At 35.9% G+C, this 68,183-nt stretch overlaps 1 protein-coding gene across 6 annotated transcripts; it reads right to left on the reverse strand.

The window, feature by feature from the left end:
- Nucleotides 1–2,264: 2,264 nt before the first annotated feature.
- Nucleotides 2,265–49,726, reverse strand: LOC145692111 (uncharacterized). 6 transcript variants are annotated; one of them, XR_014132615.1, is made up of 5 exons: nucleotides 48,611–49,698; nucleotides 30,198–30,350; nucleotides 13,009–13,184; nucleotides 8,192–8,318; nucleotides 2,265–3,339 (listed from the first exon to the last, which is right to left on the reverse strand). XR_014132615.1 is itself a non-coding variant. In XM_081767408.1 (5 exons), the coding sequence occupies exons 3-5, from the start codon at nucleotides 30,316–30,318 to the stop codon at nucleotides 11,383–11,385; spliced, it is 480 nt and encodes a 159-aa protein (XP_081623534.1). In that variant the 5' UTR covers nucleotides 30,319–30,350; nucleotides 35,577–36,117; nucleotides 48,611–49,725; the 3' UTR covers nucleotides 8,326–11,382. The 6 variants fall into 6 exon arrangements, 5 of the variants coding, with proteins under 5 accessions (XP_081623546.1, XP_081623534.1, XP_081623538.1 ...); XM_081767408.1 differs by lacking the exons at nucleotides 2,265–3,339; nucleotides 8,192–8,318 and adding exons at nucleotides 8,326–11,565; nucleotides 35,577–36,117 and having other exon boundaries at nucleotides 48,611–49,725; XM_081767420.1 differs by lacking the exon at nucleotides 8,192–8,318 and having other exon boundaries at nucleotides 48,611–49,708.
- Nucleotides 49,727–68,183: the final 18,457 nt, after the last annotated feature.

Here is a 68,183-nt window from a genome sequence, read left to right on the forward strand (position 1 = left end):
AAACTCGTACGTTGGTGGAGAACCTAGTCTCACTCCTAAGCAAAATTTGAAACGACGCTACTGTCGAAACTGAAGCATAACTCTGGCCATTGGCCAACGATGTTAAATAAGTGTCAGACATGGAACGGTATAATTTAGGGAAGGAACTTACTTGATTGGAGACTTGGTTTTGTTTCTTTGGGAAGGGAGAGCAAACTTTTTACTAAATATGATTGTTTTTCCTTTGGTCGTGTTTGTGTTTACCGTGATTAGTGTTGTCCCACTACGAGACTCACATCAACACCATTTGATAGAAACATCAAACGATGGATGCACTTTTGTATTATCTCGCATATTTTAGATTACACTAGCGCGCTCTTCAGATTACTTTTGTCGCTTAGTAAGGTTGATATGAAGCAAGGTATTAAGGACAAAATTGATTACACCTTAATTTTAAACGATCGATATCGTAAGTAGCAGCCGCGTCAAGTGAAATTCATATTTACTTCCAGTTTTAGTACTTAATTTTGTGGTACTAATAACTGAAAGAATAAGAGGATGAAGGTACTATGTAACAAACTGCACATTTCGAGAAAACTGAGGTCAAAGTTATTATGATTGCATTTATTAGTGGCTTATTATACTTCGTCCAGACAAGGAACCACTTAAGTACATGTCATATCACCATGTCTACTTGGTGATGTGAATATTTTTGGTGGAGGCTTAAGAATCAATTTTGTTTCAGCTTACATTATACTGAAATTTGGAATTTACTCTCTAATGATGTTATTTTTTAAAAATTTATTATTATTTATTTACTTTGTTTCCTAAAAAGAAACTTTAAAAAAAGATTGTAAAAACGGTCAATTCAAGTTAGGAAATACCTTTAAAACTAGTTATGTCCAGATCCCTAAAAGCACTACTTGCGTGGTTTTATTGCAATAATCAGCCCTGTCCTATGTAAAACACAATGTGGTGCTACATATATATATATACGCAAAGTATTGCTGAATGTACTTACGCAAAGTGTTGCTGAATGTACTTGACAAGTCGACGGTAGATAACATTTTATCGCAGACCCCCTGAAGCACCGTGTTCAATCGGGAGCAATCGGCTTAAAGCCACCCCTCGCTGAGGGGTTTTATATACCCGGCCCTGCGCTGAGAGCCTTCGAAGGATTTGGTGAGTAATTCAGGAGACACTTTACACATGTGCAAATGCTCATGGATTATTTCTCCCACTTATCTTGACATCTTCAGCTAATTGGCGAATAGTTATGCGGCGATCCTCCTAAGACGGCGGATTGGGGTCGCCCTGAAATGGGGCTCGTTTCTACGGAAATCCGACTACACTTGAACTGACGATGCCAATGCCTTACAAAGTCATGTGATGAGATTTTCTCTCTATAGATCTCTTTCATCTCCTCAGATGTTTCCTTTGGTGTGTTTCCTCTCAAGTACAGAAGCTTGATCACCACTCGGGATTCTCAATTATATCCATTTTCACATTTTCTTTCACTTTAGTGCCTCTAACACAGAAAATGATGGGAGTTAAAAAGACGATTACTGTTTTATAACCCATAGAGAGATGTATCAATACACATGTAAAATTTCAGTATTCTACATTAACTACAACTAGGTCAGGGAAAATCTTTAATGAACCTTCCCTGTATATTCTATTGAAAGAAAAAAAGAAAGATCATGGTTATTGACATCAATAAGGTGCAAGACATACAGATATCAAGGTATACATCCTATTAAAATAAAATGATATAATTATCAATAAGAACAATATGTACACTCATGTCCAAAATTATTGTCGCATGTCTATAAATATGTTGTTATAGGAATATAATTTGATAACGAATTCGCCCGGTATTTCTTATAATGTTAGTATGCGTATAATCGGCAAAGACATGTATGTGGAAAATTTCATGTCGAAATAGTAGTAAATAGAAACAATAAAACAAAAATAAAACTTTCTTGTCCATTTAGCAACATTTTGTTTTACTCATTCTAATTTTCGTATTTATAATTCTTTTCCTATGAAATTTACCACACATATACATTTTCCGATTATACATACAGTATCAGTATTAAAAGTACCCTGCAAAATCATTATCAAATTATATTCTTACAAGAAGACAGTTATAGATATGCGACAATCATTTTGGACATGAGTGTACTTTCAGAAGTGATTTAAGAGTTCTTTCGTAACCTAATATAAATATATCAACTCTATGATAAAATGGAAGTTTTGAATGTTATAGGTAATAAAAAACAAAATTATCATAATGTACAACACTTTATTTTAGAACTCCAAGCTATGACAATCCAATGAACGAATCATAAATCATGCTGATAATATATCAATCTCAAATTGAGATGTTCTGTAGCAATATAATCATTAATTCTGTCAAGATCTGTCTGGCTTATTTGTTCACAATTAATCAAACCGAAGTGATATAGTGGATTATTAACAGACAACACTAAAATTACATGCTCGTAAGAGAAACCTTCACAGGAAAATATGATAAGAAGGCTTAATCTTCGAAACTGACTTCTTTGCATCACTGCTTTCCAAAATCCGCCCGGAAGACCAACATATCCCAAAAGGACATCTTCTAAGGCTGGACTTGCGAAAAGAGCTGTATACCAACTCTCAGGAAATACGCTGTCTTCAGACTTTGTTCCGGTGAGATACAAAAACTTCAGGTACCTTAAAGGTGGATATATTCTCTGTTCACCATCACATACAACTCCATATTTATTCCTTATAAGGCCTAACCATTTAAGATTTGGACACAATGACATAATCAGACCAACATCCACCACTGAAACACCATTCAGTCTCAAAATCTGCAGATCTTTTCCATACCTTCTCATGATCGGGACAATACCCTTCTCAAAGAAATGCTCACTACATCCCCCAACAGGCAAGATAGTGTACACAGAGAAGCACTTCAATCTTTTTAAGTTTAGGAGTGGCATTAGTGCTCCGGGTGGTGTTTCATCTCTTATTACAACCTCAACCACATCTAAAAGTGGACACAGAATCAATACCTCAGCAATAACAAAGGACTGAGGTATATTGGCATAACTTGTATGAGAATCGAACAGAAATTGTATATTACGTAATCTGAAATGAGGAACATTGGGACAGGTCTCTTCGTAGATCTTAAGCAACGCTTTTACCACATCACTATGACACAAAATTTGTAGATTACGACATCTATCCAAGATGTGATGAATGTTATACACATTTAGTTTCAAGTCGCTTACATGAAGCTCTTGTAGGAAATTTTCTTCCCCTCCAATGGCTACGTCTGGCTTCAAAAAATTATACTTCTTGTATAATATACTGTAAAAACAGAAACAATATTTTACAACTTCGTTGAGTTAACAAATATTCATTTGACAGTAACCAATGAATACCACATATATTCCACATATGAAAATTTTAAATTTGGTTTTGAAATAGTCAACAACACAACATGGTAAGATTTGTACACAAATATTTTAAATGTATAAGTGACCAGAACTGAACACATATATGGTTACTTGGTATCTAAAATCCGTTACTTTCTAAGGTAAACATAATAACGATGGTAGCTGGGTATTAAAAATCCAATACCAACAAGAAATGGTAGCAGCTCCGACTGGGGTAGACAGATAGCTTAAGGTACAAGTGTGTAATGATTATACTTATTACTCTTTGTGATACGTGACAGTGCCGCGAGAGCCTAGCAGAAAGCCTAAAGGGAGAACAGAGCATGGGTTCAGAACGACTGCAGCTGATCTGAGGTCTCAAATTCTGTATCGCTATGTATCACGTTTTAGTTTGTGATATTCGATATCATATACTGATTTTGTGATATGACGTTAGTGATGCAATCTTGCATTTTATGGCCATGTACTCCGTACTTTTTCCCCCTCACTGACTCTCCACCAAACGTTCTTAATGCATATTTTGTATTGCAGTCCCAAATTTTGCGAAGACTGACTGAGGCCCCTGATATGCAAATCACTGTGCAATCAAGTACCGATCACATTATATTCAATCAGGTGAACAAGCCAGCGAAGGAAACGTGTTGATCCAGAAAGTGTAGGACGCTGCTGTGTGTCAAATACAGCCGCGCATTATCCCTTAGGAAAGTTGCTTCATGCAGGGTCTACGTTAAAGGAACCACAACCGTGTGTAACGCCTCATCGATATACCATTGGCTGGTTGAAGACCCGTCAATGCTTACTAAAGCTAGGTTGCCATGCTGCAAGAATCTTGTAGCTGTCATTAAAAAATCTTGCAGCCCCATCTTTCTATTTACTGTTTACAAAACACAACTTCCTGAAAGCAAGAAAGATATCTCCACCCATGCAGCACTGCACTCTAGTGGACAAATAGAGAATTTCTTCATTAAAAACGTGTATTTTGGCGCGCTTGCCCTCCCCGTCCAAAAGAATCCGTCGTTTCGGGAGCAGCGGAACTTTTTCTTTCTTTATGACAGTGGGAGAGCGACAGCAGGTAGCAAGCAAGACGATTCAGAAAGTTGCACATGGTTTGACTCCTTGCAAGATGAAAAAAAAAAAAAAATGCTGCATGTCCGTTTCAAGACTATGTTTACATGGAGAAATATTGTAGGGTTGCAAGATTTTTTTTTAATGACAGCTAGAAGATTCTTGCAGCATGGCAACTTAGCTTAAATGTGAGCAGGACCGGAGTCGTGATGCATAAGAATGCGTTACCCAGCATGGCGCCGTACACAGATTTAGCCATCGTGGTGCTGCAGATACAAGTTGGATTCGTGCGAGAAGAGGATATTGTGAAATGCAGTTCTACATGCACGACACTACTGCAGTCATATACGCCTATTCTGTCCAGTCAGAGATCCTCAGCAATGGGCGCTATATAAAATACGCCTTATCCTGCGAGACTGCAACTACCCGTTCGTGGGAACAATGATCGCTATGTTACAATCTCGAATTCCTGTGCGAAGAACCGGGATGAGGTTATCCGATCCGCCCTAGCTCGGCATACAAGAACTCTGTCCTCTCCATCCGTGGTATGACGCCGCCGTTGGAATCCCGCATGTCGTTATGTATTTATTGCCTTTCTAGAACCACAATTGCATATTCGAATCGCTTTGGTTGCATTCTATCGAGCATGAGCATGAGCACTAATATAGGGAAAGGATTATCCGCAGCAGCGATATGGCTCTATTCTTTAGCGATCAAATTGAAAAATTTGTTTGAATTGCTGACGCATTCGATGACGAAGCATTATTCGTCTATCTACACAAACCACATCACGCTAACATTCTTCCACTACTGAACTCTGGCTTTGGTCTACATCAGATTATTGTTTCAAGAGATGTGGTCGGTGCATATGGTGCGTTGCGGAACTGTAATGCTAATCATTTTATTGTTTTACCATCCTCTACACATTTTGCAAATTTTGAGTCAACTTGATGCTTCCTTCTTGATATCGAAATTTACTGTCCAACAGTGTATTTTAACAGCTTAAGACAGCAACAGTCGACATCACAAGCTATCTGGTTATTATAACAACTCAACCTTGTTATTATCTTCTGAGTCTAAATTAGAGTGTGATAGAAATTACACGAATTTAAGATTAATTAATAAAGAATATGTTCTATTTGCGTGTTAAAAACCTAAACACACACAAAATAGTGTATCCTATTCATTTTGGGTACATGATATAAGGATTATCACACCTATATTAAAGTATCTCCGCTTTTGGCTTGAATCTCTCCGTTAACTATGGCAGATCTAAAATAATTTTTGTAAAAGACCAAAATGCTCACAAGCAAAAAAAGAACAACAGAAGGACATTCACATGAGACATTTGAAGTAAAGTTACGACCACCGACAAACGTTCCTTTCCCATATTCTTCGTAGGAAACAGACCCATCTGCAGCCACAACCACAGGTAACTATAAGTCTTTTCTGCACGTGCTGAGGGACAAAGCTGTCACATTTTTCTTGACGTGGGAACACCATAAGTTCTTTCTAGAGAAAGCAAGTGTGGAAACCGGAGTAGAAACACATTGAACGCGTGAATTGTGTGATGAAAAACTAATCTAAGAAAAAGTTAAATGATCCAATGTTTACAACAGAATTCAAATAGAACGAAAATATCAAAAGTCAATACGAATCATTCATTTTTTAAAAGATGTACTTATCTACATTATATTACATATTATAAAATTGAAAGTGACTATGTTCGTGCTTCTTAATCTCTTGAACTACTCGACCGATCTCGTTCAAATTTTCAACATAGATGAGGTTTGGGCTTGGGGTGGTTTTTATCATTTCACTTTGACGATAGAACTTAGGAGAGGGAGAGGGGAAGATATTTAAAAATGATCGAAAATGACGAATATTAGTGTCAAGTTAGATCTCGAGGTCACTGAGAAAAACAGTAACACTTCCGATGCTGTTTAAATCTAAATTCAGTCCCGCAACTTAGGGGAGGGGAGAAGATAATATACGAAAATGATCGAAAATGACCAAAATTAGTGTCGAATACATAGTTTTCGGGGACGCTGAAATGAATAGTGACACTTCCGATGGGAAGGGGACAATCCTACAACATGTGAGAAAGGGATGTATAAAATCTGAAAATGAAGGATATTAGTGCCGAATCCATAATTTTCGGGGTCGCTGAAATGAACAGTACACTTCCGATCCCGTGTAAATCCAAATTCAGACCCGCAGCTTGGAGAAGTGGAGATATATAAAAATGATCGAAAATGACCGATATCAGAGAGCGCTTCACTAATAGTAAGAAGTGACTGACTAACGAAACATATTACTACGTAAGTTTTCCTATTTCAACCCAGTGAAGCGGGTAATTGCCACTAGTACATATATATAAAGTGCCCATGTCAATGCCCATATTAAGCTATTATAGACAGAAACACGAAATCTGTACAAAATGTTCCTTTGTCACGAAAACAAGGGATAAGGAAAGATTTTTATGAAATATATGTCCTAAAGGGGCAGCAAGAGGCAGTTCATTTTTTTTTCTACGAATATAGTATCTCACGAACCCTTGAAGTTAGGAAGATGAAACTATGGCGTATAAATTCAATAAAACTAACCGAAAAAAAGTTTCGAAAATTTCTCTCCTAAAACGGAAAAGAGGGACTAAGTCCTTTTGTGCAGGTTCAATATTACTCTGGTTGGAAATTGAATAACTTTTTTACATCAGTTTGTCATATATAAACGACAAAAAGTGCTACTTGCTTCATATTTTGTGATGCTATAATAAGCATCAGCTTTTAGGCTAAATTTTTAGGGGAAGCTATCTTAGCAGATTGTTAGCTTACGCTGAAAGTGTACAAAGAGATACGTCAATCTAGTCGCGATTAGGCGGCACCTATGGGAAACACATTTCCATACCCCGTATTACTTTTCGCCTGGTATCTTCACAGACAGCAGTTGTAACCAAAAAATCTTGAGTGTTTCACACAATGTCCCGTAGGCTAAAGGAAATGGATGGCTCACGAAAGAATTAGTGGTATATGACTGGAAGAACCCAGAAAAAAACCCACGTACACAATATTCAACGAACTCACTTGGCCTTAGATCAAACTAAGAACTCCTCGCACGGGAGGCGAGCGCCCTACCTCTGAGCTAGCGTGTCCCACAGTTAAAACAGTAAACGCAACAAAAAAATCTGATTATCATACTCCACAGTATTATGGTATCGTGTGCAATGATGTTGTTATTGCTAGCTAGTAAGTCATTTTATCGTAAATACTAAAAGAATTAACATTTACATAGATATGGAATTACCACTGCCCATGTATAACACTCGTCATTATTTTCCTTTCAAACATTTCTGAAAAGTGTTACGCATTATATACAGTATTACATTTCGCTATTATACCACAAAATTAGACCTACTTTCGAGAATCTATGGTAGTGAAAAGAGTCAAAAGCTACCTATATTACTTAGACGTGGACATTGCCAATACAACAATATTAAATCGATAAAATTTAGTTTTAATTACAACTGCCCTTACCACTTTCAATAATGGTAGGTCATTTTTCTTGAATACATAATCACTAAAATTGAGTCTAGCCAAAAAATACGAAAACAGTAATCTCAAGGACACCTTATATAATGATAAAAATATGCATTATTAACATTAAAAGAAAGAAAACAAAACATAAAGGAAAAATGTTACCATTATTTGATAACTATTTCTTCGTGCTTTGAAGCAATCGAATTTTGGAAGTTCAATCAATTGATGCTATCCTTTTTGGTGCAAAGCATTTATCATCTTCAATCTTATGATCCTACCTATTGTGTACCTACACAAAGGGAAAAGTGAAGAACAAATATCACATGCTGAATACACTACTGGCAAAATTAAAGTGCAACACACTGTCAAACTCAAAGGTACTCACATTTATGTCTCCTAATTCCTATGGAAATCATCCACAAAATTATATTAAACGTCGGATTTCCGCTCACAACTGTCAGCACTTTGTAGTTAGATGAGGAACAGTATTTTATTTGAGGATAAGGGATACGGGAATTAATTTTTTACATCCATAGATAAAAAAAAAAAAAAAAAATCTCGTTGCTCCACAGAATATACATTTAAAATCATTATCATCATCTTCAATTTGGTAGTGATGGTGAAAATATCAATGACGTTACTTCAGTTTCTGTCCAGAGCGTCCATGTCCAAGTTTAATTTTGGTCCCCTTGTTCGAATGAAAAAAGTCTCGTATGCCTGTTTTTCTACTAATGGTGAAGATTTTTTGATTAATTTCACTTTATTGATATTATGCTTTGAGTCTTTCCGGTGTTGAAAGAACCGATGTTGGGACATCTCCATATTTCGCAGCGCCATGTACACTTGTATTATTATTATTGTTATTATTATTATTCAGTAGTAATAATAATAATAATACACAAAATATACGTAACAATAAATTAGTAATTGGCTGAAGTTTAGTTTTCAACCATTAATGTTTTCCACCGTAAATGAAGCACCAACATAACTCTGCGCAGTTAACTTCTTCTGGATTGCAGCCACAAAACAATTTTTACCGATATATTACTTCCGTCAAGAGCCACCTCTATTGCTTACGTTACACCATGCAACGTCTTTCCCATGCTGTAACAAATCAACAGCAGTTTTTACTTCATCAATTTGACTTTAAAATCCACAGTTACTGTATTGATTTTTAGGCTTACAAACACATTTATAATCACTTCAGTTTTTAACAAAAATAATAAAAAAATCGCAGTATTTTATTTTATCCGAAACAATTCCCAGATACTCCCGAAATCGCTACCACATCATTACTCGTATAACTTCCATTTACTCTGTCGTTCCGCCCACAGAAACATAAAACTCAAAGACAACTTGATTGCCTTCAGACCGTTACCCTTTGGTACCCTGTTAGGACGGAGCAAACGTAGATACAGATCAACAGTTATAGAATTCTTTCTTCTGGCAATAACTTGTTTCCACAGCGTTCGCACGTCGTCAGTCTTTAAGAAAGCTAAGGAAACTGCATACAAGCTGATAACGACTGTGTTTGTGTACGTATTCACGTTTGCGATAAATACGGAGAGACTTGTACAATTAAAAGAAGAAAATAAACTCTAAACTTATTAATTTAAAATAGTTTATACGTGTTATACAGGAAAGGAAATTCTCCCAGATGTTAACTTCTGCTTTATTTGAATGTGCCAACTTCATATGCACGTATTGTATACCTGCTGCATCCTTCCGGTAAACATTCGTGTGGAATGTGTTTTCTTTTCCATATATGGTCAGGACGAAACAATTTTCACTATTATTAATTTCAGTTTCCTTTTTAACTTTTACATAAAAATAATGTGTCATCGACAAAACTGTAGTATTTTGTGTATTACAATAAGAGGGTTTTTAAAATTTCGGCTTCAAAATGACTCAGAACATTCGCTAAGAAAGGGAATATGGGGTTTTCCCATAACTAATCCGTCTTGTCTATTTGTAAATTAGGAAAATTGGAAAACGTTATTTTTCAGATAACTCCAAGGGGTTAAATACTTTATCTATTTCAGTTAAGGGGATTTTCTGCTTTATTAATGAAACTCAAGTACAGTCCATAGCCGAAGATTAGATGATTGAGGTGTACAAATCCTCCAATTCAAGGACGCCAACTTGTATTATGCATTTACGAGCAATGTGGCTTCTACTTTGATAATCCCACTGTTATCAGTTACATATCTGAAACTTTCCTTTCCGTGAACAGTTTAAAATATCAGACTATATATTTTGAAAGGAAATAGAATGAGTGATTTCCTTCCCGATAGAATTGGCCTAAGTGGGACATATTTTTTCAATATACTTTAGGTAGTCTTTATATTATCGGAAGTGAGAGTACATCTACTTTTAATGCTTTTCTAGTTTCATCATCCAAAAGTAAATAATTTTTAATGGTCTTATTGACATTGGAAAGGAAAATGGTTATACGTTTAACACTTTGAAACGGACACTATAAAACAAATGATGATGCTAAGAAATGGATCGTCATATCTTTATTTCAATTGGTTTCAAACAAATTGTGAAAAGTTTGCAGGAAGCACAATTTTAATACAGCATTAGTTTCCCCATTAAACCTTGAGAAAAACATAACAGATTATAGAAGTTTTTTCATCAATCTGCTTGAGTCCGCAAGTGTCTATGAAATTTCATGCAAAAGTACATATATATAGGCATGACAAAGAGGAACACGATCACTAGACTGAAAGTAGATATTCGGAATACCAAATACAACGATGTTCGAACATCAAGCCTTTCTAAAATAATGAAAAACTCAAAGCATAACATCAATAAAATGAAACTGATCAAAAATAAATTCGGACATGCGATTATAAACAGAAATTACAATAATATCACTGATACTTTCACTGTCACCATCATAATATCACTGATAACTTCACTGTCACCACCAATCACTGAAGAAGTAGATGATTCAAGATATGTATTCTATGGAGTAATGAGGTGTTCTTATTTATGAGTGTAAATATTTGATTTCTAATCTTCTATCAAAATACTATTCCTTACGTAAGTCTTGAAAATGCTAACAATTTACACATATATTAACGACTTATCACGGTTTGGAGCAGCAAAAGTGAGTACCTTTGAGTTTATTGATAAGACTTCTTCAAGAGGTTTACATTACAATCCAACACACTGGTTTCGATGTTCTTAGTTTTACAAGGTAACATAGGAACAACTCGGATATAAGACACTCTAAATATGGTAAATATTGATCAAACTATTACTTGCAAGAGTTAGTTCATAGTACAAAACACATGCCAGATAAATATTTGAATATTTTTAACTATTATCACTCGGGAAACTATAACTTACTTTGCAAACCAAACTTGTTTTGGAATGCCAATTACTTTTAATTTTCGATCTACGTAAAGCTGATGCTGATACAAAAAGTCGCAATTAAAATCCACAACTTTGTACCTCCTTTTCAATGCTATTAATGCATCCAAAGGAATAGTCTTGTGTAATGTCTGAATACACAGGCACTTTACTTTCTGAAAGAAATACATCCTTAACTATGAGGCTAACTACACAAAACATCTATGTTACAGTAATAGCAGAAAACACTCAAAAAAAGACTGCGTAATTTATCTGTAGCTACCAAGTAACAAACGCAAATCTAGTATAGATTTTTGCTGACAAAGGTAGTTTAAATTAATGAAATTTAAATATGACGTGCACATACACACAATATTAATCTAGATCTACAATTTGCTCATTGTAAGTATAAAGCTAAAGATGCAGTGTGTTTGTATTTATTATGAACTTAATTTTATTCCCTGATCTGTCTATAAGAAAATACTGAAGACCTGTCTTTAATTTCTAAGACATCATACGATTTAGCATCGAAAATTATGTTTTCCTTCGTTTAAAATAGGTTAACTGTGACAATATATAAATAATAATATTACTTCACAATATTTAATCTCAGTTCGCGTACTACTAAGATCTAAAATGAAAAAAAAAAATCTTTAGATTAACATCTCAGGTTATCCCCTGTAGGTTAAGAAAAATAGATAATATATACAATAAATTTTAATAAAAGAATTGTTAATATGAAACTGGTGAAAGCACACGAAAAAATAAAAACTAACCCTGCAGCCCACCACAAAATCGAACCAAGAACCACTCGCATACAAGTTAGGCGCTCTACCATTGAGCCACTTTGTCTGCTAACAATCTACCTACAGACGCAAATGTTATGTTCACATTTTTGAGACAAAACAGACGTAGGTGAAAAGTGGAAGCAATTTAAAATTATTTTGTATGAAAAATATGACATACATGTAACATTTCTTTAGTTCACTGTTATTCCAGCAAAAAAGAAATTAATGGAGAAAAATTTTTAAAAAAAGAGGGTGTTTTATATTTCATAAATGAAAATTAGAAGTAGAATATTTTATATTTTTTCTTTTATCTCCTTCTGCCTTCACTATACTTTCTATTTCTTAATGATCTGTGTATTCTGTCTATTCTTCATCTCTCAACTTTGCTTTCGCATGAAAAAATAAGAATATAGTGTTCGTGGCTATTAATATTCAGACTAAATGAAGCAGAAGCTAGATACATGTGAATTTTCATGAATCAATTAGTAGAAGAAAATGGAGACTTCTATGAAAGAGAGAGAGAGAACTCATGGACTACCATATAAGCTCACATGATAAAAAACTGAACTTGGAATAGTTCGCACTAAAGGTGAGGAATCTATTTACCATGTCTCCTTAGTGTCTTACGAGTCATTCATCACGCAAAACAAATGATATTTCTTCCTGGTGTTCAATGACTGTAAGAACGCTTCTTACTTTACTGGCTACTTATCTAACCTCGACTATTTTGCATTTACTTTATCTATATTGAAAACGAAATCTCTGTTGAATTTTGACACACAAACGGTAATATAATCTACACAAATAAGAACAAACCAAGTACAAACTTACTCTGCATCTTTGTTTGACAAACTGAAGGTACTTCTCATTCCAAGTGACAAAAGCCCAACGAATTGTAGGCGTCAGAAATACTTTCCACGAGTCTTTCCACTTGGTGCCGTATTTTCCTATAGAGAATGTTGCTGTTGTAATTGCGTAGATAAATAAATCTTCAACTATCGTAGCAGCTGTAAAATAAATAAAATAACGTTAATATAATATACCATCACGCAATAAATGAAAAATTTTGATTTGATTTGATTTGTAGCGAGGCTATATGAGACGTGGACTTTTAGCTTAACGTGGGATCCGAACGCCCCTCCCTCTTCTTGAAAAAACGAACAAGCTCCCGCCCAAGGCGAACAAATGAAAAATATAGCAAAATAAAAACCATAATAAACGAACAGAAATAGAACAAAATTACACACATAAAAAAAAAAATTTAAATGCTTTTTAAAAACCTTTAAGTATCAATTTTTGATCAGTAATGAGTGTAACTACATGATGAGGTCTTACATCCCAAGAAACTAGAGCCATTAACACGTTAGAGTCGGAGCCCATTCCTGCGATGTTTCTCCCTCAAGTCGGCGTGTTTTGCGATACTTTTTTAAAAAAATAGTGTAAAAACGTTAGAGCAATGAAATATTTATTTTCTTGAAATATGAACTTAGTACTACAGAATACAATATTATCAACCTGTTTTCTCAAGTTTATGTACCTTTTTATATTTTTTCAGTTATGAAAAAAAGTCCGATAAGCAATATGATTGATTATAAGTATGCACATATCAGCTTCTTGGCGGATTACAACCCTTCAAATGTTACAAACCATTAATACAAACATTAGATACTTTGAAATGGCATAAATGTATAAAGTTAAAAAAAAAAATAATAAATAAAATAAATAAATAAATAAATAAATAAAAATAAAAATTAAAAAAAAAACCTGCAAGACCGATTATTTCTATTTTTCGCCTGGAGTAGCCCTTTTGTCGTTCGCCCTTTTTGCAATCGCTCTTCTGTCGTGCTACCATTGCCAGAAAATGTATAAGAATATTAATAAATAAATACGATTGTTGTACCTAAGAAAATATTACAAAGAGATATTTCCCACCCATTCACATAAATGCTTATGTTACAGTCATCCTTATTGGTTAGTCATGACAAGCTAAAAGAAAGAAAAAAAAAAAAAAAAAAAAAAAAAAAAACAATTTCCCCGCTGGCAACATAATCTGGGTCAATATTTGAATCCTTAATTTCAGATCCAGAATCAACCAGGGACGTAGTGTCCATTGAGGCTATAAGGCTTAGCCTATTCATTTATTTATACATCAGCCTGAAATGTTGCTTTTGGACATTGATACAATTAATTTTATTAAAATGGATTTATTTTATGATGCGCTGTTTAAACATCACGCGAGAATAGATTGAAGCTTTCGCAAGAACGCATTGTAGGCTATGAGCCGCTAGCTTTTCGCCTTTCTTATGTAATCTTGAGAATGGGGCGGTGACAATCGCTTTCCCGTCACTCTCAGCAGACGAAAACCATGAGCAATACACAAATTCAACACGATGCAACGAACGTGGACGAATGTTGACGAAAGGCTACCTTTCGGGTGTTTGGGAAACAAAAGCGACAGGACACGGTCTTGTAAGAAAGTATAAATCAGAGAGACTATGAAAAATTTAGGAGCTCGCATTCTGTAACAAGTTCTGAGAAAGAGAAAAAAAAAGAGATAAAATCTTACTATGAATAGTACTAATACATATGAACAAAAACACCAGAGGTGCAAAAAGTGCAGCCAAGTTCGTCAGCCTCAAAAAGTGTTGAGATGAGGATGGATGAGCCAAGTTCCTTGGCCACTGTATCTGAAAGGAACACTGGAACTTGGCGCGAAGTGTCTAACATATTCGAATACATTAAGATGTCTGTTCCTAGTTTCACGGCCGGGACATTTCAGCCCTAAGGCTAGTGGTGACCCCCAAATCCACCACGCTCACAAACACCATCCCTAGGGCTCATTAGCATCATTTAATTTGACACTTCGTCGAGGAATATAAGTTTTCCTTGTCTGGGTTTTGAACCACCAATCTTACTGCAGCATACTGTATATGTGCCTTAGCGCATTAGCAAAGTTGATATTCCTAAGGTTGATGATGGTCCCAAACCCACCACGCCCACCACCACTATCCCTAGGATTCCTTAACATCATTTTCCTTGACACCTCGCGCCAAGTTCCAGTGTTCCTTTCAGATACAGTGGCCAAGGAACTTCGCTCATCCATCCTCATCTCAACACTTTTTGAGGCTGACGAACTTGGCTGCACTTTTTGCACCTCTGGTGTTTTTGTTCATATTTCACTTGTTTTTGTAGTTCACCATGTCAATATCGTATATTGGAATTCTCAATTGTGGCTTATTGCTGCATTTAAATTTAAAATTGTACATTTTTAAAGGAGTCATAGTGTGTCACATACAACATTAGTTCCCAAGGGCTCTCCCACCGGGAATCGAACCCAAGACCTGTACAAGAAAAGCGCACATGCTAGCCACTAGAACAGCGGGGAGGATTTATTCTATTAAATATCTGTTAGAGCGTTATGTCCAAACGAGATTCCAATTCATTACACGAACTACAAAATCACGATCGCCAACATCTCATTTTTCATTACCTAAATACGAAGAGTATCAACAGGGCCCAAAACCCTTGATGCTGAATCCTCGCTGCTACATCACTAGACATAGCTGGTGTTTCAATATACCTAGTTGTTCTCTACCTTTTCACATTGCGAAATTACGGAGTTCATTACATGACGCGCATGTTGCGCAGTTTCATACTGCCTCGGGTTTTCCTTCCAATGATATACACCTTTCAAATAGCTTGTAAACTTAATAATATTTGCCACCAACATATCCTAACTGTATATAAAACTACATGAACTGACATAAATTAAAGGGATGCTTCCGGTTGACGTGGAAAGTTGAAATGATGAAGGGGGATGAAGAATTTTCCCATGTTATTTAAACGGGTCTTTTTTTTTTTTTTTTTTTTTTTTTTTTTTTTTTTTTTTTTTTTTTACATATAATCTCATATTTTAGGAACTTGGAATTGGAATAAAAAAAAATTGAAATTCGGTATGCTTGTACGTTTTCATTAGTATTACCTAAGTAAATCAGTAAAAATGAACAATTCCAACTTTAGAGTGGTTTTATGGGAAACTGAAAAATCTTTCCCATGGTACGTATTTATATGGGATACCTTTTACACCCCAAAATTATACGACACTTCCTGTAGGGCTACAATGATTAAATTTGACGTGATTGTAGTTTTTCGGAACTAACCAAATTGCCAAAAGTGAATATTTTTAATTTTTAGGGAGTCTAAAGGGGAGATGAAGAAATTCCCCATGCTATTTAAATAGGCCTTTTTTTGGACTTATAATCTCATATTTTAGGTACTTGAAATTAGAATACAAACGTGAAATTCGGTATGCTTCAACGTTTTCGTTAGTATTACCTAAGGAACTCAGTAAAAATGAAAATATATAAATTTAGAGTGGTTTTATGGGGAACAGAAAAACTTTTCCATGTTATTTATATTGGACGTCTTCTACACCCCAAAATCTTTAGGCACTTCCGGCAGGGTTAGAATGATGGGGAGTGACGATTGTAGCCTCCCGGGACTAACCAACACGAAAATTGCTAAAATTGAATATTTTTAATTTTTAAGGAGTCTAAAGGGAGATGAAGAAATCACCATGTTATTTAAATAGGCGTTTTCCTGGAATACAAAATCTTATCTTTTAGTAGTTGAAATAGAAAAAGAAACTTGAAATTCGGGAATTATAAGCTTAAGAGGTGTGAGGAAGTAGGACGAGCAAAGGCGAGGGTGTGAGGGCGAACCCTCGAAGGGCAAATTCAGGAAATATGAAGAGCAAAGGCACGAAATTCACTGTTGATGAAAAGGCTGATACGTAAGAGATTCTCACACTGTTTACAGATGGAGACACGAAGTATCAAGAACATTTTTACACAACGACTGTGGTAACTATAATATAACTCTAATACTAATATATTTACGAAATCGGTTACATTTTGTTGCTAGTCTCACATAAATTCGAACAATTGAATTTCTCATTTCTTCGAAAACTACATTAATTTTAAACATTCTCACCTCAACATTATCTTACTTATCAAATTAATTTCAATATATATTTAATACCAATGACTGCAATAAAGGAAAAATATTCACCGAAAAAAAAGACAAAATATTGGCTTTCCTTGTCTGGGTTTCCAACCACGAAATTTACGGCAGTATGTACGTGTCTTAGTCCACGGTTTTAAAAGTTAACTGATTCACAGAACGTGCCTCATTAACTTGCTTAACTACTTATTACTTGCTCTCACTTCTTTTACTCGCACACTCAGAAAAACTGTATGTGGCGTACGTAAAAACGTTTGTTACATGTGTAAATCCTGTAGCTGTTGGACTTAACGTACACTAAACGTATAACTGAAAAAGTATATTTGAACGTACTTTCCGTATAAGTGTTCCGAATAAACGTACTTTCTACACGAACAAAAAAACTTTATGTAGGCGGTCAGGATCTCACATACAGATGGCCGTATGTAACTTACAGCTGACGTACGTAATGTACGGAAGACTGTTAGATGTCAGACATCCTGCAACGACATTGTGTAACATCTAAGCGGGAAAGAGGGCAGTACGTATGTAGCATATGGATAACGTATGTTAAGTATTGATTTCTGTAGTAAACATAAGGATCCCGTATATTTGTACACTATAATGCTATCCGGATAACGGATTTTTCTCAGTGACCTTAGCTCATTTTTCTATTAACCTAGAACGACAAGGACACAAACACAGAAACTTCAAGGAGAGTTAAGATTCCAAAGCTCTTCCACCGGGAATCGAACCCAGGACCCCATACACCAAAGGCGCACGTGGTAGCCAATAGACCAGCGAGAAGGGCACCAACTCGACCAGTCAGACAATTGACAACATTATCACTATGCACATGATGAGTTCAATAACGGAATCGTTCCCGATTTCTGATTGTAACGACAGTTGTTTTTGCTAGTGAAAAAAATTCCGTAGCAAATTCCTCAAATTTCATTTTCAAGCCGTTATAGTGTACCTTTATGGAGAGTTTCGCATCTTTATCTCATGAAGAAGTACCTAATGGCTATGGACAGGTTTTCGCCCATAAAAATTCCCATAGTACATTCCTTAAATTTGGAATCTTTACTTACACAGGTCATTACATTTGGTACGTACCATATCTCATTTGGAAGCACCTAATCAATGATGAGTGAGTAAATGAACCGATCTCTGTTTGAGTAAGGACAATTTTTTGCCCATAGAAAATTCCATAGCACATTCCTTAAATTTCGGATATTTTTCATATTCAAGCCATTATAAGCTACCTTCGTGTAGGCATTCACATCTTCATCTCATTGGGAAGTACCTAATAGCTACGGACAATTTTTCGTCTATAAAAAATTTCCCATAGCACATTCGTCACATTTCGGACTTTTTCTATACTCAGGTCATTGTAAGATACCTTTATGCAGTTTCACGTTTCTATTTCATTGGGTAGTACCTAATCATTTTGATGAGTGAGTGAGTGAATCCATTTCTTGCTTGGCTAAGGACAGTTTTTTGCTTATAAAAACTTTCCCGTAGAACATTCCTCAAATTTCGGACTTTTTCCATACTCAAGTCATTATAAGGTATCTTTATGAAGAATTTCACGTTTCTATCTCATTGGGAAGTACCTAATCAATTTGATGAGGGAGAGAATGAACCGATTTGTGTTTGACTAAGGACAGTTTTTCGCCCATAAATAACTTCCATGGCACATTCCTCACATTTCGGACTTTTTCCATATTCAAGTCATTATAATGTACCTTTATGCAGAGTTTCACGTCTCTATCCCATTGGGAAGTACATAATTAACTTAATAAGTGAGTGATTGAAACGATTTCTTGCTTGGCTAAGGACAGTTTTTTGCCCATAAAAAAATTTCCATAGCACATTCCTATGATTTTGGACCTTTTCAGTACTCAAATTGTTATAGGGTACCTTTATGCAAAGTTTCACGTTTCTATCTTATTGGGAAGTACCTAATCAATTTGATGAGTGAGTGAATGGAACGATTTTTTCCTGGCTAAGGACAGTTTTTTGCCCATAAAAGATTTCACATAGCACATTCCTCAGATTTCGGACTTTTTCCATACTCACGTTATTGTAGGGTACCTTTATGCAAAGTTTCAGGTTTCCATCTCATTGGGAAGTACCTAATCAATTTGATGAGTGAGTAAGTGAAACGATTTTTTTCCCGGCTAAGGACAGTTTTTTGCCCATAAAAAATTTCCCATAGCACATTCCTCAGATTTCGGACTTTTTCCATACTCATGTTATTGTAGGGTACCTTTATGCAAAGTTTCAAGTTTCTATCTCATTGGGAAGTACCTAATCAATTTGATGAGTGAGTGAGTGAAACTATTTTTTTTCTGGCTAAGGACAGTTTTTTACCCATAAAAAATTTCCCATAGTACTTTCCTCAGATTTCGGACTTTTTCCATACTCAATTATTGTAGGGTACCTTTATGCAAAGTTTTAGGTTTCTATCTCAATGGCTAACACCTAATCAATTTGTTGAGTGAGTGAGTGAATCGATTTCTTGCTTGGCTAAGGACATTTTTTGCCTATAAAAGATTTCCCATAGCACATTCCTCAGATTTCGGACTTTTTTCATACTCAAGATATTTCAGGGTATTTTTATGCAAAGTTTCAAGTTTCTATCTTATTGGGAAGTACCTAATCAATTTGATGAGTGAGTGAGTGAAACGATTTTTTTTCCTGGCTAAGGACAGTTTTTTTGCCTATAAAAGATTTCCCATAGCACATTCCTCAGATTACGGACTTTTGCCATACTCATATCGTTATAGGGTATCGCTATGCAAAGTTTCATGTTTCTATCTCATTGGGAAGTACCTAATCAATTTGATGAGTGAGTAAGTGAAACGATTTTTTTCCTGGCTAAGGAAAGTTTTTTGCCTGTAATAGATTTCCCATAGCACATTCCTCAGATTTCGGACTTTTTCCATACTCATGTTATTGTAGGGTACCTTTATGCAAATTTTCAAGTTTCTATCTCATTGGGAAGTCCCTAATCAATTTGATGAGTGAGCGAGTGAAACGATTTTTTTCCTGGCTAAGGACAGTTTTTTGCCTATAAAAAATTTCCCATAGCACATTCCTCAGATTTCGGACTTTTTTCATACTCAAGATATTTCAGGGTATCTTTATGCAAAGTTTCAAGTTTCTGTCTTATTGGGAAGTACCTAATCAATTTGATGAGTGAGTGAGTGAAACGATTTTTTTCCTGGCTAAGGACAGTTTTTTGCCCATCAAAGATTTTCCATAGCACATTCCTCAGATTTCGGACTTTTTCCATACTCATGTTATTGTAGGGTACCTTTATGCAAAGTTTCAGGTTTCCATCTCATTGGGAAGTACCTAATCAATTTGATGAGTGAGTAAGTGAAACGATTTTTTTCCTGGCTAAGGACAGTTTTTTGCCCATAAAAAATTTCCCATAGCACATTCCTTAGATTTCGGACTTTTTCCATACTCCAATTGTTATAGGGTACCTTTATGCAAAGTTTCAAGTTTCTATCTCATTGGGAAGTACCTAATCAATTTGATGAGTGGGTGAATGAAACGATTTTTTTCCTGGCTAAGGACAGTTTCTTGCCTATAAAAGATTTCCCATAGCACATTCCTCAGATTTCGGACTTTTTCCATACTCATGTTATTGTAGGGTACCTTTATGCAAAGTTTCAAGTTTCTATCTCATTGGGAAGTACCTAATCAATTTGATGAGTGAGTGAGTGAAACGATTTTTTTCCTAGCTAAGGACAGTTTTTGCCCATAATAAATTTCCCATAGCACATTCCTCAGATTTCGGACTTTTTCCATACTCCAATTGTTATAGGGTACCTTTATGCAAAGTTTCACGTTTCTATCTCATTGGGAAGTACCTTACCAATTTGATGAGTGAGTCAGTGAGTCAGTGAGCCTGAAAACTGCATATTTTGGGGGTCCAGTACTCAAATATGGTTGTAGGTATTAATGTGAGATTTGGCATATGAGTACATCTGTGAGATATCTCCTTACATTCTAAATTTCATGTTTCTACCCTTAATAGAATCGTTTTTACAAAGCCTCGAAATCGACGATTTTAGCCAAAACTCTTGTTCGTGTATAATATGCTTACGGCAGTGCAGGCCAGTTTTCATTTTCTACGCGGAACTTGGCTGCCATGCACTGCCGTGCATGTTGATTAGGGATCCAGCCAGTAAAACCAGCTTTTTCTGTAAAAAGCATAAATTGACTGTGAGCTGCAGCACTACTGTTTTCCATTAGTATGCTGATAGATGTTGTTGTGGGAGAAGTGCTTAAGTTTGTGTCTATGATTTGGAAAATTTAAAATTAAGATAGCCCTGTATTCGTTTTTATTTGTTTCTTTGAAACAGTAATACAGTGTATGTGTGATATCCGAGTATCGCATATGTAAAGAAACCGTATATGTAAGGGAAATATGAAGCAGAACTACTCTTATATTTTTTCTTGCATTGTATGAAAAATCTATTGCATGAACTAGCATTTTTCTGTCAAACATTACAGCTCGGCCCGTAGTCAGAACACTAAGACTTGATCGTTTAAATAAGGGCGAGATAGTTTTTTTTTTTGGGGGGGGGGACTTGAATTCACTTTACATTTTTTTTGGGGGGGGGACTTGAATTCACTTTACAATCATATATACATACAACAAACAATTGCAAGTTTCAAGGAACTTTGCCCTCCTAGCCACCCTCTAGCTACAAATCTAATTTCAGCCTACCTATTTCAAAGCTTCAAACTACGTTACTGGAATCAACAGCAAACTCGTCAAGCATATTCCATATTTCTTCTTTGGATAAATCTCCCATTTTGAGTCAAAAATGCATATAAAGACGCGCGAAACGTATGCCAATTGTTATCGCTCTAACTCGCTCTGCACCAGATGCACTGACTTCCAATCATTTCTGAAATATTGTATTATCTATCAAGAAAGTAAATGCAAGGGTGTAAGCGCTTCCATATTCAATCTGGTATGAAAAATTTTACGATCTGGCACACCAAAATACAATGACAGATATGCAATGCAGTGTGTTATCGTGATAAGGGAAAATATTATTTGTGTGAAAATCATTATAATTTGCAAAAGTTGTAGCATGTAATTATTTATTCACCTTTGCGGGAAACTGGTTAGATCCCGGTGGGAACTCATGTGGTTCGGATTATCGTTGTTAATCCACGTCTCATATAGCCTCGATGCTGACGCTTAACTCCCAAACCACCAACTAATCAATTATTTATCACAAACTCACACGTATCTAAATGGAAATTCTGAGCAGACAAGGAACTTTCTATTCAAAATATATAACATCTTCAAGAGAGCTCAAGAAATAATTTAGCAGTTTAAGTGAATGGGATTCAGGTAAGTAGTTCATATATAAAAAACCTCTTGACTGGTAGTAATTTTCCCCTCATGTGATCCTAGAATAGTCATAATTAAAATTTCTTTTCCGAATTCGAAGACTTTTTTTTTTTTCAAAGTCTCCCATTTTATTTTCGTTTTCCTTCCTCATGTTCTTTCTGTGGCTGTGGTCCTTTCACTTCTCGATGGAAAACATGTAAACTGCAAGCCTTGTGCTGGAAGCTAAAATAAGGATTTACTTTCTTGAAAAAAAAATATTATTTTTATTTGTATTACTTTATTATCTCCAACTGCTGCTTGATTCCTAGTGATTGTCTTACCAAAAATTTCGTGATTGTTCAAAATGTGATGCAATAAAATCATTTTTAACGTGTTTGACAACTGCAACCTGAGTAACAATGCGATGCCGCAAATTACAATACAAAACGAGTAGGTTACTTGACAGGGATTGAATGCCGCGGCCGCATAGTCGGTACCTAATAGGCAGCCCGTTTTCGCTCACTGGTGGGGATCTCATTCTAATCTAGTTCCAAAGTGGTTCAAGGGTTCAGTGGGTACCTGGCGAAATTGTTCTGCCGTAGTGCACACGTCAAGAAAGTATGAAGCCTTACATCACGCGTGGTTTACTTTGGTCTATCCCATATAGAGTTGCCATTTGTCCCTAATTAAGTGAGACATTCCGAATTTTATGAGAATTTCAAGCGTCCCGAATTATGCCTGAGACATTATATGAAGGGACGCCAAATTATCCAAAGCACTTACAAAATATGCGAAATAGTTTCTTGGCGACATTTGCAAATTTCGACCCACGATGTGTACCTATGGCCAGTGCCGGATTTATTTATAAGCTAAACGAGCTATAGCTTAGGGCCCTACTCTCTTGGAAGCCTCAACGAAATTAATTAAAGAAAAAAACTCGATGTACATTTCCAAAATATACGGAAAAACAATAAATAAAATAAAATCTATTTTACATATAGCAACAATGCTTCGTGTCGTGTAGGCTAATATGATGGAAGTAATGGGGACCCTTCTGCTAGCCTGCTTCCTAAAATATCACTAGTTTCTTCATTTCTGTATATAGGGTGCCTACGTTCATCGGGACACATAATGAGCCCCATTACCTTCAATAGCTTAGGGCCCCACCAAACCTAAATCCGGCTCTGCCTATGGCTATCCAGATATTGATACGGTCCTATCGCAATTTTTTCGTGTTGGTAGCAATTAAATTACAGTCTATCTTTGACCGGTTCAATGGTTCGTAACTTCTGTTCAAGCAACTGCCAACAAGCTGGTGCTACGAGTTTTCTGTTTCATATGTTCTTGGCATAAATTTTTCATAGCAATTTTCATCGTGAATATATGTATTTCTATCATTCTTAATAAATTGTTTCATGTGCAAATTTTGGCATGAGTAACCGGCGATGTTCGATAATTGTGACCGCTTTAGGCTTACCAAAAGGGGATAACTTTAGTCCTGTACGAGGAATAGCCTTTATTCGGCAGAGATTAACTTAATAGATAATACTGTACATAACACATACTCACTTACGTCGCGCCTTTTTCAAACCCATCCTCACTTTAATTGATTTTCAAGAGAAAAAACAGGAGTTTTTTATCAATCGGGTAAAAATACATAATTTCCCCATTCACTTTTTCACGGTTCTCAAAATACTATAAAGTTCAATTAATAATAATTTTGCAATTACTCTGCGTAATTATTTAGCATTAAAAATTATTAATGAGTGAAATCACTACTGTTCTCGAGATGTCCCCCACTAACAAGAAATACACCATCAAATCAAGGTCTTGTACCCAAAGTCACAACTTTGCGAAATTCTCACCTTTACATCGGATATAATGACATTTCAAGTATTTTTTTTAATTAATTAAATTATTATTATTATTATTAGATTAAATACTTGATCATTTTGAACTGGATACCTTGTTTAAATGAATAACAATATTTTTTAACGGCGAATAACACAACTTGCACCCTTCCACTTTTATTATTATTATTATTATTATTATTATTATTATTATTATTATTATTATTATTATTATTATTATTATTATTATTATTATTATTATTAAATACCATTTTGTAAGTAACACACAGTTACGCATAGAAATTGTATTATAAGATTATCCTTTGAATTGTACACTATTTTGAAAACGTTTGTAGTAAGATGCAAGGATAAGTCGGGGTTAATGCCAATGTGTCTGGGAGTTTAATAAAGCAAAGAGAAAATAAAATACATAATAACTGACTGATCGTATAGAACATTTCCAAAATATAACATTGTATTAACTTTTATGTGTTTATGTAATAAAGATACAATATCACTGACATCTCATTGATATATCAGTCATTCGTGTACTATGCGTGAAAAATCGATGAGAACTCAATGTGTATTGACTCACTATTACAGAAACACGAAGTGTAGTCCAGTGTTACATGTAATTTCTTTATAATAATAACAAATGACGTAAAATGTTGAAAATATTTGTAAGTTATGTTTTTTTCAATTAGATTACAGTTCTGGGTAAAAATAAGTTAATGAGGTTATAGTGGCAGCCACAGCCAATAGATGTTGGAAGCAGATAAAATCTCTATGTGACTAATCTATATTATAAAATGGAAAGTGACTATGTTTGTGACTCCTAATCTCTACAACCGCCCCAACGATCTCGATCAAATTTTCAGCGTAGATGCGGTTCTGGCCTGGGAATGTTTCTGGCTATCTACTTTGACGGTACAACTTAGGGGAGGGGGAGGAGGGGGACAGAAAAAATAAATAAAACTTAATAACTCTAAAACTACCCGACTGATCTTGATCAAATTTTCAATGTAGATGAGGTTCGGGACTGGGATGCTTTTCAACATCTCACTTTGACGGAGCAACATAGGGAAGGGGATGGGGGGGGGGGAGATATACAAAAATCAATAAATATAAAAATAAAAGTGACTATGTTCGTGAATTATTTTTGAACCACCCGATCGATCTCAATCAAATTTTCGACATATAAGAAGTTCAAACCTGGAAAGTTTTTTATCATTTAATTTTGACAGTAGATCTTAGGAGAGGGGGGAGGAGGGGAAATATATGAAAACAAATAAAACTTAATAACTCTTGAACCACCTGACCGATCTCGATCAAATTTTCAACGTAGATAAGATTCGGGCCTGGGATGGTATTTATCTATTCACTTTGACGATAGAACTTAGGGGAGAAAGTAGGAGGGGGAGATATATAAAAGTAAATAAAACTTAACTCTTGAACCACCGGACCGATCTCGATTAAATTTTCAATCTAGATTAAGTTCGAACATGAGATGATTTTTGTCATATCACTTTGACGATGTAATTTAAAGGAGTGGAAAGACATTTACAAATAATCGAAAATGACCAATATTAGTGTCGAATCCATAGTTTTTGAGGTCGCTGAGATGAACAGTGACACTTCTGATGCCATTTAAATCCAAATTGAGCCCAGCAAAAATTGTGGGAGGGGAGGGTGATATATATATATATATATATATATATATATATATATATATATATATATATATATATATATACTCCATAGTTCTGGATAATCACAATAACATTTTAAAACATTTTTCTGACCAGAACAAAATGAATTATTTAACAACTATACGAGTTTTCTTACAGTTTCAAGGACCTAACGTCCTCTTCATCAGACATTGAGAAAAGACAGATGACAGCAATTCTTATATCTTCCTCAGCCGTTAGTTAGCATTTTCATTTATATAATTTTAATTGTTGTTTTTATATATATAAAATTTTTAAATTTGTAATATGTAACAATATCATATAATTACATTGTTAATACATGTTAATAGTCAATGCAATTTTACAATTCTATTGATCTTTATATAAAATAAAATAAAATAAAATAACAGAAATTTGAAAATATTCAAATTGCATTTTTCTTTTCTATCACTTCTAATAATTTCTCCCATTGCTCATGTATATTTATACCACTTGCCCAGTTCATTAATTTCTCCTTTTGTTCTTTCTTTATTCTTCTCGCTTTCTTCTACTTCCTAATAATCTTTCTTTTTTCTCTTTCTAAACCTCTAGCTCCTTCCTAATCTATCATATGCCCCGTTTCTTTCACATGTTTGTAAATAGCATTATTTTCTCTTTTCATTCGAACATCATCTTTATGTTGTTTCAATCTGTCTATGAGCCTTTTTCCCATCTCCCCTGTGTATTTCATGTCACACTCACTACATTTCACTTCATAGATAACTCCTTCTTCTTCCTCCTCTATATTGCTTTCCCTCCTTTTCTTTTTCTTCCTTATACACCTCAACAACGTTTCTCCTCCTTTTCTATGTGTCTTAATACCTCCTTCTCTTAATAACCTCTTTAGCACTTCCGTCTTTTCCTCTATGCTCTGAATTCCATACCATTTTTTATATTCTTCCTCTTCTTTCTTTTTTATATTTTCTTTTTTCTTTCCTTTTATCTGTTCTATCCTATATCCATTATTTTTAAGATGTTTATAGAAATTTTCCAAATCTTTCTTCTTTCCCTCTTCTTCACTATTGATGTTCTCTATCCTCCTTTCCATGTTCCTAATGAAGTTCTTTTTCGTTGCTTTGTCTACATCACTTCTCCAGTGACAATAAATACCTGCCCAACACATTTTTTGATACCAACTGGTAATTACTTTCTCACCTTGCTTGTCTATCTTCATATCCATAAAACTGATGGATTTATTTTCTTCTACTTATTATAGGAAGTGCTAAAGAGGTTATTAAGAGAAGGAGGTATTAAGACACATAGAAAAGGAGGAGAAACGTTGTTGAGGTGTATAAGGAAGAAAAAGAAAAGGAGGGAAAGCAAAATAGAGGAGGAAGAAGAAGGAGTTATCTATGAAGTGAATGTAGTGAGTGTGACATGAAATACACAGGGGAGATGGGAAAAAGGCTCATAGACAGATTGAAACAACATAAAGATGATGTTCGAATGGAAAGAGAAAATAATGCTATTTACAAACATGTGAAAGAAACGGGGCATATGATAGATTGGGAAGGAGCTAGAGGTTTAGAAAGAGAAAAAAGAAAGATTATTAGGAAGTAGAAGGAAGCGAGAAGAATAAAGAAAGAACAAGAGGAGAAATTAATGAACTGGACAAGTGGTATAAATATACATGAGCAATGGGAGAAATTATTAGAAGTGATAGAAAAGAAAAATGCAATTTGAATATTTTCAAATTTCTGTTATTTTATTTTATATAAAGATTAATAGAATTGTAAAATTGCATTGACTATTAACATGTATTAACAATGTAATTATATGATATTGTTACATATTACAAATTTAAAAATTTTATATATATACGAGGGCTGTCTAAAAAGTATCCGACCTTTGGCCAGAAAAATAGTTGCGAATACCTGACAGATTTGGGACCCTAATCCCCTTCAAAGTAGGCCCCTTGTGCTTCCAGACACTTAGCCCACCGATCCTTCCACTGCTGGAAACACCGCTGGAAGTCTTCTTTTGGAATGTTGTTCAGCTCCGTCGTCGTGTTCCGCATTATGTCTTTACTCTCAAAACGGGATCCCTTCAGAGGCGTCTTCAATTTTGGAAACAACCAGAAGTCACAAGGAGCCAGGTCTGGAGAGTAGGGAGGTTGGCGAACGGTTGTAATTCCATGTTTGGCTAAGAACGTGTGGATCAATTGGGATGAATGTGCTGGGGCATTGTCATGATGGACGTGCCAGTTCTTCGCTGTCCACATGTCTGGTCTTTTGCGCCGGACTGCGTCACGGAGTCGCCTGAGAACATCTTCATAGTACTCCTTTGTCACTGTTTGTCCTTCCGGTGCGTACTCGTGATGCACAATTCCACGGGCATCGAAGAAAACAGTCAGCAACACCTTGATTTTGCTTCGCACCTGCCGCGCTTTCTTCGGCCTTGGAGAATCGGGATGCTTCCATTGAGACGATTGTTGTTTTGTTTCTGGGTCGTACCCGTACACCCATGACTCATCTCCAGTTATCACGGAATTCAGATACCCAGGATCAGTGTTGGTGGTGTCTAGAAGGTCCTGTGCAACGTCAAAACGGGTGTCTTTTTGTTCCTGAGACAACAACTTGAGTACAAATTTAGCAGCCACTCGTTTCATGTTCAAATCGTCACGCAAAATTGCATGTGCAGAATCTTTACTCACTCCAACATCTTCTGCAATCTCCCGCACTGTCAAACGGCGATCTGCCATCACCAAATTTCGCACCCGCTCAACAACAGCTGCATTCCGAGCAGTTTGGGCCTCCCGCTACGCTGCTCACTCTCGACTGATGTGCGGCCATCTTTGAATAGGTTGAACCATTGTTTAATTTGTGTTACATCCATCGCATCTTCTCCAAACACCTACTGAATCTTACGAATTGTTTGGCTTTGAGAATCACCCAGCCTTTGACAGAATTTGATGCAGTATCTTTGCTCAATTCGTTCAGTGATCTTGCGAGAAACACTAAATCCGACGAACACTACCAACAGCACCTCACTTCGCGACCACCAGCTCACGACTGGCACACGCGAACGCGGTGAAAAAATTCACGCATGCGCATTAAGGTTCCTCCTTCCACCGTGCACGGTGGCGCCGCCTGAGAATCACTACTTTGCGTGGAAAAAATTAAGGTCGGATACTTTTTAGACAGGCCTCGTATAAACAACAATTAAAATTATATAAATGAAAATGCTAACTAACGGCTGAGGAAGATATAAGAATTGCTGTCATCTGTCTTTTCTCAATGTCTGATGAAGAGGACGTTAGGTCCTTGAAACTGTAACAAAACTCGTATAGTTATTAAATAATTCATTTTGTTCTGGTCAGAAAAATGTTTTAAAATGTTATATATATTGTAAAGATACCGATATAAAAAGTAAAATGTAATAATAATAATTCCTTCACTGCCGAAAATACGGTACAAAACTTACGAATTGATATGTACATTTATATTTGCTTAGCAATTTGCAACGCAAAAACCAAAATTTAAAAACTGGTGTGGGTGTGTATATATGCATATGCATTAATATATGTATATATAATATTATCCTAACAAAATATTAACTGAGAACACGTGAATCGAAAGCAAGCGCGCTAGCCATGAGGCTACTAAGTTTCTCTCATAGTACCCGTATCAAGGAATTTGAACTTCGCTTACTCTAGACGCTTATGATGATGTGCCAAATTTACTTCGTTATAATCTAGCTCAGTGTTTTCAAGAGCAAAGCAAAGATTTCCAGGAAGATCTATCCATTTAAGTTGTGATGTAGATAATGTTGTGCTCCAACGGTCATATTTTCATATTGGATTAAACATTCAGAATAAAGCGTACGCTCTTCTTTCTCTTGTCTCCATGAATCTGGGTAATTTAGCATATTAGGCACATTCTAATTGCATTAAAATATTTTAGCATGTTTTAGGGAAAATATAAACGCAAAGTAACGCAAGAAAAGAAACGGAAAAGGAATTTTATTCGATAAAGGATCGAAGCAACGCGACAAGCTAACTGCTGTTAAAACTTGTCACAAATTGTGACCACTCCTGATTAGAAGATAAAATAAATCGAAAGTTAAGATACTTACGCATATTATCTAATGGTCCATAATCATCAGCGTGATTCCATGCATCATTTTCACTGTAGTATGAAGACAGCTGTTTCAAACAAATTTCATACAGAGTATCAGGTGCAATGTTTTGAGGCATCTTTCCCCTTTTTTCTCAACAACTGAAATAAACTAGAATAAAATATTGCTTACATAAATATCTCATTCTGTAAAGCTATTTATTTAATTACTAAATACAGTGATCTCCACAACGACAAATCGACTTTATCCAGTTTTATAACATGAATAATTTTATTAAATAAGCTACATACATTAACATAAATAATTAAATAATAATAATACAAAAAGATTAGACAACTTAAAATGTTATTTTAAATGTCGAATGTTAATATATAGAACCTTTGGGGTTTGGTGAAAAGAGAATGAAAGTGGTTGGGTTGTAAGTTAAAATTTTGAAAAAAGTTTTAACTAGAAAAGAAACATATGTATTCTCCGTATCTCAATTTTGTAGTTATGTATTGATAAGTCCTATCATAAATAAATATGGTTTTCCTTAATAATTAGACCAAAAAAAAAAAAAAAAAAGAAACTTAATATGTCTCGCTTTAATTTTTCTATACTGTTTCGACACATGCGCCTGTCTTCTTCTGAATTAAAGTCCTTTATTGGAACATTTTTTCACATTACACAATAATATACGAGAGGGTCAAAAAGTAAACGGACTTGCAATTTCTCGCACTAAGATTTGGTAACACTGCTAGTATCCAGCGCTGAAGTTGTGTCGTCTGCAATATTTCTATGCAACGTACCATATTTATTCCCGCGTTAGTCGTTAGATAGCATACCGTTGAACGTATCAGCTCCATTGTCGATCTGCACCAAGGAGGAAATGAGGGCAATGATGTGCTTTTTGTTTGCGGAAGGTGCTAAACATGCGGAAATTATTTGTCGAATGCAAGCGCAGTATGGTGACAGATGTTTTTCGCGAAGCAAGATCTACGAATGGACAGAGCGTTTCAAACTGGGATGAATTTCTTTATGTGACGAGAAAAGATCGGGCAGGCCATCGACGTCAACGACTGAGGACAATTTGAAAGTCGTTGGGGGTATGGTGATAGAAAACAGACGAATCACAATGGACGAGATCGCTAATACTTTAAATACCAGTCATGGTTTAGCGTATTTTATCTTACACGACAGGCTAAATTTTCGGAAAGTGTGTACAAAATGGGTCCCGATAGAATCGTCAGTGCAGCATAAGGCACAAAGGTTGGACATCTCTCGTAAACATTTGGCCCGTTATCGTCGCGAGGTAGATGGCTTTTTACGGCAAAACTTGACTGTAGATGAAACGATTTTCAAATGTCTGGACCATTGAAGGAAGTGCTCAGGGGAAGATTTGGAACTGATGCAGAAGTCATTGATACGGTGCAAAATTGGTTACAGGTGCAACATTTTTTTTTTTTCGACGGAATCACGTAACTTGTGAAATGTTGAGAAAGTTGCGTTGAAGTGCTGGGAGATTATGTAGAAAAATAATGTATGTTTCAGTTTTCTATCATTAGAATAAATGTAATTTTCTCGAGTCTCTTTACTTTTTGACTTCCCCTCGTACTTTGCACTTTTTATAGGTTGAGAACTTGAGTTGTGCTTTTTACGTCCTTATGTAACACCGAGGATATGAAGGAAATTACAGGGTCTACTATTAACATGGGCTTTGAACTACAACCGGAGCTTCAATCTGGCGCAATTGGCAGTGCACAACTCATCATGCAAAATCAACTCTTACAGTGTTGATGGGCTCCTTATCACACTACCTCGTTTCCAAGAGGCTGGATTACGGAATCACTCCATCTGCCCCGGTAGGTTTAGAATTTCTGAAGGACGGGATCACTAATTTTAATAAACAGAACCTATTATTCTTCGGAGCTCCTACTGTGGAATACGGTTTTCTGTATGATCCTAGTTAAATTTAAAGACTTGGCCAGTCTCTGCTGTTAGCGTCAATCCTTTTGCTTTTACAGTTGATAAGGATAAGAGATTGGACCAAATGCATTCTTAGTATTAAAGTTACGGTTAGTGAAATAATGAATAACATTTTTGATTTATGAATTCCATGTTTAAAATAAGAAACTGAACAATTATTTAAATTTTAGTAACTCTCTGCTCGCTCACACCTGTAGATACTATGCATTCATATGCAGGTTTTTATAAGAGTCCCTTCATTGGTATTCCTATTACAACGTTTGATGGAAGAGCCTCTCCACTGGACTAATGGCTAGCGCACGCATCTTTGGTGCATGAGGTTCCTGGTTCGATTCCCGATGGGAGAGCACAAAAATTACTTTCACAATCACTCACTTTCATTAAATGTTTAGCCTAAAGGGCATAACCATGAGACATTAAACTACTTTCTTCATTCATTCATAGTTGGATTTATGCACAAGTACAAACGAAAAAAAAAAAAAAAAAAAAAACCTTAGATGCAAAAAAGCCGAAATTACGATTACCAGAAATCTTGTGAAACTAAACTTTGAAGCACTTAGCGGAAAAACTAATAATGACAGGAAAAGCGGTTTTGAAATTTACACAAGAACTCATACCTGTAGTTCCGCGAAATATCTCATTCAGGACTGAGACAATTGTGCATAGGACTCTCCAAAAGATGTAAACGATACACCAAGGAAATCTGCTTCGTCTAAGGCATGTACATATTTTTCAGTCAAAAAAATGGTAGGGGACTACTTTATGCACTATGTGTGCTGGAAACCTCTAACAGTACATAGTGGCCTGCAAGTAGGAACTTGAAAAAAATACTACTACCTGGTTGTTACAAATCGGGAAAAAGTGTATCTCAATAAAATAACTGCTACTCTTCTTTTACATTTGCAGCATTGTGTGTAACCATAGAAGAATTAAGTGGTTCAAGGTCCTTCCAAGCCTAGTTATTATAGAAACTAAATTTTGGTTAAAAAAAAAAAAAAAAAAAAAGTAAAGTACGTTTTCTAGAGATTCTGTCCAACCGCAAGCAGATCTTGTATTAAAAAAAGAGGAATATTCACACTTTCTGTAGATCATTTTCGGGACAAATTTGTGGATTGTAGCAAAACTCAACGTGGATTGGTTGTTCCCATGAATAATACTCGAAATACAACAAAAACAATAATACTCGACATACATATAACAAAAATACTCGAACGAATACCGGAATGATCGTGTCCTATTCGGACCCTACATTCATGGCCGAAGCAGTGCATTCGAAACACACGATACCAAACAACAACCAAAGAAATTAGAACTCCTCCACTACAGAAAAATATTCACATATTGTATTTAAGTGAGATAAGGTGAGAAGCTAACGGTCCCTAAACTTTTCTTCTCTTTGGTCACATTTCAATAACTTCTACAAACAGTTAGTACCATCATATTCAGAAAGTTAGGTTTCTTTTTAGACACTTTTCATGTAATATATTTAACCGTCAGAGGTGTTCTGTAATGTTGAAACTTGGTTGTGATAGTACAACATGAGTTATTGTACAGTTCATGTGGTCTGAGCAGTTGAGGACAAACTTTAATGAATGACAGAATGTCTGGCTTTTCATGGAACGGGAAGGTAGCACGGTAAACCGTCGATCCGGGTTCGAATTCCGGTCCAGTAGTGATTTTTTAAACTTTGTGTTTCATTGACTTCGCACCTGCAGAGAATTGGATGTGATATAAAATCTTTCGGAAAGAAGTTCACTTCTTCTGTCATGAGAATTGAATCAAGAATGTTCTAGTTAACTAACTCCTGTATGGTCTTGAAACAAGTTCACTCGTACTCTTTTCTTGCCTCCAATAATTCCTGCACCACTTTTATTTTGTACGGGTGAAACTTGAATTATATTGCAACATTCGTCCAGCACTACTCCAATGAAATTTCAATGTAAGGGAATGTCGCCGCGCTAAACATCTGAGACTTGCAAAAACTGCTTTCCTCACATGTGCGATGCTTTCGGGTCTACCGAGTAGTTTCTTAAGTGGACGTGTTTTGTTTCCTACATTATCACTTCTGCGCCACTGTGTACTGACCACTGATAGTTTTACTCTTCCTTGCTGGTCACCAAATGCACGTCTGAATGCTCGCTAATAGAACGTGATTCACGCTTTATAACTTCTTCTACACAGAATACGCGTTGTTGTACCGGCCAACACTCCATTGTGCACTGAATCTAAAGCCACCTGCTACCGGATGATAGGCATCTCAATCACCCTTCTCCCGTTTCTCGCCAGTGTTGCTAAATCTAAACTAGAACATAATGTCCCCATAAAATGGGACAGCACTAAAATTAAATATAATATGTATTATATATGGACCCTAAACTCGACCCACTCATTAAAGGACAATTTTCTTCAAAAGCATTAGTATTTTGCTGTAATTATTTTATCCTGACATACTTCTGCATACCGATGGTGGTGATTATTTTATACATGAAATACGAAAACGGGGTCCTTTTTGGGAAAACTTACTGTAAAATTTATTAATTCATACGGAAGAGCAACGTTTAAGGAACTTATTCATGGAATGAATATATGTCATTTGAGAACACAGCAACATCCTTAGAAAATGCAGTTCTATGCTACTGCAAGCAAAATTAACTAGTAGTGAGGCCAGTTTGGGGGTTAAGTTTAGAGTTGTCCCTCAGTTTTTTATAAAAATTAGGAAAATTTACAGAAGAAATGAGGTAAGAAATGATGATTTGGAGTTCTTATGAGATGTTTAGGTGTGTACGTTTGGCAGTAAAGTTGTTTAATTCCAGAAAAGATATGTAGAAGTGGGTACTATTTGCAAGACGCGGAAGATTTCGATGGTTCAGCAGCATGGTAGTCGTATAGGATGGCGAATCGGTGAGTTGAATGTGACAGTTCCGCATTGTGTTTTACACAATTATATAAGAATAGAAGATAATCTATTAATTTTTTATGAGAACTACGGATTACTGAACTTAAGTGATAATTGAAGCGTCCTATGAGAACCGGTTTCAGTCACTGTTCTACTCTCTGTCTCACCATAGGAAGATTATAAAATGGAAATAACGTTCAACGAGACGTCTTACAGCGCGACGTTGCCACTTATATGAGCAGAAGGCGGCTGATTTGAGAACATAAAACGAGGAAGAACATAAACCAAACAGCGCAGCGGTAAGCAGCGACGGCGGCGGCGGCGGCGACGACGACGACGACAACAACAACAACAACAACAACAACAACAACAACAACAACAACAACAACAACAACAACAACAACAACAACAACAACAACAACAACAACAACAACAACAAAAACAACAACAACAAAAACAACAACAACAAAAACAACAACAATAATAATAATAGAAGAGGAAGTGTAATTACTTACCATATGTAATCTACTTCTGGAGGCAAGAAACACCCAAATCTTTACTCCACACAAGTCGAGTGGGAGAGAGTTCGCAAGGGGGAGACAAAGAACTTAATGTCCGGCTTCCTTTGCAATGCGATCTAGTCTGTAGGAGACTTCTATGTTAGAGGTAACTTTATTTAACATTTCTATCACTTCAAATTTGTTTCAGCTTGAATCAGATTCAACACCTTTATCTTTTAACCACTCTACAATTTCTTTTTCAGTACATGATTTCGTAGGAATTCTGTCTTTTACTGAGTGTGTGGGGCCATTATCAATAACAATCACTATCACAGAATTTGGTGATACATTCGGAAGGAGTTTTTCTTGCAAATGTTCATATTTTGCTGCATCTAATTCTCCGTGATAATCACTTGTTTTTGTGCGCGAAAAACGAGATCAGTTCCAGGAATTAACCCACTCTCAGTCATGGTATGAATCATTATTTCTCCCCCACCCCTTCCTTTGCAGAGGTGCCTTGATTCCTAAGGACAAACCCTCTCTCCAGGTTCACTGCCTGGTTTCGAAAATATGAATAAACGTTTAATAACATGATTTTTTGACCACTAGAAAGGGGTTTCCTTTTCTTTCTTTGCTTCTTATAACAATGTGGGAATTTTTAACCACTGTCTCCAAAATAGCATATAGAAGTTAAACACAAAATAAACTAATAACACTAACACACATTCACAATGAATCAAAACTATCATCACGCTTCCGCCGACGTGGCACCAACTCAGCTAATGTTGCCAAACTACCCTGTCGTAAGAAGTTTAACTGACAAAGAATGAGTTTGCATACCTCTAATGTTATTCTAACAGTTAGTCTTATTTTCTTTGTGTATCTACTGCAACAGTAGCTACATTTTAAAAAGTTTTTCGATACACTGATATTTGAGTGAGAGTAAATCTTACAATCTTACTTGTGTCATGCTTTTCCTTTTGTAATTGGCTACAGTTGGGGTTGCAAGTACTTAAATTAATATGCTAGCTGAACGTACCAGCTACGCTGGACACACAAACAATTATAAACTGCCGTGCAAGTCAACTTTAAAGTTTAATTTGTTTTTACCACAATCTCTAAAAACATTTTAAATTCTGTCAGTAACTGAATTCACCAAAACCGTTTTTGGTTTTAAACCGGCTCGTTTTTCCACTAAAAGAACGGTTCGGTTTTCTATTAAAAACCAGTTTCAATAACAAACGCAACAGTTTTTAAATTCGAAACAATTTTCTCTGAAAATTGGAACTGTTTTATAATCTTACCGGTTTTGAAAAATCTCTGTCGGTTCTTTTAAAAACCGAAAAACCGTTATTTCTTTTCGCACCAGTAGTACGGAATACCACACAGGATAGTGGGTGGCCCAGGAACCCTAGCCCGTAAAAATAGTTTTAGGCTTTTTTAAATTTATTTATTTATTTATTTATTTATTTTTTTTTTTACAGATTTTAGTTTTTATATTCCTCCACCTCTTCAATGACTTCTTCAAGCAAATTTTGTTTTGCTTAAAGACTTTCAATAGAGAAAAGGCAAGCGCATTTAAACAGGTTTTACATCATGAATATCAATAAAATACATAAAAAAATACAGTGTACTGAAAATAAGCATTGCATTGGCTATTAACTCTGACGGTTTTAAAATTGGCTAGGTATAACTTTGACAAAAATGATAACGCAGGAATTAAAAAAAAAAAAAAAAAAAAAAACTTTCAGGGGGTGTATAGCCCCAGATCCGCCCTTGCCACACTACTGCTACAAAAACAAATACAGTTTAAATTTTTATTATACTACTATAACTTTCGTAAACCTCTCGTGATGAGGAGGGAATATCATAAATTGTGGATGAAATTAAGAAAAATCAGGGCATAAATAAATTTACGAAACTATCCGAGTAAATCTTGACATGACATTAGAACTAGTCCTCCGATAATTGAGACGAGGAATAAGTCTTCCATAATCGAGACGAGACGAGAAGACCTTATTTCTCGTCTCGTGAAGAACACTATTTGGGCAAATTGGAGATTGTTACTATTCATCTAGCGACCCCGAAAACTATGAGTTCTACACTAATCTTAGTAAGTTCGGACATTTTAATTTTCATCCCCACCATGTGGATGGGGGCTAAGCTTACACTTGAAAAGCTTCGGGAGAGTTACTATTCATCTCAGTAAACCCCAAATTATGGATTCAACACTAATATCAATCGTTTTCGATTATTTTCCAGATCAACCCACTACCAACTCGTCCACTCGTCATATACTAAAAGTGCGCTCTCCCACTAAAAAGGGAATCAATACGTACGCCAGGAAGTTTTACTTAGGGGGATGTTCAAAATAAAAGGGGGTGTATTCCAGTGTTGGGAAGTACCTAGGTACATTTAGTATTTAGTACCTAGTACCTGTACCTAGGTACGATTTTCCTTTAGGTGCATTCTTACAAAATCAAAATCTTAGATCTTAGGTCTACAAAATCTTAGATTTACAAAATCAGCGGATGTTTTCGAGGACATGTGTGGCTTTTGTCTTCCAGCCCCATGTCCAACAAGATGGAATTCTTAATTCGATTTGATCACAAAGATTGTTTCGATTAAAAGTCATCTAGGAAACCTAGGCGAGCGATTGAATATAGCCAGGTTGAAAACATCTGACATTGATTTTTTGTGTGAATATATCACAGTTATGAATCGTTTGGGGTCAGCGCTGGACAAGCTGCAGGGCGACAACTGTTATTTGGGATTTGTTTTACCTGTAATATATCAAGTGAAATCGAAACCTGACTCCTTCACATATTTGGAATTCTCTTCTCTTGTAAGCTCTATCTTGGATGGCTTGGAGAATCGCTTCGCGTCAGTGATTGACATAAGTTCTTCCTCGAGCAAGGCGTACGTTTTCGCAACTTGCACTATCTCAAAGTTCAAACTAAAATGGAACGAATCTGATCCCTAGAAGCTCAACATGTGCAAGCAGTTATTTAGCTCTTAAATCCAGTGATTTAGGAGCAGGGTGGGAAAAAAACCACGATTAAAAAAAATAATTTTTGTTGATTTTTTTGATTTAAATAGATTTTTTTGGTTTAAATCAAATCTTTTTCCTCGTATAATACAAATCGCGAACTGAAGAATGCTAATTATGCCATTTAAGTGAAAGTATTGGGGTTGAATTTTGAAGGGTGTCTACTAAAATTCCAAAATGAAATTTCGTGACTTTTTCCTCACCAAACCATAAAATTTCGTAACATTCAATAACATTACTCTATTCTTTAGCACTTTACCTTATCTCTACTTTCAAAGGCTATTCCCTGGAGCGATAAAAATTTGGTGTCTTCTCACATCGCTTTCACTACATCCACTGTATACTCGGTATCCCGATAGTAATTGTGAAAAATGGAACCACAGATTCCTGGCACCAAAACGAGAACAAATGTTTATATGATATACAGTCCGGAAATGGACAAGGGCGGAGCTAGACAGCTTCGAATCTGTGGAAAAAGGAACTTCACACTTAGGAAAAGGAACTTGCCGATTTACAAAACCGCATTGAAGATGCGTGTGAACAGTTACGCAACACACCGGGAGTGATGGAATGCATTCGAAACTCACGATTAGCACGTTACATAAATGTAGGACAGTATTTTGAACATCATCTGTAGGTACGTTTATTGTTAGCACGTATGACCTAGTAGTTTATAGTGCTACTCTGTGTAAGATTGTACGTTACAAAAACAGCACATCGTTGTAGATTCTGCCTGTTATTTCATTACAGGACATGACTAGTTATACCTGTTCTTATTTCTACCCTCTCTGCAAGTTACTATCTGGTATACCCACTGAGATTATGCAGCCATCCTAAGTGATCTTTGCTTTGATCCCCCATTGTACATGTGCGTGCAATCGTGCCATGGATAACAACTTTTTGCAATATGGTTTCCATCTTTACTGCACCGTTTACCATACAGACATTCAGCGAATCCCTAAATGACATATGGAGAATTTCTGGGGCGGTAATGTAACAAGCCGATATGATTTTTATGTCTTTCTGAACCCCATTCCTAGCTCGTATCATTATCCCGCTGGCAGGTGGTGAAGTTCCATTCACAACACATTCAAAGCTGTCTAACTCCGCCCCTGTCCATTTCTGAACTGTATGTCATATAAACTTTTTTTTTTTTCTTGTTTTGTTGCCAGGAATCTGTGGTTTCATTTTTAGTCATTACTTTTGGAGTCTAATATATATATAAAGTTCACAGAATTATGTAGGATATGCTGTAGTGTCTTAAAGTAAAAAACTTATGCGTGTATTGGCAAAATTTCCCTTACATAGTTTAAAAAACTACTACGTTTATAAAAGCATATTGCAAAAACAATTTTTTACTGGTTCTGTATGCCTTCAGGAAGACAAGCTTACCACTGTAGTTAGTTTAGATTGGTTCAACAATTTATTATGTATAACTAGAAGTTGTGCAAAAAAAAAAAAAAAAAAAAAAAAGTTAACAGCCTAGGAATACATTACTATGAAACAAACATAGGCATGTTACATATCAATCTTCTCAGGAAAGTGTGATCTTGTAAGTGGATTCTTTTCAAATAGCTGCATTTTTCACACAGCTATTACTGTACTACTATGAAAAGACATATTTTTTAAGTAGTCTCGAAAGCGGGGCTATTTGGAAACAGCACATTCTGTCTGCTGAGAACTTCAGTCTCAGTAAAAATTTTTATGATTGCAGGAAAACTTTACATGGACTAACAAGGGAAAAGAGGGAGATTATATATAAAAGTGGAAGATGGTTTATACACCAGTCGAAAGCACTAGTGACGCCTATTACGAACCTTTAATAAAAAAATTTCCAAATGCATATACTCTGCGAGTTATATGAATATACAGGGTGTTCAAAAAGTCCGTTGCTACCTCTAGAAATCGCAAACGGTAAGCCAGATGCCAAAACAGGAAAACATGTGTTTGATCATTTCATGTAAAACATGTAAAAATCCAACTTATCAAAGCAAAAAGTGTTGTCCCAGGGCCATCCGCATGCTCCCAAGCGGGGGACAACTCAAAATTTTCAAATAGCAAGAGGGATCAAATAGCATATCGTTGGAAAGTTGTTAAAAAATGAAAGAAGACGAGACAAGTCTCGACTCTCTAAAATTACCCTGTGGAACATGGCGACCGGTCAAAATGTCAGCAAAAACGTCATTGTAAAGTCTATGGCCACCCCAAAAAATCTGAAACGGTGAGACAGGTGTTAAAACAGGAAACTACGTGTGTCATCAATCTAAAAGTACAATGAAAGTAAAAATATTTATCCCAGGGTTCTTCGCAGGGGTCCTACTCAAAATTTTCAAATAGCAAAGTGTGTCAAGTTGTATATCGCTGGAAAGCTGTTAGGAAATGAAAGAAGACGGAAGAAGTATCAACTCTCTGAAATTACCCTGTGCAAAATGGCGGCCGGTCAAAATGTATATCCTCATTTCGATTCTCCAAGCGCATTAGCTTTCCATTTTCCAATCTGCACTTATTGTCATTATGAGACACTTCCAAGTATTCACTGTTCCTGGTGCCAGAAAATTTTTTGTTTGAATCATTTTATACTCGATAATTCAGGCAACGAGCATAAGTACCATTATTATATATTATATGTTACCTAGACAGTTCTACCTAGGTATACTAAAAAAATGTCAAATGTTAATTCTTTTCTTTTCTTTATGTCTATTAATTTTGTTTTATTATATTTCTTTATTTAGACATTACTAGGCCCAAAGAGCAGAATCTCACAGTAGGAGCATTTCCTTTCTTTTCGTTGAGTTCAAGAATTAAAACAAACTGAAACCCGACTACAGAAAGAAGAACTAAAACACAAGATGTTTGCAGTGTTATCGTAAAGCGTTCAAACTTGTTCCATCTGTTTTCATTTAACAGCAGCTTTCAAACGATATGCTACTTGACCTCCCTTGATGTGAAAATTTTGAGTAGGACCCCATCTGAGGCAATGCGGAGGACCCTAGGACTAATTCTTTTATTTTCAATCATTGGACTTTTTTTTCTTCTCGTTTTGACATTTGTCTCACCGTTTCAGGTTCTTTGAGATGGCCATAGACTTCACAATGAAGTTTTTACTGACATTTTGAATGGACGTCATGTTGCCCAGCGTAATTTTAGAGTCGAGACTTGTTCCGTCTTCTTTCATTTCCCAACAGCTTTCCAACTATATGCAACTTTATTCTTCTTGCAATTTGAAAATTCTGAGTTGGACCCCACCTGGGACCCTGCGGGTGGGCCTTGTACTTTTAAAATGATCAAACAATGTTTTCCTGTTTCGGCATCTGTCTGTCTCTCCGTTTACAACTTCTAAGGGTGGCACCGGACCTTTTGCACACTCTATATATTCATATAACTCGCAGAATATACACATTCGGAAAATTTTTATTACAGTTTCGTAATAGGCGTCATTAGTGCCTTCGATTGGTGTATAAACCTTCTTCCATTTCGATATATATAATCTCCCTTTCATCCCTTGTAAGCTCTAGAAACATCTCAAGAAAAATTAATTACAATAAATAACAAGCGGTAGTATGAAAAAGAAAAACTTACCAAGTAACCCCAGTTTACAGTATATCATACTACTCGTTTGAGTACTTCTCCACAAAAATTAAAACAGGCATTTTTTTCCGTTTAGAATCGCCACCTTCTCTACACAATTTCATTTTAAAAAACATGCCTGCAGTACCAGTGCTTAGTACTAGTGAGAATAAATGAGGTTTCGTACGTACTATCCTACTAAGGTAGCACAATTATTATGCACCCTGTAACCAAGCTACACAAGGCTTAATTTGTCGCGTTTCAGAAGGCACCGCATTACTGCAAAATACCATATATTCTCTATAGACAAATATGTTCCCTCATCGTGTTGTTCGATACAGTAACCCATGGCTTTCACCCAATTTCAGAAATTCTTCCTCTTTATTAGCATATAAATCAGTGGTCGAAGTGAGACGGCATGCGGTGGTATGCCATACTGCCTCTGGTTTTACAGTGATGAAGACATACCGCCTCTCTGGTTTTCGGTGATCAAGATATACCGTCACTGGAAAGTGAATGCTAATATACATCTTTAATACATTAATTTTTATACACAGTAATTGACTAATAGCTTTGTACGTCAAAGATCTTAAGTTCGCAACACCAACATTTTTATTTTCTTTTTCCTAATACTTTTATTTTGTTTTTAAAATGAGGTATATAGGAAGAAGTTCACCCCTTGCTCCTACGCAAGTACTCGTGTTGGTTGTGTTTGGGGTAGCCAAACGTCCGGACAGTTCGGTTTTTAACTTCCTTCTCCGGTGTCCGGTACGAGATCAAAACCTTATGTTAAATGTCCGGTAATTTTTCATCTTAATAGTCCTATTCTCTGTTCTATTCAGATTATTTTGGAGTGACGAAAGGAATCGTTTGTCGATGAATATGGTTAAAGCAGAGCTTGTAATTCGCTTTGATATCGATCTTGCGCGGAATTTGCTGAAGAGTTGAAGGCAGAAAAATTTACTGAACTTATCAAAACTCCTGTAGGTCAACAAAAGTACATTTTCAAAAGCGCAGCTAGCACTGCTTCATCTTGTGTATACCATAATTATTTTCTTTGTTTTAAATAGTGTATTATTGATGGTAGACTTCAAAAATTACATATGCCGACTCAACCAAAACTGGATTAAGAAAATTTAATAAATGCTTCAAAAGTAACTAAAGTTATTAAATTCGAACTCCGAATCACTCAATTTTATGTGACGTAACGTCTTTCACGTTGTTCACATTTTTGACGAGCAATGATGTCTCAATCTTCAGAGTATAGTACTCCTCGAGGGTGTCCGGTATTTCCATTTTCAAAAGTTGGCAACCCTAGTTGTGTTGGTTGCACATCAGGCTCATATAACAGAAAGGGATGAGTCCGTTAGGCAATGTAATCTGTGTCATGGGCCCAATCCAAACAAAAGGCAGTGTATTGAAAATGTGACTTGTTTAAACTGAGATCGGAAAGTGTTGTTATGAGTTCAAGGGAACTTCTTTTGTGTCTGCAATTATAAAGAAATACATAACTGAGTCCGGTGTTTACGAGAAAAATATAGTGTAAGCTATGAAAAAAAAAAAAAATAAAATCTGTTGTTTTGCTTAAGTGCTTCACTGTTAAATCTGTTCTATTCCATATTGTTTTATAGTAAGCGTTTTATATTTTATTGTGCCATATTCAATTGTTTCTTTCTTATGTACGTCTTCCTTTAATACATATAAATGCCGTGTTTTGAGCATAGGTAGATTTAGGGTTTGTCTGCTGTGGGGAAGGGGTCCTTGAGTTCTCCCGCAGGAAATTATTTAAAATTGTTAATATAAAACTGCTTTCAATCCTTTCATATACAAAGGAGATATTTTTTATTCTTCTCAGAAAGTTGGAGGCGGGGCAGTCTCTCCATTCCCCCCAGCCCCGGAACTACGGAGAAACTCTTTCATAGTTTTGAGTCACTATGTAAATAGAAATACAATCTTTTAGGCAACTTATCTTAATTGTATTTCAACATTTAGATAGACGGTATGTCTAGTCAAAATAGTAATAAAACATACCACCTCTGCTTTATTTCCACTTCGAACACTGATATAAATTACAAAAAACTATACACTGAAATGTCACAGCCAACTGCTCAATGATCAAGTTGAAACACAATCTCAGGAATTTGGTGCGAATTAGGCCGAATTTTCATGTATGTAATAGAAGTGTGCTTTGCTTGCGATTTGGTAGCGTCTAAAGCCGACCATACACATTTTTGGTGATGAATTTTGACATTTTATAAAACAAAATTTTCCAGTCTCGACTTATATTTGTACAGAAAAAAAATTCGTGACCTAAAAGCTAAATTCCGTGACTTTTTCTTGCCTTTCATGATCGATTTCTGATTTCGTGACCGATAGACACCCTGTCAAGCTTTTATCTTGAGTAATAAGGGTGAGAAAACTATTTAGCAATGAGCTAAGAACATTTACAAATTGCCCCAGATGATCCGGCTGTAATATAAAAATTTCCTCAGACATTTCTATTTACCCTAGGATCATGATTTGTACATTCTTCTCTTCAGAATAAAACAAAATTTTTAAACAGTGCCCTTCAAATGTCTCCATCACTTATTTGGGGCGGGTAAATAACGAAAAAAGGAATTTCCTGTTAATTTTTTTTTTTTTTTAAATTTTTACCTCTGTGGACCTAAGGCAGAGATTTGAAACAAGTCTGAAAAATACTGAGGGGTGCACTGAGTAAATGTGCAAAATTGCAATCTTGTAGATGCAAAAGTAAGCCCGCGAAAAACAATATTCCCCAAATACCCCAGATTCCCATATAAAACAAGATCTCAGGTAACAGTTTCCTAAGACATTCCTATTTATCTTAGGAGCATAGTACGTACATCATTTTCTTCAGAATAGAACAGCCTTTCAAACGATACCATTCATATGTCTCCATCTGAGGCGGGAAAATCATGAAAAAAGCTATTTTTTGTTAAAAATATCCTTTTTTTATATAAAAAAAATATTTTTGCCCCTCTGGAACCCACTGTTTCCACGCAGAGATCTGAAAACATCTGAAAATTATTAAGGGGTGCTCTGAATGAGTGTCCAAAATTTCAGTCTTCTGAATGCAAAATTTAACCCGCCAAAATAATAATAATAATAATACGCATAACAAAAAAATCCTTTTAAATTTATGACGTCATCACATACTCAGAACGCAGATAGGCGTGAAAGCATATGTAACGTGTTCTAAAATGCCTCCAGTCTTGAAGAAAACGAAGTAAAAAGCCCTATTGGAGCTTTTTTAATCGAATAAGGAAGATTCTATCCTATCACCTAAAAATAGGTGATATAATTTAAAAGGTTAAGCATTAAGGAAAAAGTACAGCAACCTTTATCAAAATGACACATTTTTCACAAGTTACTGATATTTGGCAGGGGCCTATTTTTAAAAACTCAGAACTAGCTTGCGGCATGAAATACATAAATTTCGCCTAAAGTTATAAAATAAAAAAATGGAGAGGGGATAGGACTTCTCTAAATACGCCCTATTATCTAGGAACAGACACGCATAAAAAAGAATTTTCGTCTTAAATGTCGAAGGTGATTTCTCCGTTGGAAGAGTAAACGATTTTAAGACCCAAACCCAATTTACGAAAAGAAGAAAGCATGATTGCTCCGTTACCTGTTCAAAACGGGATTTTCCCTAATCATCCTTTGCATGACACTTGTTTTCAAACTATACTGTACATTTGAGTCTCATTGTATTATGATTATTAACTTCCATAATCGAAATAACAGAACAGAAACGGGATATTACTTATTTTCATTTTAAATTAATTTATTTCGGAATTCGATTTAAATCAACGATTTTTATTTATAAAATCAAGTGATTTAAATCTTGATGATGACAGACTGATTTAAATCAATCCACCCTGTTTAGGAGCAATGTCAGAGCTTTCCGACTGCGATTCTGATGACTTATTTGATTCTCTGAATCAAAAGCCTTCCTTAGGCACGCTTTCATCGATAGGTAATACAACTGATAGTATTGCATTTGTTCTCAATTGTGATCTTTTTTTGAAATATAATACAATTTTGCTTTCATCTGCCCCAGTCGAGTGGCTTTCCGACATCGGAGGACAAATTTTGACTGGGAGAAGAAACCGTCTGAAGCCTGTCTATCTCAGATGTGTCCTCGGAAAATATGAGAAACATACTTCGGCCCAACCCCCACACCCCTCTGACGGATGAACCCCTCCCTTTGTGTAAGGAAAAGAAGTGACTGATTTCAGCTGTGTTGCCAATTTGTCATTCAGTTGTTTGGTCTTGACGAGTGAAACTCGTAGACTACTTACAATGGCTAACAAGACAGAGCACAGCGAACTTTGTGAAATAATTCATTGTGGCAACGCTTCCGCATCCAACAATTGGAATATTTAGGCCGCAGCAACTTGTCCCTCCTTTATCAAGGGAGGTACGGAAAAACACATATCGACAGCAGCGTCAGAAGGGGCACAATTGAAAAAGAAAGGCTCTAACTGACGATATGTTTGAAACTTTACTACTTTTAAAATCAAGCTACACTAAGGAGAAGAAATGAAAAATCTGACATTTTGCTACTGGTGAAACTGGAACTGCTTCATTTAGCCTCGCAGAGTATTAATAAAAGCTGCAGTGGGGGACAAGGAGGATAAGTTTCTGTTTTTGAACCATGGGAAAAACTGCTCACTTTTTATTAATGTAAATTGCGTTTATTGTAGTCATTTTCAAATAATATAAAAGAGATCGTTTCTTAAACAGTAGCCTAGTACAAATTATTTGTGTTTACTGTTCGCTGTCAATGTTGTACTTAAGGTTTCAAGTGCATGGGAAATCCTGGAATAGAATCTGTTAAGGAAATACATTGAGCTTTCGAGAAAATTGTGTAGTATCTGATCATGTGTACTTTCCTTCGAGATTCTTCGTCGTTTCTGGACTAGTTGGTATTTACTCTGCAAAAATTATATTCATTAAATGCTAGTATTTTAGTTACATGTATTAACTGATAATTGTTGTTGTGAAAATAATCTAGCAATACAAAATTAAAGAAAAATCCGGAAATTTCAGATATAAATGCGAAAAACAACTGGAGCAAAATGAAATGGATAAATTTTATTTGGTTAGTGAGCATATTTGTGTTTTCTGGTTGATTTGCAATACTTTTGTTTAGATAAGGTTTGTTACAAACCTCAACACACATCTTCCAAAGAAAATATTTTATATATAGAAAGACGTTTGAGAAACAGTCTTTGAGTAAGAACCAGAAAACACAAATATGTTCAATGAGCGCCAAAACAGATATGCACCCTTAATCTACAAAATTCAACTGTCCTTATCTAATCTACAATTGTACAATACCCCCACCCCTGGTCCATTACTATAATTAAATATCATATTATAAGTTCATTTGACAGACGACTGTTCATTTATATATGAAAATTCTTGGGTAGCAACTTGCACCTAGAAAAGTACCCTAGGCACTTTGATCTGTACCTGTAACTAGGAACATTGGCTAGCTACTACCGTTTTCTAATCTTCCTAGGGTGAAACAGAGAGTAGTTTAAAGTCTTACCGAGTACACTAATCTAACCTAGCGTAATAATTTTTAACGTTTTAACTGCTTTGTTGCAGGTTTCAAACTGGAGGGGCACGTCTCAACGTACGTCCAGCTTGGCCCTGCCCCGAACCAAATAGATGCAGTAGTAGATTGTAATCTGAGCCATAAAACGACATACTTTTGGATTTGGGGACCCAGAGTATTTTGATTAAATTTCGTGCTTCCTGCTACATTTCTGTATTTTTTGATGGTTTAGATTAGGATTATTGGATTTAAGGGCCTAGAATTCTTTGCTTAAAATTCGCACTTTCTTCGTATATTTTCTGTGTTTGTTTTTTGATGGCTTAGGCTAGGTTAGGTTATGTTAATACTTAGTAATTACCCTTACGTAACATCAATTCATTTCTGCGGTAACCATTGTGTTTACCTGATTTTGTCCCATCACTCCCTCAATTATCCCTAAACCCAGATTGGCCCTGCCCTAAACCGAACAGATGCAGTAGTAGATTGTAACCTAAGCCATAACATCTTAGATCCACTTGGTAGCACAAAGGCCTTAATTGTTTTCATGGCATATATGTTTGCAAACATGTTATAAATTCGTGTGAAGTTGGTACTGTGAAAAAACATAGTGTCTAGAAAGTCATGAGGGGTAAGTAATGAAAGTATTGTTATTTTCGAATGATTTTTAGTGGAACCCTTCAACTTTATCTACTCCAAGTGACGTACATGCATGCGATAATAAGTAAGGCATAATGGTAGTTTCACTAAATAAATTTGCTCCCGTATTCTAAATCAGCATGAATAGTATTGCTATATCGTAAAATGCAATATACTGACTTTTTAACATACCAAAGACATACTTACTTCCTATGCACAAATTTATTTGACTTTTGCACCCTTGTTTACTTTCTGCGTTTCTGCTTTCAGTACTGAATTTCTATCTTCTTCTTTTCTCCAAAACCACCTATGGTTATAAATAAGTACCTCGGACATACATTTCTGTAAGCTACGGTTGTTTATCTCCCACAGAGGACATTTGAAATTAAATTGTCCTTATGTTAATGGCGTGCATGTGTAATTTTGGCGCATCACTAGAAATAATTGTTGAAAATGGGTGCAGATTTACTATACGGAGGATCCACAGACTGTAAAATGTACGGAAAAATTGAGGAAGTCTTTAATTTGCCCATTTTATGTCGAAAACAGAACCCATGGAAACTCTGCGGGGCTTCTAACCCGTTCCTACACCTACTCCTATTACTACTTATACTATGGATCCGTATAATAAAACTGCACGAAGAATTGTAATTTTTCAACAATTACCTCTGTTGACCCCTTGAATTTTATCTGTGCCAACTAAGATATTTTATGTCGGCTAGCGCAAATCTTTTAGGAGACAGTAAAAGTAAATGAGTGAATCTTAAGCAGGTCCAAAGGTCATGTAGGCATCCTCGGGAATTCCATAGCTGATGCCACAGCCAGTTTCGGAGATCTGCACGGTACTCCCATTGATCACTCAGTCTCGCCTATAGACCTTTTTCCACTATTTACTACACTTCATTATCAACGCTGGACTGCTTATAATGCCTCATGTTCAAAGGCACGTTGGTACGGGCACCATCCATGTTCTCTCCGTTCTCCATCTTGGTTCATTCATTACACTCTCTCTCCTTCCTACCTCCATTTTCTTCTCCGTAACAGACTTAACATTCTGTATACTCCCCAACGTATATATCTTGTTCGAAAACGCACTATTCCACTTTGTAACTGTGGTCTCGATAATGGCTCCATCAATCATCTCATTTTCTCTTTGTCCTCTCTACCAGTAATATCGCCAGGCATTTCTCGTCATTCTTTATAAATTTCACGGCTCTGATCCATTTAATGTCGATTCGTTAATTTTAACCTTATCTCCACCTGTTCCTAATGCCTATTATCTTTATTTACAACGATCTATGTTATTTCGTATCTTACAAGCATCTCTCTAAAAATTCATCTCATTTTATTATCTTTTTCTTTTGAAAACACCGCCTATAATTGCACGTAGAGCGTTCTTCGCTAAGGCAAGATGTAATCGCAGAAGAAGAAGAAGAAGAAGAAATTAGTGTGAAGTACAATTTTTCGTGCCGTTTTATTATACGGATCCATAATATAAGTAGTAGTAGTAGAAGTAGTAGTAGTACTAGGAACGGGTTAGAAGACCCGCAGGGGTTGGTTAGATTCTGTTCTTTTCATGAAATGGGCAAATTAAAGACTTGCCCAATTTTTTCTGTACATTATAGCAAAACTGCATCCTGAATGCAATGACGGATGGTTTTTCATTCTCCAACTGCCATTTATGAGTGAGTACCAGACCTTAGGATTCTTTGCTTTTGTTTCATTTGCTTTAGGCCGTGCCTCAATTGCTTTCGAATGCGATTGCGAATTTTCCAGCACGTGTAAACATAAGCGCCGACACGAAGAAAACATTGGGGGGGGGGGATCAACTACTCTAAATAGGAACAATGGATGTAGGGTTAGTTGATTGAAAACCAACTGGTTTTAATCAGTGTGGATTTAGACTCCTTGGGTGGTATTCAGAGAGAATTCGTTAACCGAAGGTTAGTTACAGCCTAGTTAGTAAGCATACTAACTCTTTACTAAGGAAGGTGCCCCTTTTTGGTATTCAGAGTACAACTAAACTGATGATTTGGGTATGATTAATTTATAGAACCCCAATGCATCGGTAAAATAAATGTGGCAACTACGGAAAAGTAGATGAGCGCATGCGTAGTCTGTAAAAATGAAAATACATAAATTACGAAATCCGAAATGTTGTGTCGCACACTAAACCGTGGGTAAAAGATTAGTCTCTGCTCTAGATTAACTAGTCACATGTGATTAACTTCGTCCAATACTACGTTCTAATCAGAGACTCTGAATACAATTTTGATAACCATCCTTTAGTCAACCTTGTAGTATGGTGTTAATCAGACGTCAAAACGACCCTGCATAAAGCCCCTTGTAGCCTAATCCACCCACCCCCCAATACAGACCCAGCCATCACACACATAAGAGAGGAGAAAAGTTATCCCTGTCTGGGATGAAATTTTTCTCTTGCAGGGGGATAAAAATTTCTCAGAGGAGAAATTCCTGGCATGCCCTCGTCAATTAGCACACTAGGACGGGCCTCCTGTAGTTATAAGGAAATCGACGCAAAAGGCAGTAAGATAACATTTTTCATACCTTTTCTTTCCACATGACATTTTCGACTCGAGACGACAGTGTAAGTCTTGATCAAGGACGGATTCCTGAGGAATAGGGTAGCAGTGAGTTGTAACACTGCTACTTAGGGTTACTTTAGTTTTATTATGTAGACTTGAACTTTTGCAGCACTGGTGCTTGTGCAATTGGAGGTGGCGAGCGACCCTTCCCTCAGGGTCCGCCTACAAGTCTCTATACCTTCCCTACAGGATAAAAATTGTAGACTTTTCCCTCTGACACTCTCCGTCTCCCTATTAACATGTCCTACCCATCCACACCTTTAGGTCCAAATCAGTCTCGGTGGTCAGTCTCTCTGTTTATTGTTAATTTCACTGGGATGCATTTGTTTATAGTCTTCCATCTTTTCATATAACTAACAGTCCTCGCCTAAAAGATGTGTGGTGTAGTGTGCGACGCAATATTTCCCTGTGGAAAAGCCTGGAAATGTACGTATTGCAATCGGGAATCTCGCCCGAGTCTCCCGTTTAATCAGTAAGACGCTGGAAATTTTATTTTGTGAGGTGTTCAAAACACAAGAGGGGGAGCATTTAGAATAGTGATACATATTTTTACAGTGGCGTAACAAGACGAGGGGCAAGGGGGCATTGCCCCCCTCCAAAGTTCTGGTAGAAGTTATTGGGGGAGCCGAAGGCGCCTAATGATTACTTTGCATTTTTTTAAAAGCCGATTCAAGAATGAAAAGTTTATGTACAAAAGCAGTGTTTTGTATGCTCTGCCAAATCTTCGACAAAATATAGAGTACAGTGCCTTGTATTATTACAACTAATGAACAATTTTTCTGTTCCTTTTATGTTGATTGCCTAGGACACCTTTGATACAATAAAATAAAGAAATAAAAATTACCTATATGACTGCCAAGCAACGATATAAACATTTTCTTAATCCTTTGTCGCCCCTCATTATGTACGGGCGACATAATGCTTCGATAGAATAAAAAAGGAAATAATGTTACAATGACGGAGCATTGTAAATATATTAATTATTCCTTTCGCCGCCCCTGATTGTATAGGGGCGCCTTTGATAGAATAAAAAAGAAATAATATTGCGCCAAGGGGCGCTGTAGATGCATTAATTATTCATTTTGTCGCCCCTGATTGTATAGGGGCGCGTTCGATAGGACAAAAAAGGATATAATACTGCACCAAGGGCGCTGTATATATATTAATTATTCATTTTGTCTTCCCTGATTGTATAGGGGCGTTTTCGATAGAACAAAAAAGGATCTCCTCAGCTGCCGCGCAGGAAACAGACCCCGAAAAGACTAGAACACTCGCTGACATCCGTGAAAAATTACCAATTCAACACCACAGAACAGAAATTACGCGCAGCCTATTATGAATGTTTGGACAATATAATTTGCAAAATTGAGTCGATTCCATCAGCCTGAACTGAAGAAGTATCGTGCAATAGAGGATGTAATTCTGGAAGGTAATATTTCTCAAGACATTAGTGACATTTTAAAAGAATACAATGTCAATCCGGACCGACTACAACTACAGATACAACAGTTAATCACCACTATTTCTACTTCAAAAACTCTGAGAGACCTGCTTGAGAACTTCAAGAAACTCTGTAAAGAAACAAGAGATTTGTTTCCGAAGTGTTGAAAATAACTCGTCTCTTGCTTGTCATCCCGGCGACATCTGCAACTGCCGAGAGAAGTTTCTCAATGTTGCGGCGTCTCAAAACTTATCTGAGGTCCACAATGACCCAGGCAAGACTGAACCATTTTGCAGTTCTTAATGCATACCCAGACAGGCTTGACTCACTGGACGTGAAGGAACTATGTAGAGAATTCACAAATAGGTCCTACCATGCGACTGTCTTCGGAAAAGTGTGAATTCTGCTCTTTGAAGTGTGCAGTTTTTGTATCGAAATGAGCTATAGGATCACAGTGGCTCGTTATTTTTTACATTGAACATTTAATCAAATTGAAACTAAATTATTCCGTTCTTTTTAAATATATTAAAAGTTAGATGTTACGTACGCAAGGGCTCAAAAAACGGCTTTTTAAAAAGTTTTTTTTTCCAGCGCTTTTATGCTTGTCAAATTTTGAACTTTTTTTTTTTTTTTTTAATATTACAACTTTAATGAAGAAAGTTCTTTCCACCTTTGTTCCCCATTATAAGAAGGAAAAGAGACTTAATTACTGCATGCTGAAGGAAATAAATATCAGAAGTTCAACAATCAAGGATAATCGATCACTCATAAGAAAAAGATGGGCAAATATATTAACCCTTTGGGGACTTTTGGTACAGATCTGAACCATGGTGTCGACCTTCGGAATTTGCTTTATAAATCTCTAGTAAAGCTTTTCACACCGTGTTTTTTGCATTCATTCAAGCGGGAAAGCATCAAAGAATGTTTCATAGACATTTTGCAGTCACGCTTGCGATGCCTGGGACCAGTGACGTCACAAACATGGACGAAGGAAAAAAGAAAAGGATAAATTTTAGAGCTTTTTTTTTAAAAAAAAAAAAACAATCCTAACACATCGCTATTAATCCTAGGATCATGGTCCATACCTAGTTGTGTTCATAAAGAAATGTTTCCAACTATACCACTCAAATTTCCCTATTATATACAAGAAGCGGGAATATCCCGCCCAAAGTGGAAAAAGGGGATTTTTTTAGATCTTTTCTTTTTTCGGGAATTCCTCCCCTGAGGGACATGTGAACGGTACCATTTAAAACCTACCACCATTGCAAACAAAAGGTACAAACCGTGATCGTAGGGTAAATAGTGATTTTTCAAAAAAAAAAAAAAAAAAAAAAAAAAACCTAAAAATGTGTAATAGGCAGAAAAATTCAATGTGTTTAGTAAAGTAGCTACAGGTCATCCCTATTTGTTGTAGGATCATGGTCTGTAACTCATTTTGTTCGTAATGATGCAACATTTCCAACAGTACCACTACCATTGCTCTGTCGTGTACCTGAGGAGTTATATTTCCGAGAAAGTTAATTCTTGAAAATTTGAATTTCCTGCTTCTCTTTATACATTTTGGGTGGGAATTTCTCCCCTCAGGTACATGATAGGAACATACAAGTGATACAATGTAACCACTTGCCTTATTAACCCGAGTATACTCGGAATCCTGTTATGTATAATATATTATTAACCCGACTTTACTCGTAGGATCTGTAAATCTGGGTTTGCATTTTTCTGCGAACCCGAGTATACTTGCTACAGAGTTAACTCGGGATAATTATGTTAAGGCTTTTGTTAAAGGATTTATGACGTCATAGCGCCGTCAATTATATATTTTGTTTCAACCGTTGTTAGTGGCATCAAGTGTACATTCCAAAAAGCAAATAAAAAATTTGTAAAATAGGTAAAATCTTTGTGACTAAAATATGTAAGGCAAGTGGTTAAATAGCTGGTTCATTACAAACAAAAAGGTACAAACCATAATCCTAGAATAAATAGTCTTGGTGCTAGAGCTGATTTACTAAATTTCCCTCCACCATTTTTGGATAATAGTAATGTATTGTTATTCAATAAGCTCTAGCGTCAAGAGTGTTCATTGTAGGACCATAGTTCGTACCTCATTTTGTTTGTAATGAAGTAACGTTTCGAACTGTTCCACTGCCATGGCGCTAGCATTTAACTGGGGGAAGAAATTCTCAAAAAGGTTATTTTTCCTGACAAAAATCTCTTTTTCCCAATTTGAGCGGGATTTTTCACTTCTGGTACATAATGGGGAAATTTGAATAGTACAGTTGGAAACATTCCTTCATTATAAATACAAAGAGTCCTACGATATGATCCTACGATAAAGAGTCTTGACATTAGAGCTTGTTGAATAACAATAGTAGATATTAGGAAAAAATAGTAAATGAATTCTAGCACCAAGACTATTTACCCCAGTATCATGGTTCATACCTCGTTTTGTTTGAAGTGAAGCAATTTTTTTGTAACATTCGCATGTCCATGTTGTATACCGGAGGGAAGAAATTCGCAGGAAATGGAGACTTTTTAAAAAATCCTTTTTTCCCAATTTGGACAGGAATTTTATTGCCTTAGGTACATATTAGGGAAATTTACAAATTAGGAAAAAACTGTTTCATTCCGAACAAAACGAGGTAAGAACCATGATTCTACGATAAATAGTCTCGACGCTATAGCTGCTTGACTGAAAGTCGAAAATTTACCTAAAAAAGTGGAAATCTCAAAAGGGTTAATGTATAGGATTTTCTAGTTCGAACGAATTTTGTACAGTTCTTAGAATAATCTTTGACAAAAAAAAAAAGTTTTAGTGAAAAGTTAGCGGTGGGAACAATAACTGTTCTGAATAGTGGTTTAAGGACTCGAAATTTTATTTTTGCAAAAAAAAAAAAAAATCCATGCTTTTTTTGGCTTGGGATTTTTTTCTTTTAATATTTCATATTTAGTGAAAAAACAACAATGTGTTCCAGCTTTCTTTTCCCATCATAACTTTAAAAAAAATACTGTATTCTGAAGAAAAATGAAAGGTAAGAGCCACCGCACTAAGCTTTGTTGCTCCAGTTCCTTAAACTAAATCATATTATGCTGCTGCTATTAGTGAAACATTTTCTTCTGAAATATGAACAAAATTATGAAGCCTTTTCGGCTCTAATATTAGGTATTGAAGAGTATCTGAAACAATAGTGTTTCTGGAACGGTGTTTTTTACTTGTCTGCCAGTTTGACTTGAAGCAACCCAAACAACACATTTCAAGATGTATAAATTTCAAGAACTTGATATCATGGTTAGGCAACCAACGTGGGACTTATGAGGTGCTAGTTGTATCAAAAGAGCGAAAATTTTCTTTTTCTTTCCAAAAGCAGTTTTTTAAAAATTAAAATAGAGTACGTCTCAAAAATCCGGCTATTTTGCATCTCTAGTCCGGTATATCAATACAAAGTGCAGTTCAATCTATGTACTGAAACATTTCAAGATTAATGTGGTGTGAAAGTAAAATAAGAAAAGTGTGCGTGTAGGTGTATTGTGATAATCTGTTGATCACTTTAGAAAAAAATTGTGTTTGTGATATGTGTTCAGCCTATGAGTTCTGGAGAGTGAGAATGTGGCTTTAGTGCCGAACGTATACGTAGCAATCATGTCGTACTATTTAGTGATTAATTATAGTAAAGTGTTTTTCATATAAGTATCCCGACGCATTTCATATACGCAAATCAAATGAGGTCAACTAGTTTTACTAGTGTACGACTCTTGTGTTGAATGAATACATTGCGTGAGTGAAAAAGCTGTCTTTACTTCGAGTGTCTAATATTTTAATTTTTCAAAAGTATAGCTGTTTTCGTAAATTTCAATTATTTTCCCACACACACGAAAAAAATCCATAACGTTAATACTGTAAAGATTAGTAGAAATTACGCGCTGAGATGGGGCTGGGCGCTGTTGAGAGAGGGGCGCAACAAAAAGACTTGCCCCTCCTATATTTGAAATGTTGTTACGCGGCTGTATTTTTACACAAACGCATGTGATACATATTTTTACACAAACGCAAACGAAGCAATATTTTTTGTTACGCTCAGGGATGTGTGTAAAGAAATGTTGGTTAATGTTAGGGGGTGTATTAGGGGGTTGGGAAACATTTTAAACAAAGGAACTTCATTTCCTAGCCTTCTCTGGATTACAGGGATGCCCACAATCAGGTTTTGGGGCACAGGTTGCGCCTATGATTTTTCTTAAAGAGAGGGGGCATAATTTGTCATTGAAAGTGGAACAATCGAATTTTAATTATTCTATACCACAATGATGCTTCTATGAACACTAACAAGGGAACATCTTATATTGGTAGTAGCATTTCTGAATCAAACAATGCGCAATCGATGAAGGAATATAGAAGTGAGAAATACAAAGTTTTACGGGCCGACACTCAGAAACACAGGAAATACAGAGGAAAGAAGGATCTAGAATCATGTGGAGATAGCAATACAAAAGATACACTGACACAGAAAGAACTTCAAAATGATTAAAGTAATCAAAATGACAATTACATAACAGTATAGTAAGCAAACATTGTACCCATTGACATGCTCAATAACATCATATGTAATGCAATATTGCCAACTGAGCACAAAATGCAGTTTTGATAAATGACACGGAACACAAATTATAACTCTAGAAAATATAATTATGAGTGGAACAATACCTGTGAAATCATGATATATAGTTGTACTGCTCCACTAAAGTGAATCTGTACACTTGTTATGTCAGTATCATTTAGTATTGTATGTTGGTGTTCTAGTTTATTTCATTTACTTTCATGTTTTAACTGTTTAATTTTATTATAATTTATACCAAGGAGATAGCTTTTTCCTTAATAATCTTGTTTGAAAATTTGGGTGATTCGTGTATAACCGTTGCACCTGAATAAGAAGAGGAAGAAATATATAATAGTTCACCTGAATAAGAAGAAGAGATTTGATGCAAGGGTGTTGATTGTGTTTTGAAGTCAGTTTTAGTGAAAACCGTTTTGAAATCAGTTCAGTGGTAACAGTACTACAAGTAAAAAAACAGAAATAACGGTTTGTGTTGTTTATAATTTCGAGATCTTCCAACAATGAGTGCTAGTTTAACGGAAACTTTCCAGTTATTTTTCAAATCCGAATAGATACAAGTTGAATGGTCACCAATTCATTGAAGAAATTTAAAAGGGAACCTTGAAATCTGCTAAATTGCATAAACAGACGAGTTCTTTATCCTTTAACTCAATTTCGAAATATATCCATTCAGCAAAGATTTCAACAATGAATACCATTTAAGTAAACGAATATTACTAGCCAAAATAATATGGACAAATTTGACAAAAGTGACAACCCACTAATGAGGCTATGCGATGCAGCATTATATAATGAAAATCCGACCAATATTACAAATTTTGACTCTACCAACGCTACACAGCACAAAGCTTTCACGCTAATCCAAAGTACAAACACAGGCCATAGTTCGGATGTTCCAAATAGTATATCATGCTCTCACTGCAACAGACATTTTTTCAGCCAGAGAGGTTTAGCTATTCACAAAGGCAGATGCCATCATAAACTTTCTAATACCACACTACCATCCAGTAAAATAGTTCTTGATGCAGGGGCGTCATTTAGGGGGGGCAGGGAGGGGCATTTGCCCCCCCCCCTGAGTTTGAGATGTATATAGATTTTATCAATAGAATAGTAGTAAATCGGTGAAAAACGCGAAATTTTACTTATATCAAGGGGTCTTGCACCCCCCAAGCAAAATCTGAAATGACGCTCCTGTCTTGATGGCATAGATTTCAATTATGAAGACTATATCTCACTTTTGTGGTGTACTCGCTCATCTGAAAGCCAACATTCCAGTTCTTCGCCGAGTCCCTCGAGGAGCTAGATTGGCCGTAGCAGAATCTCTTCAAGACATAATACAAAAGGTAATGAGAACTAACAATCTTGAGTCTTGGACAGAGCTTTTCCTATACCCATATGCAGTACTCTGTATTCCACCACATTCCGAAAAAGTCACCAATCTCACATCGTGGGTAAAGCACAGTCAGGACTTGGTCAGAATTGCATAGGGATGCTCTATCAGCACCCTTTATGCATACGTACAAACCTCGTCAATCGCCAACATCCAACTCATTTAATATCGAGACCATCGAACAGAAATTGGCAGAGGGACATACGAGGAGCAGTGAGATTATTATCTTCCGAAGATATTTTAACTACTCCGAATAAATCAGTGCTGGAGTCCCTTAGAGAAAAACATCCTGCTCACTCTCATTCATTGAACTTTCCTGAACCTCCCGAGACATCCTTTACTCTTACTAAAGTATCAGCATTAGAATTCACCAAAGCTCTTAAATCGTTCCCGGCGGGTTCAGCAGGTGGAATGGATAATCTCCGTCCAGCGATTCTAAAAGATCTTATTATGATTGAAGATTTCGAGACGAAAGAGCGCTTAATCAACTCAATATGCGAATTATTAAATCTGGTAATTTCAGGAAAATTACCAGCCGTAATAAATCCGATTTTTTCGGCGCTTCACTCATTGCGCTAAAGAAGAAAAGTGGTGGCATTCGACCAGTAGCAGTGGGAAATGTGTGGAGGCGACTCACAGCTAAAATTATATGCTCCAGAATGCGAGAATCATTAATTGATATATTATCCCCACACCAGCTAGGAGTCTGCGTGCCCTACGGAGCTGAAACTGCAGTCCATGCTGCACGAATGTATTATTCCTGTCAACATCCTCAACCTAAAGCTCTACTTAAAATAGATTTCAAAAACGCTTTCAACGAAATTAACCAAGATTCAATGCTGTCTTCAGTTAAAAACCACTTCCCTTCTTTCTTTCCATACATATATACCAGAGCTACTCACAACCTAGCTACCTTTTTATAGGAGATAATATTATCCTTTCACAACGTGGAGTTCAACAGGGAGATCCACTGGGTCCTGCTCTATTTGCATTAACTCTTCACCCTATAATTAGAGATATTAATACTGAGCTCAACATTTGGTATTTAGATGATGGCACTATAGCCGGAAACACTGAGTCAGTATTACATACTTTAGATCATATACGCTCACAAGCAACATCGATCGGATTGTCTCAATTACTCGAAATGCGAAATCGGCTTTCTAGGAGTAACAAATGCTGAAACTCAAAATCTATATGACAGATTCAACGAGGCGGCGCCTGGAATTAAATTATTAACATCATCTAACGCCGAACTGCTAGGAGCGGCTCTTACACCAGACACAAGGAGCAAGATATTACTGGAAAAGATTTCATCTTTAGATCATCTACTTTCACGCCTTTCCAAACTTTCTGCATATTCAGCATTTTATCTCCTCATAGCATCTTTCTCGATCCCAAGATTGTTGTATTTTCTACGTTGTTCCCCCTCCTGGAGGGACGATAATCTACTTGAGAAATTCGACTATGCTCTTAAAACAGGATTGGAGAATATTCTTAATTGTACCGTCAGTGATGAAGCACGGCTGAAAGTACATGGATGAAGCATCACTACCAGTAAGAAATGGAGGTCTTGGAATACGTCGCGCCACGAATCTGGCTATCCCGTCTTTTCTGGCCTCTTTCTATAGTTCAAGACAACTGATTGGAACCCTCCTTCAGAGAGAAGATGAAGTCACTAACCCGGATGTGCAGGACTGCATAGCCAGATGGTCAAGTTTAGTTGGGTCAGACCCCCCGGCTCCCGAAAGTCGAAATAATCAGTCGGTCTGGGACGAGCCTACCGTGAATTACCGTTTGGATTCATTATTGCAGACTTCTAATAACATCGAAGATAAGGCCAGATTACTTGCTGTCATGTCCCCTGAAAACGGAGCATGGCTTCAAGCTCTACCTTCACCTTCTCTCGGCCTACACCCAGACAACGAAAGCTTCCGCGTGTCCGTCGCCCTTCGACTAGGAGCAAATATATGTGAACAACACCACTGCCCAAGATGCAAAGCTCTCGTAGATAAAAGAGGTTTACACGGTCTGTCATGCAAAAGCAGTGCCGGCAGACATACACGCCATTCGAATGTAAATGACATTTTGAGAGCCTTAACATACGCAGGGGTGCCAGCAGTGAGAGAACCAATTGGGTGCAGCCGTTCAGACGGAAAAAGGCCGGATGGTATGACTTTAGTGCCCTGGAAGCAAGGAAAGTCGTTGATTTGGGATTTCACTTGCTCAAACACTTATGCACCCTCCAATCTGCAATTTTCATCGACCAAAGCAGGACTTATCGCTGCACGAAGAGCAAAAGAAAAAAGAAATAAATACGTTAATCTCCTAGATAAGTATTGGTTTATTGCAATAGCAATTGAATCTAGTGGATCCTGGGATCAAGAGGGCGCAAAATTTATTAACGAAATTGGCAAGCGTATATCCATTAAATCAGGAGACACTCGAGCTAAATCTTTTCTAATTCAACGCATAGGCATTGCCATTCAACGAGGGAACGTAGCCGCTATTATGGGCACGTTACCCACTGGTAAAGAATTAGAAGAGATTTTTCTTTTATAATTTCTTTCGGCGCTTAGTACACTAAAAGCATTCAAATTTGGAAATAAAGTTAGAAATATCTAGAATACATTTGAACCCCAAATCTTCTGGGAGTTAAAGCGTCAGGCAATACATTATACAGAACTATGTTAACCCGAAGAAAACTAATTCTGGTTTTCCCTTTCTCAGCAGAGAGCTTTAAAAATTATTGTGAAATAATTTTAATTGTTACATTCTTGTAATTTTGTATTTTAATATTTAATGATTTTACAGTTAATATAATATAATTTATATACTCGAAATGTTTTCAATCAAATGGAAAAGTGTAATAATTTCATGAAAGTTTAAATTTACGAAATAATCCGTATTTCTGTTTTTTTTTTTTTTCGTTTCGTTTTACAAAGGAAAAAGGGACCAGAACTAAATACTAATCTTTATAATTCTTCAAAGAGCTTCGTAAGTAAAAAATAATATAAATCTAAGCAGCTTAACAACGATATTTTTACTTTCAGTTCATGTACTTAATTTGGTATTTCGGAAGAAGAAACCTTATAATCATGTTTAGCTAAATATTGGAATCTTTTTCAGGAGGTGAAACCTCCTGAATACAAATTTCCCCTAAAATCAAATGGAAACATTCTAAATTTATGTCCTATTAACATCGATGTTTTCCAGGTTTAGGCCTATTTACTTTCAAATTTGGAAATTGTAGTATACGTACTTTTATATCCTACTTAAATATTCTCCACGGCTATGATAAGAAATGCCATATAAATATTTAGGGTTAAGTTCCAAAGTTGGGCGTCCGTTTCCATCAAAATTTTTAAAATTTAAAGGAAAGATATGGATAATTTGATCGTTTGTGTGCTTGATAATATATAAGAGTGTCGAAAAAATGGTTTATTTGTTATATACAAGCGGTTATAAACATGGGACTATACGGCGAGCGGAAGGAACTACTTGGCGCAAGGTAACCGAACAGTTGCATTGTGGGAAAGAAACGAGCATTTATGTTATCAACGTGGCGAATGTACAAGGGCAATGAACTGGCGGTTTTAACATTTGTGAAGCAATACGTTGATAACGAGCAAAATCTTTTAAAAGTTTGTGAAGAGCACGGATTAATGAACCTAATAACAAATTGCAAAAAGTGTGTAAAGGAGATAATACCGAAAAAAAAACGTGTCGAAAGCGGACGCCCAACTTCGGAATAAATGCCAATATTTATATATATATTTAACATCTTTTAACATCTACAAACGATATGGAGATAATAAAATTATAAATAAATTATCGAAATATATCAACATGGAGGTTACGTCAATTAAGTATGTAACATTATTTGAAGTAAAGAAGATTTAATTATTACATAAATAATTATAATGAGTCGTCGAAGCTATTTATGCATGATTAATGAATGGTCCTAATGTTCTGCACTAATGAGAGTAAAGATTATATAAAATAATTTAAATAAAAACAGTCATGGTTAAGTAAGATGAAGATTAAGGAAGTAGTTAAACAGAACGATAAATGTTATGCCTGTCTCCCATGCTGAAAATGTCATTTATATATCCAATTTTTTTTTTTTTTTTTTTTTTTTTTTTACGTTTAGCACACCGAATGTATGTTGCTTGTACCTTATCAAGAGGTTTGAAATTACATCTTATAATGCACCCGTCTATGGGAACATCTTTAGTTGATACGTATACAAATCATGTTTTCTTGTGAAAATAGGAATTAAATAAAAATCTGTTTTAACATTAGCATGATGCAGTATAACCTATTTATGTATATTTCTGTATTTATTCGTCATTGTCTCCAAAGCAATATTTATGTTTCAAATTTATTTATGTACCATGTTTTCTGTTCACTAATACTTGTGTCAACTTCCGTGTCATGTAGATATTGTACTTTGTTTCTATGTCCATAGCACATTTTGAAATAATAACTTACAAAATCATATATCTGAAATGTTAAATACTCATAATTCGTGACATGTTCTAATAAAACTTTTATGTGAATTCTGTTCAATTTGATACGTTACCGTATATTCTATTCAATTTTGATGAACTTATACTTCACAGCCCCGAAAAGATCGGAACCAGCGCTTGCGTGACCGGCATTACGGGCAGTGGGGTAGGACATAGTGTTGCCAACGTTAGAGGATAGGCCTATATGAAATCCTATATTAATCTCGGATGTAGAAGAGTACGTACAGCACACGATTCCAACTAGTTAATACCAAAATATGATACTACAAACAAGAAAATAATCACTGAAGTACGAAAATAAGGGGACGAAGCAGTCTCGAATTAGTTTTTCCCAAGTGGAAAATCAGAATAGTATCAAACACAACACACAAAACTCCATATAGGAATTTATATAGGCCCATCTTCAAATGTTGGCAACAGTGTACATCACTACACAGGTATGGTTCTACTCATAATTATATTTTCTAGACGTTATATTTTATGACTGTGCTATTTAACAAAACTGCATTTTGTGCTGTTGGCAACACTGCATTACATATGATGTTATTGAGCATGTCTGTGTGTATAATGTTTGCTTACTATACCGTTGTTTAAATGTCATTTTGATTACTTTAATCATTTTGAAGTTCTTTCTGTTTGAATGTATCTTTTGTATTGCTACCTTCACATGATTCTAGATCCTTCTTTCCTCTGTATCTCCTGTTTCAGGACTAGCTCAGGAGAGTAATGCTTCCCAGTGTTGCCACAGTCCTAGCTCTGGAGCGGGCTGAAAAATAGTACCGTCAAATGGGATGAATAGAAACACATTGTTTGGATATATGAGTATGTAAGTTTGGTGATATTAAAGATATCGCGTATTAGATTATTCCAAAAACTGGTCTTATTATGCTGATAAAATTCAGTAAACGTCATATTAATTTATCAATTCCAATTTTCTTCACCTTGATTTTTCTTTGTTTCTATTCAACCCATGGGTAGGGTGAATAGAAACAATGACTTTGTTTTCATTGTTATTTCTTTTATACTATTGAAAAGGTGAAAGGAAACGGCGTATTTATTAAAACGAACTATTTACATGATACTTTCAAGATATAAGTTCAATGAGACCAGTATTACACAAGTTATACAAAATTATAAAACAATACAGTACACAAAGTGGGTAGATACGACCATCCAGTTTAGGTGATATTTAATAAACACTTAAACCACTGAAATCATCAGGGAAACTTATCATATCCATAAAGCGTGTGCTGCCGAACTTCTAATAGGAGGCGACAATTTCATCACAATATCCTCATATGGAAAGAACGATTCTTCAGAAGTTTCTGAAAATTTCATTGTTTGCGGTGCTCTCTTATAAAACACTCCCACATATCCACCAGGTTCACATCTTTGCACTTGGGCAACGAATAGTCTTACCGAGCATTTGTGCTTCCCATAAACCTTTACCACAGCAAAAGCACCAGCTTTTAGAAAACCATCATCGAGTTCGTCATCGTCTGGAATACTATCTTCTGGAGTGTTATCTTTTTCCTCTTCCGATAATATACCGGTTAAACTTAAATCTTCGTCACTATCGTGAACAGAATAATCGTCAGAGCTCTCTGACGACGAGTGTTCCACGTGCATCAACTTTCTTGTCTGTGAGAGATCCGTTCCGTTGCTGTCGGAGTAAGAAGATCCAGGTTGAGTTTCGTTGTCATTTGATGAAGATATACCATTTACAGAAAATGAACCAACACTCTTACCAAAAACAACATCTATTCGTATTCTCTTTTTTCGTTGTTTAATTTTTTCTTCTCGCATAAGAGGTCTTGAGAAGGTCAATAAGAGAACGGTCTAAGCCTGAGCTGTCTCTTGCTGTTCTATTCCTTCTCGTTCGGTGTCTGTTTTTGGCAGCATCCTCAGTACTTGGTCTCGACAAAGGGGAAAAATTCCACTTTTTAAATCCAGCCCTGCTATTTTCCTCCTTCAGTTTGTCGCACAGTTTTTTCAGAAGACTTGGAAATTTGTCTTTAGGGATGGTTGATTCATTCCTACCAGGTCCTTTTTTCCACTCCTAAAGAATTTGCCTCCAGAGACTCTTCATTGGGCGAAAAAATGCCACATCTAGTGGCTGTGTAAGATGAGTCAGTTGGTAGGTAAAAAACATCAAACGAATACCATTTTCTGAGCACAATCTAATGGTTTCAGGAGAGAGGTGTTATAACAAATTGTCACCAATTAATATTTTTTTATCAGTAGTTTTTCTAAAATATGGAATAGCGATTGTTTCTATCCAGTTTTCAAAACATCGGTTAAACCACCCGGATCTTGTTCGATTGTATCTTGCATACTTCGGACCACCTTCCGTTCAAGAAGTATAGAGATACGGGTGCAATATAGTACCATCGGCTGCTCCAGCAAACATAACACCCATTGACGCTTTTGTTGAGTTCATTATTCTCTCCGGATACTTACAGCCCCTTCGTGTTATAGTTTTTCGTTTCCCGGGGTCATTACATAAATTTGTCTCGTCGTAGTTAACTACGTTACTGGGTGGTACATCACCCAGCTCCTGTTCCAGATGATCAAAATAGCTGTTTATTGTTTGTAGAGTGATGGCTGTGCGGGTTCTTTTGATGTTTTGGCACATTCTCATTGAGAGAGCTTGTTTGTCTCTTTAGAAATGAATGAACAAAGTCGGGACCTGGCAAGTTTTCTTTGAATTGTTTCAGTCTTTCCCATTCGATCTAGAAACTCTTTTACCATAAGTCTCAATGTTAAAGAATCTACGGGGTATCCCCATTCACTACATACATGTAGTCTCTCTACCAGAATCTGTTCTTGCTCTGAAGTTAGTACAGTTTGACCACCTTGTTTTTCTAGGTTGTCACCTCGTTTCAAATGTCTGTAAAGTACCGAATAATTAATGTCATACTTCTCACCTGCTCTCCTTAAACTGAGACCATTGCGCGTTGAATGTTATCCTGTCGATGCTTCTTATAGGTTTTTCAACCCAAAACAGGTTTGTAGGTGCGAGGCATGGCAAATGTACGGTAATGCAGACGTAAAAAATCTGAAAGATACAAACAAAAACCAAACAATATGGCTTAAATTAATCACAAATATATATATACAACATGTCACAAAAACATTTTTAAAATGCAACTTTAGTTATTGTTTACCTAGTCTTCAGATTATTACAATTTGTAACTTACTTTTAATAAGAATCGATCTGCCAACAATGTTGTGTTTCTATTCACCCCACCAAATAAAAATCGTAACAATAACCTAGTAAAGTTAAATTTTGATTAGAAATCATTTACGAAAGGAAAACTTTTACTATGAATCTCATTAAATGAAGCAACAAACTACAAAATAAGCACATGTTCAAATTCAAATAATATGAAAATGTCATACTTACCAAGAAAGTTTGTGAAGCGCCAAAATACCGTGTACAATTTTAGTAACACATTAACGCTGCTGCCGTCTACTTCAATGTTGCCAACTCACTAAAACCTTTTGTCTCTACTCTGAACACTTTAGCCGTAAAAGACTACGTTAAAAAATTTCAGTTTCGTTGATTAATTTATCGTCCAGATAAATCCAAAACTAATCTGGAAGTTTTGTTTCTATTCACCCCCATTTGACGGTACCAAATTGGACTAAAAAGGGTTGAATTCATTAATTTATACCACTGTAATACATCTGTAATACATGGCCCTATAACACGAAACTAAAAGAGGTAAAATTCTAGAACACTCTCCATTTCCTCTTCCAAGAGTACAAATCAAGAAACTACTCTTTTCAAGAATTACTTTTCAAAGACATCGAAAAAGTAGGGCCTGGAAAAAACGTGGAAGTAAATGAAACGTTTCTCACATGTAGGAAATATAACAGAGGCCGAAAATTAAAAGGGAAAACGCAGTGGTGGATCTACCTAGGTAGCAGGTAAAAACGGGGGCTAGGCAGAACCCAGGCTATGATAAGTAGTTACATCATGAGTTTAGAGGAGACCGGGGCTTGTTGTGACAGGGGCAGGTTGTTACAGTTATGTTTCTATTAAAAGTGCAAAAAATATTCACGACCTGGCGACGCTGATTGACGCCTACAGTCACGAATTCACAGGTTATTGTTTCCCATCAGCGTGAGTCGCGCCAAGCCAGAGCAAAGAAGAAAGTTGGTTTTGTGGAGGTCTTGATCTATTTTTCAAGGTAAGTTTGATTTCTGTTTTCTTCAATATAAAATAGTTGGAAATATTAATGGTATTTTCTAAAAGCTAAAGCAACTATAATACGCATGTAAACGTTTTTTTTTTTGTTGTTGTTGTTGGTAAAGTAAAACTGAAATACTGAATTGCCAATAAAAGCAAAAAATACCCATTGGGGCTAGTTGTGACAAACTGCTAGGGGTAAATTGTGACAAATGTCACAACTGACCCCGCAAAAAACCAGACAATGGAAGTTTATTGTCTAATTAATTTTATTAATTTTACATAAGTGATATTATTAATGTTTTGTTAGGAAGTGGACACGTTATTAGTATTGGGAAGAAATTTCCGATTTCTAACGCATAAAATCATTAGCACGCTGTTGATTGTATATGCATCAATGTTTGCAGATTTAGACTGGTTTCTTTTGCATATGTCTCTGGTTGATGATCTCAAGCAGTGGCGGCGATTGGACTTTAAAAGTGGGGGGGCAAGACATGATCCGAATATTTCTATATAAATCTTAGTTCCCTTGTTGTTTCTAACACTTTGACGAAATGTTGCATAACTAATAGGATACTATTTTTTTCTGTTAAAATACCGTATATCGTATTTCATATTTTATTAACTAAATTGACGAGAGCAACGCAAGTAGGTACTAGCCCTTTGTACTCTTAAACAACAAAAATGTAACAAGAGATTTGATTCCTTGCTCATGAACATCCTAAAATTCAGTCTGGAAAATTGTGTGATCAGATTATTTAATAACAAATGCAAAACAAATAAATAGAAATAATAATATTAATCATAGTAAAGAATAATGAGGATTGTTTTGCAAATGTTATATTGATACTGTGGATAAATGAACAACTTAATTTTTAATTCCATACAGGTTATTACTCTTAGAAAATGAAAGACAGTAAATACTACAAGCATATACTACAACATTTAAAGAAATATTTGCCTCTGCAGCTTCCAGAAACATATTCGTTGTCATTAGGTGCAGTCT

The sequence above is a fragment of the Thermobia domestica genome, chromosome 1 (assembly GCF_964235325.1).
Source record: "Thermobia domestica chromosome 1, izTheDome1.hap1.1, whole genome shotgun sequence".
In the NCBI taxonomy this organism is placed as follows: Eukaryota; Metazoa; Arthropoda; class Insecta; order Zygentoma; family Lepismatidae; genus Thermobia; species Thermobia domestica.

Excerpts from the sequence above, each read along its gene's own strand:
- LOC145692111 (XM_081767412.1), bottom strand. The coding sequence starts at position 30,318 with ATGCCTCAAAACATTGCACCTGATACTCTGTATGAAATTTGTTTGAAA. Across the intron at positions 13,185-30,197 it reads TGGACCATTAGATAATATGC|CTGCTACGATAGTTGAAGAT; the intron begins GTAAGTATCTTA and ends TTTATTTTACAG. Across the intron at positions 11,566-13,008 it reads TTGTCAAACAAAGATGCAGA|AAAGTAAAGTGCCTGTGTAT; the intron begins GTAAGTTTGTAC and ends TATTTCTTTCAG.